At 42.5% G+C, this 60,948-nt stretch overlaps 2 protein-coding genes across 4 annotated transcripts; one reads left to right on the forward strand and one right to left on the reverse strand.

The window, feature by feature from the left end:
* Window positions 1–5,570: 5,570 nt before the first annotated feature.
* AIFM1 (apoptosis inducing factor mitochondria associated 1) lies at window positions 5,571–40,938 on the reverse strand. Of its 2 annotated transcripts, none has more exons than XM_019716998.3 (16): window positions 40,699–40,938; window positions 32,018–32,148; window positions 27,624–27,723; window positions 26,529–26,653; window positions 26,274–26,404; window positions 24,750–24,840; window positions 20,367–20,451; window positions 19,662–19,738; window positions 18,657–18,765; window positions 17,884–17,991; window positions 17,458–17,546; window positions 16,875–17,015; window positions 10,783–10,925; window positions 9,220–9,344; window positions 7,451–7,647; window positions 5,571–7,115 (listed from the first exon to the last, which is right to left on the reverse strand). In XM_019716998.3, exons 1-16 carry the CDS (start codon window positions 40,802–40,804, stop codon window positions 7,044–7,046), a joined length of 1,830 nt encoding a protein of 609 aa, XP_019572557.2. In that variant the 5' UTR covers window positions 40,805–40,938; the 3' UTR covers window positions 5,571–7,043. The 2 variants fall into 2 exon arrangements, with proteins under 2 accessions (XP_019572557.2, XP_019572556.2); XM_019716997.3 differs by lacking the exon at window positions 32,018–32,148 and adding an exon at window positions 33,341–33,483 and having other exon boundaries at window positions 6,850–7,115; window positions 40,699–40,935.
* A 5,062-nt stretch (window positions 40,939–46,000) lies between these two features.
* On the forward strand, window positions 46,001–59,922 carry RAB33A (RAB33A, member RAS oncogene family). Of its 2 annotated transcripts, none has more exons than XM_019716992.3 (2): window positions 46,001–46,611; window positions 59,337–59,922. In XM_019716992.3, the coding sequence occupies exons 1-2, from the start codon at window positions 46,342–46,344 to the stop codon at window positions 59,790–59,792; spliced, it is 726 nt and encodes a 241-aa protein (XP_019572551.1). In that variant the 5' UTR covers window positions 46,001–46,341; the 3' UTR covers window positions 59,793–59,922. The 2 variants fall into 2 exon arrangements, with proteins under 2 accessions (XP_019572551.1, XP_019572552.1); XM_019716993.3 differs by having other exon boundaries at window positions 46,010–46,599.
* The last annotated feature ends 1,026 nt before the right edge of the window (window positions 59,923–60,948 follow it).

Genomic DNA, 60,948 nt, shown 5'->3' on the forward strand with positions numbered 1-60,948 from the left:
GAAGTCACACTGAGCCCGAACCGCTGACTCATGAGAATCCTGCCCCGTCCCTGGCACACCCCATGAAACTTCCCCTCAATCCCATCTTCCCTGCCCCCGCCTCCCCCCCCCCCCCACTTTCCTCCAGTCCTGTCAGGCAAGCAAGGGCGGCTCTGGGCTCCTGGGGAAAGACTCAGTGGGGCAGCTGGGAAGGAAGTGGGGGCGAGAGTCCCCATGGAGACCTTCGAACTTCTATCCCATCCAGGTCTCTTAGTGCTGTTTTGGGGCACACAGGGAATGCCCGGAAGGGAACTGCATGTTCCCAACTCTGGGCAAAGCTCCCCCACTAAGATAACCTTTTGCAATTATCCACTTCCCACAGGGAGCACCTGCTGACAGGAGGGCGTCTGGGGACTTCCTTCTGTCCGTAGGGCTTTGGAACTGGCTGGGAAGGTAACTCTGAAGCTGAGGTCTCTTTTTTGCAATCTCTTGTTCCAAGGAACGGGCCAGCACACTGGTTTGTGCCACCATGGGGACAAGTGTGGAGTGCTCTGAGCCTTGAGCTGCCCTCAATCTTTGCATTAAGTCTCTGTGGACTTTCCTCCTAGAACTTGGTGCTGTCCTGGTCCAGGTTGAGGTGGGGGTGACTTTTAAGCCAAGGATTCTGTTTTCACTACCACCACCACTTCCATCCCACTGTGCCACTAGTTTGAGGACTCCAGCTGGAGTGGGAGACCAGAATCCCACTCCTGGTGCTTGGAATGAGGATCCCACCCTGGTGGCTGAGGACCTCAGGCTGGGGCTAGGGAAGGCTTCAAGCTGAAGGAGCTCTGCTGGTCTCCGAAACACCTAAAGCTCCCCTTTCCCTCCCGAGGGGCAGTGATCTTTAGGCATTCTTTCTCACTCAGCAAATCATGGACTGATTTTTTTTCTCTTTCCCTGTATTCAGTTTCCTTTTGTTTCTATGGTAGGAGCCAGGTGCTGCTGAAGTTTGCACGCTTCCTGGCTCACTTGTCACTGCATTTCGGGGCAGGGCTATGCCAAGGCCACGGCCAATGTAGAAATGGTCACAGATAGCAAAGGGGGTGAACAGGCTTGTCTTGGGGCTTTTATGGCATGAGGTGAGGGGTGCTTCTGAGCTCTTCTCTCGTCAAGTTGAGAGCTGCCCTGGGTTTTGGTGGCTGTCCACCTACATGTTCTGCAGGGTGTGCTTGTTGGGGATTGGAACCATTAAATGGTTGGGTAGGAATGTATGTTATAGGATCATGGCTGAGAATAGTCCCATCATAAAGCCTTCCTGGGGAAATTCTGGGCTCAAAGCCCACTTTTTTAGGGGTTGAAGGATGCCACCCTTTCATGGAGCCAGTTTTGAGGCTGTCAAACTCTCCATGGAGAGCAAATAAGGCAAGGTGCAATTTCTAGGGGTCCTCTGTCTAGATGTAACTTTCTAAGTCAAAGAAGAATCATAAGCTACAAACAAACAAACACACAAAACCAAACCTGTAAATTTAGTTGAGCCAATGGATAGCAGAAGCAATGTGGGGAGATGTTTGTCAAGGGCTCTCAACCTTAGAGATGAAAGGCAACTGAGTCCATGAAAAGATGAAGAAAGTCCTGTGCAGGCACTGGAGAGACTTTGCTGTACACAGGACATTAGAGCTGAGGGTGGAGGGATGATCCTGTCTGTTCCCTTCATTTTACAGAGGAGGCTGCCCAGGTCCTCCAGGAGTGACTGGTAGAGCTGAGACTCAAATCCAGAAGAGTGCTCTTTCCACTGTTCTCCACTGCTTCGGGAAAAACACACACGGGCAGGGAGCACTTACTGGAACCTGAAGAAGAAACACAGGGAGAAGGAAAACAAGGGGAGGGGGGACCTGCAGAGATTCAGAGAAGAAGCAGGGAAAATGAAGGGAGTGAGGAAAAGTGAAGAGAAAGAGGTGTAATCTCTTTGAATGTCAGCTCCATCCTCTGTATTAAGGATACTACACATATTCATTTAAGTATAGTAAACATTTTTATCTTCTGTTTCTAGAGATGACAGAGAAGATACAATCATAGAATGGAGGAAGAACCATGATTTGATCAGTGAAAGAAAAACCTAGACTAGATAGAAGCAGAACCATAAAGCAATGTGAGGAGTAAAGAAGTTCTGATCTGGACCCATGCATCATTCTTCCAGCATTTATGTCTCACTGATAGCTCCTGTTGACTTGTCTGTGTTCACCACTAGGTTATAAAGCCGTGAGAGCAGTGACTACATATTACTCATCTTCTTATCTCCAGGGCCGATTGTACCATGCCATGCAGTAGCTGTGCAGTAAATGTTCGCTAGCTGACCAGCAAATACATTTACTAAAGTGTGTATTCCATAAATTCAACACCCATGTTAGGTGCTTCTCCAGAAGCATCTCTGTGTTGTGCTGCAAATTCCAAGAAACTGTAGGCGGGAACCTGCCTGGGAAGCCAGGCACCTGTGTCCCAGTCATGACTCTTGGGCTTTTACCCACTAAGACACAGATCTGGGAGGTTCCACTGGGACTAGGTAAGATCTTCAGGAAGGTACAAGACAAGGGAAAATTCACAGGGGTCTCTACTTGGCAGTGGGCCTCCAGAAGATATTTTGGCTCTTTGTTTCCAAATTGTCAATGCCCACCAGCCGGAGACCACCAGGACACTCTTAAGATTGAACAAGTTGGGTTTATTGCTTTCTGAAGCAAGGGAGAATGCACACTGTGGGGAAAGAAGAGAGTGCTAGAAAGGACTTACAGGATTTGGGCTTGCCTCGGTAATTTGTGGAGGATTTAAAGAAGCCGGGTCTTGCTTTGGATTGGGTGCTATCAGGAAGCAGGGAAAATTCAATGATTGGGTGTCTCATTAGATAAACCTTATCCATTTGGTGGGCAGACTAGAGTGAGGCGAGTGCTGTAACTGGTAAGGAAGGAGCAGTTACTCAGATTAGCCAGGGAAGGGAGGTGGTGGTGTTTGGTCATTTCTGTGGTTTGGGCAATGTTCATGTTTTTGTCTGTGTTTACACATGATTATGGAGTAGTCTTGTTTTTGTCTTGATCCACCATGGTTAGAGTGGCCTTGTACAATGCTAATGTCTTGTGAATCTGCTTACGTTCAACAACACCCAGGCCTAGCAGTGAGCACCAGGCCAGTTTGTAGCAACACCAAGGCCTAGCTGACAATTCCAGGTCAGCTTTTGGATGTCAGGGGCTGTGTTTCTTTCTCAAAATGAACATTTTGAGATGATCCCTGTTTTCCAACCAGGGCTTGGCAGTCCAGTATCTAAATATTTAAACCCTCCCTGTACTCTGACCCAGTCACACCCATCTGCAGAACCAGCCAGGCAAGGGAACGTCATCACTGGCTTGGGCTGTGTGTCTGTGTGGTTTTGTGTACATGTGTCTCTGCCCGCCAGAAATTCTCTGATAAGATGGGAAAGAGGCCAGAGGCAGTCCTGCTTCACCTCTGGACCCAGCAGGACTTCCCCTCTGTCCAGAGAGCAAGGCACTGGGGTTGAGTTCCGACGATCTCTAAGGCAGCAAGGGTGCCCAGTTTTAGGTGGAGTCAGGGAAGGACAGAGGGGATATTGTGGCAGCCAAACTTGAGAGGATCAGGAAAGGGAAAGAGTAGTGGTGGAAGGGAGGGGAGAGTTCCTTTGTATAAATGGGTCTCTAGAGAAGCTGCTGATTTTCCTTCAAGGAAGCAGCCTGCAGTAGGTCACTGTGGATTCCCCACACCCATCCCTTTCTGCATTAAGTCTCTAGTCTCCACAACAGGCCCTGTTGATTTGAACAACAAAAAAGTCACCTATGTTGACCTCATCCTCCAAAAAGAGGCTTACTCTCTCATCCCTTTCCAATCAAACATACTTCCTTCCCTCAGGTCCATCTCTCCAGCTAAAGTATGAAGACATCTCCTGGTGTGCTTTACAGGTGGCCAGACAAAGGCTAGTACTACCATGAACAGGTGCTGAGGTGCCATCAGATAGTATGTATAAAACGGTAATGAAACGTGAGGTCAAAGTCAAGTGGGTGGGCTCCAAATGCTTGAAATTTTGGCAGAGCCCCAACTCTTCTTTGCAGGGTGTGACTAGCCCTGTTTCACACTGTGCTGTGGCCCAGCTAATCACAGGCTGGCCATTGAGGGCCAAACCTCAACTGGTACTGATTGTCTGTACAGTCAGAAATCAGCGCCTGTGATCCTTGGGGGCCTGTACAGATGAAATGCATTCTGGCTTAAGTGGCAAGTCACGGCAGTGGGTGAAGTGATGGGAGGCCTGATAACCTGGATTACAGAGAACAGAAGCTGCAAGACAGAGGTTCATTTTTACAGTAAGCCCTGTTATCTGGCATCATCCACCTAAGCAACCAAAGACTTGTTCAGCAGTTGTTCAGCAGTTGTTACCAGGGTTTGGGTGTAGAGTGGGGCACATTTTTCCAGTCTTGAGAAAAAAAAGTCTCTGCTCTGGAATAGCTTACAATGAATATAGGCAGTGAACACTAATAATGCAGAACAACCAGGGCCGACCCGATGGCTCAGGCGGTTGGAGCTCTGTGCTCCTAACTCCGAAGGCTGCCGGTTCTATTCCCACATGGGCCAGTGGGCTCTCAACCACAAGGTTGCCAGTTCAATTCCTCAAGTCCCACAAGGGATGGTGGGCAGCGCCCACTGAAACTAAAATTGAACATGGCACCTCGAGCTGAGCTGCCGCTGAGCTCCCGGATGGCTCAGTTGGTTGGAGCGCGTCCTCTCAACCACAAGGTTGCCGGTTCGACTCCTGCATGGGATGGTGGGCTGCGCCCCCTGCAACTAACAACAGGCAACTGGACTTGGAGCTGAGCTGCACCCTCCACAACTAAGATTGAAAGGACAACTAGACTTGGAAAAAGTCCTGGAAGTGTACACTGTTCCCCAATAAAGTCCTGTTCCCTTTACCCAATACGAAATCTTAAAAAAAAAATCAAGTTCAAAGGTACTAAGTGCAATTGGAGCTCAGAGATGAAATCATGCACAGGCACTTGTTCCAACTGGTATCATGTCGCCAAGGTGGGATTTCATTTGGGCCTTGGAAGGTGAGCAGGATTTAGATAGATAAAAGGGACTAGGGATGGCGTTCCAGATGTGAAGAGCATGGACAAAAGTTTAAAGGTGGCAATAAATCAGATGCTTACGTGTGCATGTACATGTGCTGAAGTCATGGGAAAAGAGGCCAGATGGAGAGTGGGCTGAGATCAGGAGCGCTATAGAAGGCTTTGGATTTGATGTGGTTGCTGACAGGGAGTCAGTGTGTGTTATTCAACAAGGTGGGCTGGAGTGGGGGGGAGCATGGACCAAGTGATGCTTTAGGAGGTGACCTAGCAGCAGTTGTTGACCTCAGGATGGATGGTCTGGCTGATGTCTATTCTTGGCGTGTCCATAGTACTTTGTGTGTTTCTATGGACCATCTCACTATGTTATACGTTTGCATTTGTGTCTGCCTTCCTCACTAACACCAGGAGTTCCTTAAGAGAAGTGGCTGTGTTTTCTCCATCTTCCTCTTCCAATATCCACCTGGCTCATAGCAGGTACTCAATGAACACTGATTAGATGAATAGATCATTTAATTTTAATTAACTGAATTACAATGGCATTCCATACAGGATTACAACTGTCAAAGAATTAAAACTACACATCACGCTAAAACAAGACAAATTACAATTTGATCGTTTTTGAAATAATTTGCAAAACACTTCAGGATCTTAGAGTGTCTTACTACCATCTTTATAAACAACAATTATTATTGTATAATGAGTCCTATCTCACAGGATACTACATGAATATTCTACCTACGAATTTGGGTATGATGTCAGATTATATTTCACCAAAACTGTACACATAGAGTAAGAACTATTCTAGTGCAGCTCATTCTCAAAGCGGACATTTGTCTTATTCTAGTGTTCAGAAAGGATTTTGTTGTAGCTGCAACTCTCTTTACATAAACACAGTATTGAAAAAAGATCCAGACTGGTCATAATTTTCTCTTTACAAAAAGATTCACATTTGGACTGTTGAAAGTAGTAAAAATTTCCTCTTAAGATTTGACTTTTAAAAGTAATTTGAAATGCAAAAAAAAATGAGTTATGAAAACTCTGACTTCTATTCCCAGGAAATCATCTGTAAAGTGAGGTATGCCTATCAGCCTATTTTAGATAAAAGGAGTTAGGAGTGGGCAGATTTCTAGTTTGGGGGACAGTGAACGGAAGAGTCAAGAGATCATGATCCCTCAAAGAGTCAGACTCCAGCTTTAGCCATGAAGCACCAGCTCTCTGAACCCAAGTCTCTGTTTACAGTAAATGTCCTTTCTGGCCCCCTACAGGACCAATTCAGTTCTGGGATGGGGGTACACATAAGCGTTGTTGCAGCTAAAGCAGAGTCTATTCCATGTTTATGTGTTCACTCATTCAACAATGATTTACTCAGCATCTACTGTGAGCCAGACATTATGCTGAGTTCTAGAGATTTAACCAAGAGCAAGATATTAAAGTCATGATTCCGGCTTCCAGGAATCTGCAGACCAGCAGGGAGACATAAGCAAGGAACAGGCTTGGAAGGGCTAAGGAAAGTCTTCATAGAGACTAGGACCTTCCCCAGATGAGGGGAGAGGGGTCAAGCTCTGTGGGCAGAGGCCACGGGAGGTGCATTCAGAGAGGTCTGAAGGGGCGAGAGAGAAGTTCAGGGAACCAAAAGAAGTTTAGAGTGTGGAGCAGGTAATACACGGCTGAGAAAAACCACGCACTTGGTAGTAGCTCCAATTTCCTTGCTCTTTAATATGCAGACCTTTCCTCCCTTTCACCCACCCACCCCTTTTTAAAGACAGCAGAGTTTAATTTAGAAGAATCAGGTTTTATTTAGTGATGTGAATATTAAGAATCTGCCTACGTTGTTGAAATATTCACAACGGACTCAATCATTCACATTCATACACACAGAGGAAGTCTGCTGAGTACAAAATGGTTCTTTAGCCATCCAAGCTGCTGTCAAGGACAGCAAAGTGCTTGCCTATCCTGCTGAGGGCTTCAGTCTTCATGAATGTTGAACAGTTTAGCTACTTCATTGAGATCTTCATGTTGCTCACCATCCTTAATGATCTGAGGGAGAGATGAACAGTGGGTCACTAACTTGCTCCATGTGCACTGAGGTCTGGCTGCACAATGGGGCAGCCTGGGCCAGTCCTCACATCACACTGAGAGGGAGTTGTGGAACAGTTTTCTACTACCCCAAATGACCATGTGCCAACTCACAAGCCACCTAGCCAGGTCCTGAGTGAAAAAGAAACATTCCTGAGCCAAGGTTATACCTTTGTTCTGCTTAGGCACAATTTGACCTGGGTGGACAATACATAGCAGGGCACCTGATGAAGTCACAGGAGCATTTTCCAGCCTGCACTTCCCATCTTCTTCTAAGAGCTCTGACAGGAACCTACCTTCCTTGCTATGGGCATTCGGTTGAAGATGTTCCACAGCACGATTCCCACCACCACTTTGTCCCTGAGGTAGAAGATGACACCTTTGCCATAGTCCTCCCCTTCGGCAGGGGCCTGAGGGACCAAAGGGTTGCTGGGAGGAACAGTGATTTCTGAGGCCTCGGACTCTGTCTCACTCTCTGATCGGATACCAGTCCCTGTGGCCAACCCCCAAAACAAAGTCAAAACAAAACAAAGTCAGTTATTATGAGCTTGGGAAATTCTAAAAGGAAAAGTATCTTTCAACACCTGCTTCAAGCTGCTTCTAGATGATTTGTTTTTCTACACCCCTTCAGTAAACACTAGCCTTCTTCGGCCCCTCTCCACTGACAAAGACAACGGAAGCTCTTCCTTGCCACCTCCTGGGTACTGCATCAGTCTGACCCCAAACTTCCCTCCCTCACTGTCTCATTTTAAATTTATGCTATGGTTATTTCCTGGTATCTGGATTTCTTCAAACTGTGAAAAACTTGCTCTTGTCCTCTGAGAAACATTCTAGAGCTGCATGGTCCCGTATAGCAGCCACTAGCCACATATAGCTATTCTAATTAAAATTAGTGAAAATTTAGAATATTTTAATTCAAATTAGATAAAATGTAAAACTCAGTTTCTCAATTGCACTAGCCACAATTCAAGTGCTAAGTAGCTACATGTGTCTAGTGGCTAATGTACTGGTCAGAGCAGAGATAGAACAATGCTATCATAGCAGAAAATGTTATCATACAGCACTGTTAGACACACGTTAGCCAAAGCAGGAGAAAGCACTTCCATATGGAAAAACCATAGTGGTGGTGTTTCCTCTTGGCGGTGGTGGTGGGTATGTGTAGGGGTGTGGGGGTGGAATGGGGAGGGGGGGCATCTTATCTTCTGAGAACCAGGCTCCAAGTAATACTACCTAGTGAACATAGTGATCTGGAGTTTATAAGTCCCTGGGTCCCTCTCCTGGATCCATTTCCCAAGAGAGATCAGAATTAAGGAGTGCGTATATGTAATCTACTTGGATTACACAGGGAAAGGACCTATATATCCATATAATGTCTTATTTCTCCTTAAGGAGCAACTTGTTCTTGAAATGCCCCTGACAAGAGGACACTGAGGTTAAATAACTTCGGCTAAGGTCACGGAAGGAAGAGAGAATAAGGCCTAGGAATTAATGAAAGAGATGTGTGTGGGAGAGAAGTTCATTCCAAGAGGTGCCTCCCAACTAAAGAAAACCTGGCATTAAGATCTAACAAATGGAATTAGAGGCAGCTCAAGAATTACTCAGCCCAGTTCTCCACTGCTCAGGGACTGTGGAGGATAGCGTGTCCTAAACTAAGGTTCTCAGGCCTAGTTCTCAGGATTAGCAGGAAGCAAAAACAAAAACAAAAATGAAAGCAACAACAAAAAACAACATCTAAGAAGTTCAGGTTTTCTTCATGACACAGGTCTTCCCATTCCCTAGAGACAAACTAAACAACAGTGTTGTTGAGCTAGCCACTTGTCCAGAGTCTAGCATGGAGTCCTACAATATCTGAGTCTATGCTTTGACCAGGGTATCTGATTTTGCCAGCTCTCAGACCACTAAAGAGTGAGGAATTTGGGTTTGGTTTATTTTAAAGCACACATAAAGAGAGGCTTTCACTGGCAGTACCCCCCCACCCCCAGCCAATACAGAAAACCCTTGTTCAGGAGAATTTGGACCACGGCTTCTCAACACTCTTCCAAGAGAAGTGGTTGGCTTTCCTTACCTGACTGCTCTGTGGCAGATTTTGGGTTGTCTTCTGCAGTTGCCTTTGCAAAAACCCCAACTGTGGGCAAACTACTATCCACGAGACCAATAGCTTCATAGCCAACATCGGGGCCCAAATCACTCCTAAGGAATGAGAGAGAAGAGGGTGTGCTGTCATGGGACTGTAAAGAATGACACAGGAGGACATTTTCTCTAATACACCACATTTTCATCCCAACCCATCAACTTGGTATGTGCAACAAAAGAGAAATGCCAAATTGATCTGTTGTCTGCTGGGGCATCTGGTGACAATTGTGAGAAAGCATGATTATCCCAAGCAACTTCTATTTTCCTTAAGAAGACATTATACATATCACATATCCATACAACGATCTATACTTTCTTCAATTTATTCATGCTTTTATCCCATACCACATTTGGGGAGTGATAGGTTCCCCACATTTACTTTTCACTACCTTCCTTTAACTCATCCTAAAATTGCCTTTTAGAAGCTTTGAAGAATGCTCCATATTTATGAAATTCAGAATCTTAGATATTTTACAGTTTCATTAACTTACCATATTTCCTTTTAGCCTTCATGTTTCAAGGCCAGAATTCTTTCTATAAACAGGAACCTTCACCCACTTGGTCATTTTATTTTAACTGATCTTCTTGGAATCTTTCCCTACCATCATCATGTTGTTCTTAATATGCTAGGAACTTCACAGAATATTCGCAGCACGACACACACCATGGTTTTGTAATCACTTAGGCTACTCGAACTGTTCTGTTTCTGGTGTTCTACATTTTGTTATCTTCTTGGACACAGAAGCTCATAGGCCTGATGTCTTTAGGTAAGTCTACAATGACTTCTTGCTTTATGTTCCTGGGGCCTGATAATTGTATGAGTATGGACTGTTTTTTTTTTTTTTTTCCTAACTGCATTATTTTACATGTGTTGACCCCAAAATCCATGTTTTTGCTGCCCACTCATAAAACTGTAAGTGATCATCCTAAAATATATTCCCATTAGCTGAGAATTCCCCTGCTTAGGGGTTTCTGAAACCTTTAAGTTTTTTATGTACCTCATCTTTCAAATCAATAAGATGAAAGTGTGCCAAACAGGGCCAGCCCCAGTACTTAGGAATGTCCACTGCTAACTTCTTGTTATCCAGAGAACTCCCTATATGCTGGACTTTGAACTCCTAATCTTAAAGGTTTCATATGAGTGGGCTGCCGTTTTTGTTAGCATATGGGGCTCATTATGGTGAACAGCAAATAACAAATTATACTGCTGTCTATACCTAAGAATATACTTTTGTACCACCTACTACAGTTTGAACTCTGAGGTCTTTTACCAGAAGTGCTGATATCCTCTCCATTCATTCACCTAGTTAACTTAGGCCAAATGGGACCCTTTTACGTGAAGGCTGCTCTGGGGTAGAATGAGTGAACACGAGATAGAATTCCCCCTCACCACCCCGTATAAAGCTAACTGGCCCACAAGGAAACCAAACAATAATGCTGGTTCCATTAATTCTGTGTTCTAACCAGCTGAGTTCTCAATGCACAAAACTATTACCAGAACATTGACTGATGCCAGTATGGCTTAGCAGCTCCAGTCATATTTTCTCCAGCCAATCTTCCGCTCACAACAGCGTGGTCATGATGCTCTACCCGCCGCCTACCAAGCTTTATATCATAGAAGCATGCGGCATCTCCTGCCTGTGCAGACAAATACATTACATGAGCACGTGATGCAAAAGCAAGTTAAAGACAGAATATAAACATTTTGGGTTCAAAAAACACTTTAATTAATTAAAACACTAACTAATTAATGTTTTCCATCTATAGGAAAGAATCATATATACACTAACAAAAATAGTTGAGATTCCATTAAAAAAAAAAATTCTGTGCTTCCACAAAGCTAACCTAAATCTTGTATGCTCCGGTTCATACCTATTTCTTCTCATTCTGCCCTTAGCAGAGACAGGACTTTCAATAACTATGATTTTCAGAATATTATTTCCTATGTGTGGAAATCACTTTTCAGATATGACTGCTTCTTACATAGAAACCTTTTCCAAGATAAGATTTTTTTTGGTCATTCAGTATACATCCATTCAACAAATATTTATGGAGTACTCATTCTGTACAAAGCATTATACTGTCTGGGTTGCTGAGACAAATCTGACACAAACCTTGGCCACAAAGAGTGTGTAACTTAGCTCAGGAAGGTGCAGCACTGCTACTCACTACAGTGTGATGCAAACAAGCGGTGTGCGATGTGAGAGTTACCATGAAGTTAGCTCAGTGTTTTAAGGAGAGAGAGAACACCGGGCCTGAGCTGAAGGAGGCCAGCTTCATGAAGGAGGTATGTGAGTTCTGTAACACTTTGCTCACTTTTGTGGCTGCTCAGGCTCCTAAAAATCCAACACGTGAACGATATTGAAATAAACTGTGAAATCCACTTAATGGAATATATACAGTTATTAAACTGTTTACAGAATCTGAAGCAATGTGGAAAACACTTACATTGTAATGTTAAGTGAAAAAGAGAAGAATACAAATGTTTATACATAGCATGCTTGCCATGACCATCTACAACAAAGAAAAAAACAAAACTAAACTATGTGCAAGAAAATGAAGGAAAGAAAATATACCAAAACAAAACAAAACAAAAAACAGTGATTGTTGCAGGTCATTTTCCTCCTTCTTGTCTGTCTTACATATTGAGCGTGTTTTGCTTTTATAACACGCTAAAAAAAAAAAAAAATCCAGTACAAGGCTTCCTTCTGGTCAGGATGGTGGAGTAGGTAAATACAGTGCTCACCTCCTCCCATGATCACTTCAAAATTACAACTAAACTACAGAACAAATATTATTGAAAATCGCCTGAAGTCTTGATGAATGTGAGTCCTATAACTAAGGACATACAGAAGAAGCCACCTCCAGACTGGTTGGAGGGGTGGAGATGCAGAATGGTCTGGTCCCACACTATGTAAGTGGCAATTTAAAAACTGGGAGGAATGTCTCGGCTGCGGAGGTCCTCCTCAAGGAGCGAGGGGTCCCAGCCCCACACCAGGCTCCCTAGCCCAGGGTTCCAGTGCTGAGTAGAGAACTCCCTACAACTTCTGGCTGTGAAAACCCGTAGAGATTGTGGCTGAGTGAGAATGAAGGAGCCTAGAGTCCCAAGTGTTCCTCTTAAAGACCCAAGCATGGACTTACTCACTGATGGACACACTGACTCTGAGCTCTAGCACTGGGGCAGCAGCTGGCAAAGTGCCAGGGACATACAAGGAGGAACTGAATTGTCTGGCTTAGGGTGAGGGCTGGAGGGGGCAGCTTTCTCCCAGGCAGAAGTGCTAGCAGACACCATTGTTCCTTGGTTCAGCCCTGCTCCCCGCACCATATCTGAGTCTTTATCAACCTGGGTAACACTGTTCACCCTGCCTTGGTGACTCCCTGAGACTCCGCCTCACCCAACTTTTGGGGCCACCCAAACCGTTTCCAGTGGCTTTTCCATACGAACAGCCTGTTTTGGCTCATGCTGCAGACTTTCCTAAACTCTCTGAAAGGTTCACAAACCACAAACAAGCAGATCTGGCTTCGGCATGCCCCGTACCTCTTGCTAAGGAGCCCTAAACTCGGCACTAGTGGGAGCTAGCCTTGGATCAGCTGAGCCTCTTCCAGGCATCTCCCAGCCCAGCACAAGTGCCAACCATCTGCAGATCACTTTGTAGCTCATACCAAGTAACCCCAGGCAGGGCACAGGCAGAGGCTGATCTTGGCCTGCACCAGAGCCCCTCCCAAAGAGGCCCCAGAACCAACACACCTGGTGGCCAGCCTCAGAGCAGAGCAGAGCACTACCTAACCACCTCCACAAACAACATACCCAAAGAAATGACTGGGCAGGCACCAGAGCCCTGCTACAGTGAATCTTGCTCCATCGGGTCAGTGCCTGCACAATAGCTCCTACAGTGTAGTCACAACCAGTCCTCACAACCAATCAACCTGTGAGTCAATACCTCCCACTGATGTGCAAACAGCAACCACATCTCAACTACAATAGGAAGGTACACACAACACACAAGGGACACATCTGGAGCAACTGGCTCAGGTGACCAGTGAGACTGTGCCACTGGGCCCCACAGGACACCTACTATATGAGGCCACTCTACTAAGACTGGGAGACAAAAAAGCTCTACCTAATACATAGAAACAAACACAGGGAAGCAGCCAAAATGGGGAGACAAAGAAACATGTCCCAAATGAAAGAACAGAACAAAAGTCCAGAAAAGAACTAAATAAAATGGAGACAAACAATCTACCAGATGCAGAGTTCAAAACACTGGTTATAAGTATGCTCAATGATCTCTCTAAGAACTTCAACAAAGAGATAGGAAGCATAAAAATGGAGATATAAAACATAAAAAAGAACTAGTCACAAATGAAGCGTACAGTAACTGAAATAAAGAATACATCAGAGGGAATCATAAATAGATTAGATGAAGCAGAGGGTCGAATCTGTGATTTGGAAGATAAAGTAGCATAAAACACCCAATCAGGGCAGCAAAAAGAAAAAAAAAATCCAAAAAAAAAAATGAGGATAGTTTAAGGGGCCACTGGGACAACATCAAGTGGACTAACATTCGCATCATTGGAGTACCAGTAGAAGAAGAGAGAGAGAAAGGAGTTGAAAACCTATTTGAAGAAATAATGACGGAAAACTTCCCTAACCTGGCAAAGGAAATAGACATATAAGCTCAGGGAGCGCAGAGTCCCAAATAAGATGAAACCAAAGAGGCCCACACCAAGACACATGATAATTAAAATGCCAAAGGTTAAAGACAAAGAGAATCTTAAAAGCAGCAAGAAAAAGGCAGTTAGTTACCTACAAGGGAGCTCCCATAAGACTGTCAGCTGATTTCTCAACAGAAACTTTGCAGGCCAGAAGGGATCAGCAGGAAATATTCAAAATGATGAAAAGCAACGACCTATAACCAAGATTATTCTACCCAGCAAAGCTATCATTTGGAATTGAAGGACAGATAAAGAGCATTCCATACAAGAAAAAGCTAAAGGAGTTCATCACGACCAAACCAATATTACAAGAAATGTTAGAGGGACTTCCTTAAGAAGAAGAAAAAGGGGGCAGCTGGATGGCTCAGTTGGTTAAAGCGCAGTGCTCATAACACCAAGGTTGCCAGTTCGATTCCCACGTGGGCCAGTTAGCTGTGCCCTCCACAACTAGATTGAAAATAATGACTTGACTTAGAGCTGATGGGTCCTGGAAAAACACACTGTTCCCCAATATTTCCCAATTAAAAAAAAGAAATTAAAAACAAAAAAGAAGAAGAAACAGAGATAAAAGACATGAATAATAAAATGGCAATAATTACATACCTATTGACAATTACTTTAAATCTGAATGGATTAAAGGTTCCAATCAAAAGACATTAGGGTGGCTGAATGGATAAGAAAACAAGGCTCGGGGCCGGCCCGGTGGCTTAGGCGGTTGGAGCTCCGTGCTCCTAACGCCTACGGCTGCCGGTTTGATTCCTACATGGGCCAGTGGGCTCTCAACCACAAGGTTGCTGGTTCGATTCCTCAACTCCCGCAAGGGATGGTGGGCTGCGCCCCCTGCAACTAAGATTGAACACGGCACCTTGAGCTGAGCTGCCGCTGAGCTCCAGGATGGCTCACTTGGTTGGAGCGCGTACTCTCAACCCTAAGGTTGCCGGTTCAACTCCCGCAACGGATGGTGGGCTGTGCCCTCTGCAAGTAACAATGGCAACTGGACCTGGAGCTGAGCTGCACCTTCCACAACTAAAATCGAAAGGACAACAACTTGGAAAAAGTCCTGGAAGTACACACTGTTCCCCAATAAAGTCCTGCTTAAAAAAAAAGAAAGAAAACAAGGCCCGTTAACCATAATCAAATATCTATCTATCTATCTATCTATCTATCTATCTATCTATCTATCTATCTATGGTCATGGGATGTGGAGTACAGCATAGGGAATAGAGTCAATGGAATTGTAATAGTTATGTACACTGTCAGAGGGGTAGTAAATTGGGGGAGGGGTTTATCACTTTGTGAGGGGTATAAATGTCTAACTATTACATTGTTTTGTACACCTGGAACTAGTAGAAAAAGAAATATTGTGTTATGACCTAGTTCAAAAAAAAAAAGGAAAGAAGGAAAAGAAGGCTGTTACACATGCTGCCTATACAAGACTCACTTCAGATCAAAAGACACACATAGACTGAAAGTAAAGGGATGGAAAAAGATACTTCATGAAGATGGAAATGAAAAAAAAAAGGTAGGGTAACAATACTTACACTAGACAAAATAGACTTTGATACAAGAGACAAGGAAGGACCCAGTAATCCCACTTGTGGGTATTTATTCGAAGAAACCCAAAGCACTACTTTGAAGGGACATGTGAATCCGTATGTTCATTGCAGTATTGTTTACAATGGCCAAGATGCAGAGGCAGCCTGGGTGTCCATCACTGGATGAATGGATGAAGAAGAGATGGAACATATACACAATGGAATATCACTCAGCCATAAAAAAAGAATAAAATTTTACAATTTGTGACAACATGGATGGACTAGAAGGTACTGGGCTAAGTGAAATAAGTCAGACAGAGATAGACAAATACCATACGATCTCACTTATATATATGGAATCTAAGGGACAAAATAAATGAAGAAACAAATTCACAGATACAGAGAATAGTTTGATGGTTGCCACATGGGAGGGGGTTTGTGGGGCTGGGTGAAAACTGGGAAGGGATTTAGAAGTACAAATTGGTAGTTACAAAACGGACATGGGGATGCAAAGTACAGCATAAGGAATATAGTCAATAATAATGTAATAACTATGTATGGTGTCAGATGGGTACTAGATCTATTGGAGTGATCATTTCGTAAGTTATATAAATGTCTAACCACTATGTTGTACATGTGCAACTAATATAATATTGTATACCAATTGTAACTGAAAAAAAAGATTAAAAATTTTAAAAATCTAGTACACTTTATCTTTAAAAAAAAAAAAAAAAAAAAAAAAGCTGTAAGGGAAAAACACCCTTTAAAGTTCCTATGCCCTTAGTTGCAGAGTCCATAATCAAACACAATACACTTGTAACAATCTAACAATGGGGAAATTACCTCATGGTTCCTACATACTATATAGTCTTGTTTGTGTCAGAACAGGTTTTTTTAAAACAGCTAGAAATAGTACTCAAGTAAAATGAAAACAAGTAATTTTCCTTTCTAGAGAATGTCATAAAATTGCCTCATCCTCCATTTGCTGGACTCAAGTTCAGGCAAAGGGAACAGCAGATCAGCCTGAAAGCTGTGCACACGCCTGCCAGGGTGATTCCGATGGCTGCTGCCAACAGGAGCACCGGAAGAGCTCTAGTTCTGCAGGCATACACACTGTTCATTTCCTTTACCACTAGCTTATATCATGAGACCATACCTGGTCTCGTAAATGAAGCAGTTCATAAGTTTCTGTTCTCTACCCTCAGCTTCCAAATGCTCTGACCCTGGTGGGATAAGCTACTGATGAGCTTTATTTAGCACCCCACTGGGCAGACTTGCTCCTAGGCTGGGGACAAGGAACCATGAACTGTGCTTGGTCTTGCTGTAGTGTACTTACCACCCAGATGTTAGAGCGTGCTTGGAGCTCTGCGTTTACCCGGAAGCCACCAAAATCTGAGTCTATCTCCAATCCACCAGTCTTGGCCAACTCAACATTGGGCTCCAGGCCCACAGCTGCCACTATGTGGTCAGTTTCTACCTGAGGCAAAACATAAGTAATTTGTTTAATTACCACAGTTTCCATGTATGCTTCTGGATACAGCAACTGCACATCATGTCATTAAGAATTGGAGCTTTACAAAAAAATCATTGGTTAACTCACTGCTGACAAACAGATTTTAAGTTCTATTTCATAGTTTCTCCCTCCACACACCCATACCCCATACCATCTGAAGAGAAATCTGCCACTCTAGTTAGGTCTCAAAAATCTATGGTAAGATAGGAGGGCCTATGGGAAAGTGGATCACAGGTGTCTACTCTGGTTCTCATCATTCTTATTTTAATGCAGGGACAGTTCATTCAGAAAATCATGATAGGTTAGTGGTGGCTGCCACAAAAGCTAATCTACTGGTATCAAAAGAATGAGGAAAGGGGAGGGGAGGACTGGAAGGTCTTCTGGCAGCTTGTCTTCCCCTCCTTACCTTTCGGCCGTCTTTCAGCTTGATGAGTAACTTGCCACCACTGACTCCGACTGATTGCACAATAGCATCAGGCAGCACCTTAACCCCCTCTGTGAAGGCAAAAAGACCTGAGGCTGAGCCTGTGAGCCTACTTCATGAAAAGTAGGGAAGCTGACTAGAGGCATCTGCTGTCAGAAAACCAGTAATTATCAGCATGCAGGCAGCCTTAGAATAGGCCAAGAGAACCTACAGCCACAGTTCATTTTCAGCACTTCCGAGATTTGGTGTAGGCAATTCAGAACACCTACATGGCTGACTGGAGAATGGGAGAAGGGAAATATTTCATCTGCTGAGTGATACAGCTTATGTCAAGGGGGGTCCCAAACAAGCAAACTTTGCAGTAGGCCTAACACAAAGAGTGGCTACATATGGAAAGAGTCTCTCTACCTCGTCTGACTTTTTCCATGGTCCAGTTGCTGAGGTATTCGGGTAGGATCTTTCCCATATTTCCTTTCTCAGGGAAGAGCTGAATCACTTCAGTGCCCAAGGTTCGAGCTGGGAAGAAGAAACAGAGTAGGTATAGCAGACGGCAAAAGCCAGTCCTAAGACAGGAAGCAAAGTAAAGGAGCAGCAGGCAGTCAGTTACTACACAGAAGGCAATACTGCAACCCAAGCCAGAGCTCCCACTTGCGGGGCACTGGGGCATGAGGGCATTCACAAGGCAAATACAACAGGTGCCAGAACTGCTGTCGCTGGATTTGATTATGTGAACTTAGTGCACTTACACCCAGATGTCACCTTGTGCTTACACAGTGCCATGCAACCTCTGAATAGTAAGCACCCTCTTGAGAAGATGCCCTGATTTCACATGGCTAAGAAATAACATTAATAAAAATGGTTGCCATGAAACATTCAAACTGGAACTCACGGATCTGTCAAACTGGTAACCAACGTGTGTCTGAAGTAAGTGTTTGACTTTTACAGGGAGTAGTCTACATTGTCCTTAGCATCTTACTTTCCTTAATATTTGATTTCTAAGGAGTCTTGGCCTAGAGGCTAGAGGAAAGAAAAGCATTGCTGCTCAGTTGCTCAGATGATAGCTCTGTGGTCACTAAAGGATCCCTCATCAGAACTATCCTGGCAAATGCATCCCTGGAATTTACGAGAGCCCCAAAAAGCATGTGATATCAGACCAGAGGAAGAAAACAGAGGTCACTCACCCTTTCTGCCAAGAGCACAGGCCAGTTCACTACCAAGGAAGCCCCCACCAATAATCGTAATGGACTTGACTTCGCGGGAAATCTTCTCTAAGGTTCTAAAGTCTCCAACCTGCAGGATCACACCAGTTTAGTCCACTGATTTCCCAAAAAGGCACAAGATGGAAATACGAGGAAATATTTTCTGCTAAATCTTTGACAACAGTAATTTGCACATAAGATCTTCTTGTAAAAAGTGGCTCAATTATAGACCATATGTTATTGATGTAAATTTCTTTCTCCACTGTAACACTCCTTCTAGTAACACTAGTTCTCAACTGGGGGCAGTTTTGCCCCTTCACCCCCAAGGGACATTTGGCAATGTCTGGAGACATTTTTGGCTGTCACAACTGGGAGTGGGGCCATGCTGCTTGCAGCTAGTGGGTAGAGTCCAGGATGCTGCTAAACATCCTACAATGCACACGACAGCCCCTCACAGCACACCATTATCCAGCCCCAAATGTTAGCAGTACAGAGGTTCACAAACCTTGTACTATCAAGAACTTAAAGGATAGGACAAATCTTTTCAACTACCCATAAGAGTGGGAAATTTCTGCAGTTTTCATAAGTAAAGAACGGTGATAAGAAGCAATCCGCCCTTTCTTTTTCACTTAGGTACTTTTAACTTTTCTCCCCAAAGTCTTCACAATAGAACTTGCAATGGAAAATGCCAAGAAGCTATGAGTTCCAATGACTTAAAAACATCAGGAAAAAACAACTACGGAAGAGTAATTGGAAGAACTACAGCAAGCAATAAAAACACCAAATGTATTTTTCTCCTAGGAGCTTAAAACACTTGAGTGAGGTATGTGAGAGAAGAAGTGACTTGCTCAAGGCCAGGTAAGCAGTCTGGAGAAGAGCCATAAACAGAACTCAAATGTCCCAATTCCTGGGTGGGTACTTTGGGTCCACAAGATTATGTTACCTCTTCAAAACCGACACAACAAAAGCACTAAAGCAGACAATTACCTTTCTGAAAAGTGTTGTTCTACTCTTCACCTCTGCTCCAGCCCTATCAATGGCAGACAGACTTCTTGGAGTGCCTCCTGGAAATAAGAAAACCCTTTAGCCCAACAAGCAGGAGCTAGCCCAGTCCCCCCCCCCAAACAGGGGGCACCATGGTATGTGTGCTCCAGCTGGTGCTACAGTAGCAGCAACAGAATACAGGCTTTGTTTTCTTTCAACTCCACTCACAGCAGGCTTTGAGAAGCAGATTTGGGAGTCTGTCTTCAAAGGGCCTGCCCTCCCCATAGATGGTCACAGGGCCTCACTTTCTGCTTCCCCAGTCTCTTCTAGTTTCTCATAAGGATTCACCAGATAGCATAGCTATGTTTAAGCAACTACTTCGGTCTCCTCTCTTGATTTCTGATTGGAACTGTCAATGAAGCCACCAGGCTATGCCACTTTCAGGGCAGAGGGCAGGGGCTAAGGGGGGAGAGGAAAAAAGGCCATCCTCTTTAATATCCATCCATGCTTTTACCTGAAGGAACAGCAACAATAATCCAGAAGGGTGTTGGTGGAACGCCTGTAGTTAGCTGGGCTTTGCACCAAGACAAGACACCCACTTCAGAGAGCCTGGGTTTTGGTTTTCTAAAGATTAAGTAAGTAATGCCTTCTATACTAAAACTTGAATGAGCTGTATCAGGGAAGAAAGTCATTTCCAGAAATACTCACCTGTTGCAATCAAGCACTTTTCATAGGTTATTTGAGAGCCATCATTAAGTTTCACCATGTTGCCTCTCACATCCAGCTGTACTACCTGGTACAGTCATATACACACACAGAAAGATGTAGAGATGAATTAGCGTTTTCAAAAATTTTATTGCGATATAAAATTAAACATAAACATAAAGATAAAATTCACCATTTTAAGTGTACCATTCAGTGGTTTGTAGCGTATTCACAAGGTCATGCAACCATCACCACTATCTAATTCTAGAACATTTCTATCACCTGTACCTGTTAGCCATTAGCCAGATGAGAAGAATTAGTTTTTGACCTAAGGTGATCAATCCTTAAGAGACCATATCTGAGTAATCACTGGCACCACGGCTTCTGGTGCCCAGTTTGTTCAGGTGGTCCTTATTCCCTAAGCAGCCAACATTAGAGCAAGTCCCTACAGTCCCAAAGTCCCTGCCCAATTTGTGGAAATGGAGCACAGGGACAGGCTTTTCTGCTTGGGGATGTGGAATCCTGCCCGATGTTTTTTTGTTAGCAACTCTCCTACATCCTCACCATTATTACAGGATGCTTTCTCTAACTTCTAGCTCTCACTAAAATGTAGCTGCTCCCCCAAAGACAGCTCGTTTCCCCACGCTCCTGCCCATCACAAGGCCAGGAGGGGGTATTGGCTGTTGCTGCTTCCAGGTTCTTATACCCTCATCTCCCTCTGAGGAACACCAATCTATATGTCTACAAATCACTGTTACCCAGCTCCCTCCTGGCCACTCGTCCTCATTCACTGAAGACCTGTGAACCTGGCTCATACTTTTCCTGTGAACCACATCCAGAATCTTGTTATCTTTTAACCTCTACTTCTACTTTCGATACCCCATTCTTTGGTTACAATTTTCCATCCTTCCAGCTTTCTCTCAGTCCCGTTGTCATCTATACTTGCTTTTGATTTTCTCTTACCCAGCAGGCTATTCCAGCCCAATTGGGCCAATGGTAGATCACCCCCAAACTGTTCTCTTGCCAGTATCCCTAATTGCCCTGTACCCTACTCCTTCTTATAGTGAAAAGCTTGAGCTTTGGAGTCAGAGACTGGGGTTCCAGGCTCTGCTCCACTCCTTACTAGCTGTGAGACCATTCATTTAATACTTATTTATTTATTGATTGCTTTTTAATTTTTTATTGAGGCATATTGGGGAACAGTGTGTTTTTCCAGGACCCATCAGCTCCAAGTCAAATCATTGTCTTCAATCTAGTTGTGGAGGGCACAGCTCACTGGCCCATGTGGGAATCAAACCGGGCACCCTGTTGTTCAGAACTCACACTCTAACCAACTGAGCCATCCAGCTGCCCCAAGATATGTTTATTAAACACCTATTATATGTCAGGCACTGTGCTAAGTGCTTGGGGACACAATGGTGAGAAAAATAGATCTCTCCCCCGCCTTCAGAGTCTAGCAGCCAAGACAGACAATTTAACAAGCACTATAATCAAGCACGAGAAATCAAGAGTGAGAAATGCTCTGATAAGGGCAGTACAGATAGCTGTAAGAACATATGACAGGAGCACCCAGTCGAGCTTTCTGGAGGCAATGACATACACTGAGATCGGATGGATGAGCAGCTTCTTTAGCCTCCTTTGATTTGTGCTGGATAAGCCCCTTCTTCAATCCAACCCCATTACTTAACACTTACACTGCTCACTCTCACATAACCACCTGGTATCCAAGTTTATTGTAAAAACAAGTGAAGCCATTAGATGCGATCTTCTCCAACTTCTCAAAAGGGTTCCTACCTCCCAACCCTCAAAGAGAAACCTTACTTCCTTTCTTCCAGCTGCTGGGATTAGGTATCCTCTCTGTCCTGTTTCTGTTCCTAACCCCCATCCCTTCCATTCTCTCCCAGAACCTTCCCCGATCAGTCACCCACTCACTCTCCCTACCTCTCTCCTGACATCTTACACCTTCAGCCCATTAACATGCTTAAGTCTGTCCCATCCTAAAAGTCCCACCTCTGATTCTACGTCCTCCTGGCTTTTGTCCAATTACCATTTCCCTTTTCTCATTTAAACTTTTTGAAAGTTTATCAACTCTTTTCTAACTTCATAATGATATCTGAGCTGCTAAATCAAATGGGTCATTTTACAACGCTGTTCTTACCAGATTCCTTTGCTTCAGTAACACTGCAGATCACATCCTCCTCCTTGAAACTCTTTCCAACCTTGGCCCCTGTCCTGGGCTCTCTTCATATTGCCCCTGAACTTCTTTCCTAGCCTTCTTAGTGGAATCTTCTTCTTAAGCCTGCTGCCTAAAAGTTGGGTTCCCAGGGCTTCATCCTTGCCCTACTCCTCTTCTGAGTACAGAACTTCTCCGTGGGAGGCTTCACCCACTCTCATGGTTTCAACTCCTACACGTATGCAGATGGTCTCCGAATCTCTGTCTGAGCCCAGAACCCACCTCTGAGTGTCACGGTCATAGATCCAACTGCCCACAGGACATCTCCACAGATATTCCAGTTTATACTTAACAGTCCCAAACTAAACTATACCCCCCCTTTAAACTAGAGCTTCCTCTTGTAATGTCTCTCTCAGTTGGGGGTACCTCACCACCTACCACACACGCTGGAAACCGGAAAATCATCTTTGCCCCCTCCCTCATGTTCCACCTTCAATCAGTCAATCACACTGGCCAGGTTTGCCTCCTAAGCATGTCTCCAGTATTCCCCACCCTTCACCACCTTGTTCTCAGGAAGCTATACACTGATGTTAGTAAGAGCTTGGGCTCTGCAATCACAATTCAGCAGTCAGGCAGATCTGGGCTCAAATTCTGTCTCCACCACTTATTAGCTCTATGATATTGGGCAAATTAACCTCTTTTTAACTTCAATTTCTTTCTCTATAGAATGGAAATTATAATGGTACTTACTTCATAAGATTATTGTGAGGATAAAATGAGATAATACATGTAAAGTATTAAGACTTTACTTAATGGTGTGCTTACTTCATCACCATCACCACTACTGCCCTAATTTGGGCTCCCATCATCTCTCACCTGGATTACTGCAATAGTCTTTGAAATGGTCTCCCTCTTGTCTTGTTCCCTGAAACCCATCCTTCTCACAGCCAATGGAGAGATTATTTAAAATTCAACCCAACTATATTATATTATTATATCCTTGTCTAAAATTCAACAGCTTCCCAGTACCTGTGGGGGAAAACTTAAGCTCTTTCATACAACAGAGCTCTCCATGATCAGGTTCCTGCATGACTTCCCAGTTTCATCTCTTGCCACTCCTTAACTTGTACTTTTTGCTCTGTCAGTACTAGCTGCTTGTGTTTCCCTGCACTAAATATGCTATTTCATATCACTGTGCCTTTCCTTATGTTGTTCTTTTTTACCTGAATGCACTTCACTTCTCTCTAATCTTGAGAATGCCTCTTCATTCCATAAGATTTTATAAGACCGCCTCCTCCAGGAAGCCTTCCCTCAAACGATCACTATACTGGGTACGCTTCCCAATAATTCCCACAATACACTGTGCATATCTGTCTTGCTCCACATCTGTGTGTTATGATTACTTGTTTGTGTTTCTGTCTAATATTTTTAGCCCCAGTAGGGTAGGGCCTGTGTGTTATTTACACATAGGGGATACTTAACACATAATGTCTCATTACCAGCTTATCAACAAACCTATATCCATCTTCTCTGCCTATCGTCCCTTTATAGAAGTGGGCTTGTTCCTATTATAGGTCAATGTCTCCATGTGTGATCTGGATTCCATTTATACTGGGCTTTGCTCCTGACAACCGCTCCCTGTCTACTAGAACACTGATTATCATTAGTTTACAAACACACTCTTGTAACTCCCTGCAACAAAAACCAAACATAGCACAACAAAATAAAACCCGCCCTGGAGCCCACAAATGCCCCCATTACTCAGGCACTCACCTTTGTAAAGTCTGCCAATATTTTCCATGCTGACATTATGCCTGAATTACTTTACTATCCTGAACAATATACATTTGTCAATCTCTCATCATCAGTAATCCCAGAGAAGTGTTAGTGTGGAAAAATAGGAAGAAGAAGGAAGGGCAGATAAGCAAATCAGGAAAGGGAACAGCTTTAGGGTCATGGTCCCAGTGATTTGAGTTTCCTGGGAAAGTTCAATTAGCATTTTATTCTAGGCTTTGAGATCAGTGCTTTCCCCAAGAAGACACACTAATACTGCCAGTGTAGCCTGGCAGTATTAAACCTAAAATGACTTGATCCTTCTTATGAGTTACAATGGCAGGACAGATGTAAATGGTACTGGGAATACAAGTCACCATACTCGCTGCCCACATGGCACATGCATGGAGCCTGACAAAAGCAGCAGCCTCCTAGCTCACCTTTTTCCCAGTGAGGACAGCCACACCACCATTCTCAATGTGAGGCAGGTCCTGAGCAGAGACATAGAAAGAAGGTGGCTGGAAATATATGCTGTACAGAGAAGAGGGAGAAAATGTTATAAGCACTTGGAACTGCTATCAACTTCCCCCATAACTTTAGCAAAACTGTTTCCATTATGAAAAACTTTTAGGAATGTTTTCCAAAGTAAGTCTCCAAGGCCACTAAATCTTGGTCATGACTTACTCATAAAGAAGTATTTTAGATCAGTGGTTCTCTACTGGGGACAATTTTGCACAACTCCCATACCCCCCCCCCCCATGGGAACATCTGGCAATGTCTGGAGACATTTTGGGCTGTAACAGCTTGGGGGTGAGGATTCTACTGGTATCTAGTGGGTAGAAGCCAGGGATGCTACAAAACACTCGACAGTGCACAGACCACCCCCACAACAAAGAATTATCCAGCTCCAAGTGTCAAATAGTGCCAAGGTTGAGAAACACTGCTCTAGATTTAGCTTCATTTCAAAATTAGAACAAAAGAAGTGTTCAAGGAGCTGGTATTCACACATCCACCTAAACAAGCTGTCCAGAATGGTGCTGGTCAATGGACAGGTAGGTCTAGCTCCTGAGATGATTTTGCCTCAAACACTAGACAGTAACTGTGAGATATTAATTAAGGGACGGCTAAGATAATTGGAAGTATGCATCCTGCTTGAGAAAGAAACATGATAGCGGGGGTGAGGGAGCTGGATAGACTTATAAAGTTCAGTATAATATCAAAGGGATCACTAAGGAGAAAAAAGCTGGAACCCAAAGTACATGACAATTGAATCAAGAGATCCCAGCCGTCCTTTAAAAGGAAAAGCCTTCTGAGCATGGTGCAGTGTCAGGTAATTGCTGGACTTATCATGGTAACTACTTCCTTAGGTATATAAATGTTGAATAACTATGGTGTACCCCTGACACTAATATAATATTGTATGTTAGCTATATTTAAATTAAAATCTTATAAAATAAAAAAAAGAAATTTAAAAAAATAAAAAATAAATTAAAATGTTACCAGACCTGCATTTCTGTTTCTGTACAAACATGCTAATAAAGAGTTCTTTACAGAGTGCCCACTCTACCCCTGCAATTCTGAATGTCTGTTAGGGTGTCCAAGAAGGTGCCATAGAACAGTGTCTTTTCTTTGCTTTTCTTTGCCCACCTGTATAAAGAAGTGACAACACAGGTGGAGGTGATCACCACTGGAGAAATCTAACATAAAAGTCCTAGAAATGGGAGCATTAGTACTTCAGAGGCCATTACACCTTCAATTGTTGGTAGATCTGGTAACAGACTCCAGGACTCCTGCCACTGTAGCCTGCTGTCCCTGGGCTGTACCAAGTGCACACCAGAGCAGGCTCCGGTGTGTGGCCATGTCATCTGTCCTATGAACTGCACACGGTTCATGCAAAATCCCAACCCACTCCCCATGCTTAGGTGAAGTTGTTAGTCAGGCCTATTTTATATAAGCGAACACACCTTCTCTCTTTCCCATTCCACTGTCTGAATCGCAGTGTCTTTGTGACATTTGGATCATCTGAAAACCACAGTTCTTTTGAAAGAGGAGGTCGCATGTATGGCAGCTCAGGATCTTCAGATACAATCAGTACCTTCAGACACAGAATAATGATACTTATCAGAGAGAAGTCATTTAAGAGGCAGATATCAAAGTGTTCACATTGGCTAAGTGCCTGCAAACACCCTCCGTGCCAAGCAAGAGAGTGTGTGCCTTACCCTGGCCCCAGGATCCCGAGCCCGGATGGATCTGGCTGCAGCAAAAGCAGCAGTGCCCCCACCAATGAGCAGGAATGGAACATGACTTGGTACCCTGACTGTAGGAACTGACTCTCCTTCTGGAGCTGTAAGCAACAGAACAGACAGGGTGAATTTTCTGAAATTCTCAGATGACCCCTTGCCATTATTAAAAAAAAAAATCACCTTGCACTAGTCTCAATCCTTTACTAGCAAAACACTGCACCTACATTTATCTTAACAAACTTCACAGCATCCTGGCGGCACAAGAAAATACTCCCTTCAGTTCATAAGTGAAAAATACCCCAACAGAAGTGAATGATTTGGCCAATGCCATTCATTCATTAAGTCTGTCAGAACTAGAACCTACCTTAAATGTTTAGCTATTTCTAAAATCTATTAGAAAGTATATATTAAAAGGCTTCTGCCCTTTGCATTAATTTCTTAATGACCAACAGGAAAATATCAAATTCGGTTTCACTTTTTGTTAGCAATAAAAGGGGAAAACCTAGCAGGTCAATTAGGGATTATTATACAGTATTCAAGAATAAGGAGGTGTTACTGAAGAAAGCAATGTAAATCACCCACCCAGGGTTGTGGGGCTTATTAAAGGATTAAAACATTCCTCTCTGAAAAATCAAGCCAGTCCTATGTGATGGAAGTGCCGGCTAGGGTTCTACACTTTAGCAAAACAAATACATCTTTAACAACTAACTCAAAACTCCAAAGTCTCAAAAGGGAACAAGACAGACCAAAATAATTTCCACATTGAAAAAAACGCCTTCATCTGTTTTCCAATGAATTTCTCTTGCCACGCTTGCCTTTTTAATTTAAAGTTTCCCTTTTAAGAGTCTAATATAAAGAAAAAATACCAATGATAACCATCACTAATTTTATTCTCAAACCCAAATTCCAGTCAAATACTTTGACAAATTGCTGCCAGGCCTGGCATAATACCATAATTTCTGGAAGCTTACAATGTCACAGCATCGCTGTGTCAACAAGATACCTGCAGAGCAGAGCACTCAAACTGTTTCTAACTTTCCCTTCATATACTGAGCCTCAAATCATACTCACCAAATGATGCAGCCCTTTTCTGTTTCTCTTCTGGTGTCAGTCCTAACCCTGAAATTCTTTCACTGTATCTTTTTTGGTCATCTTTTAAAATCTTGTAGGCCTGTAGATCCAAACATGGAGAAGGTTTATTTCATCATATAGCCAGCTCATACCATCAGTGATATTATCTTCCAATTAAATGAGAAGCTTTTGTCTACACGAGTTGAGTTCTATGCGAAAATCACTAAGGCAAAATTATTTTCTTAAGAAATAAAAATATTGAGTGTGTACACACTTGGTGTGGAAAGAATACAGGTTAAGCAGATGAAATTATTCCAGTTTCAGATTTCCTTAGGGTCTATGTGAAGTTTTCCTCATACTGTATTTAATTCTGAAGGTATAGCTGAAGAAAAAAGAAAAACACTCTGGATGAACACACAATGTGCTATATAGAGATGATGTATTACAGAATTGTACACCTGAAACCTATGTAAGTTTACTAACAATTGCCACCCAATAAAGTTTAATTAATATTAAAAGAGAAAAAACATTTTATACTAGAAAAATAAAGTATTAGGAAGGGCTGAGCTTTATAAAAGGGAGTTTGGACTATGCTGGATACTAGCTGTGAAACTAATCTATATAGTCCAGGGTAGGAAGTGAGGACATAAGTTTTACTGGTAGGTGTCCCAACTTTTGCTGGGTATTCAGATAATGCTCTAAAATGTGATCACCTGTATTCTAGTCTGACAGAGTAATCTTTCCCTCAATGGTCTATTCTTTCACGACACTCAGATGTTCATTAAGTTAAAACACCTTGCTTAAACACCTGTGGTATTTCAAATATACTGTCTTCTCCATCCTTTCCAATTGAAGAAGGGTACCTTAGCATTATGACTAATTGTTTTTTTTATAACATACAGCATTAGAGTTTATTGGAAAAAAATTTAAAAGCAGTAGACAAGAATGACTTGTTTTAATTACAACACTTTTTGCACTTTTTTACCCCAAAGGGTCAACAAGACAGGGATTTAAGTCACCCTATATCAACTGAAATCCCAAATTATTAATTAATTGGAGGAGAAAACAAGGACAATCAGAGGAAATATCATAAAACATGCTCTAGGAATATTTCTACAAGCCCCGTACAGGGCAGCCTGTTAGGCAACATGCTGCAATAAGGAACCTGGCCCCTGGACTTGGACTTACTGCTTATCAGCCTAGAAACATCCAACATGATATGGACGGATTAGAAAATTAAGTATTGTATAAAACACAATGGTTATTCCTTGAATTTACCACTAAGTTCATCAAATAAATTGAATTCAACTAACATTAATTAAGAAAGCTTTTTAAATCTTGGCATCAGATACAATACATGAGTCTAGTATTTACTCATACACTAATGTGTGTATGTGTGTATGTATGTATGTGTGTATGTGTGTGTGTGTGTATTTCTCCTTTAAGAAAGAGACTCTAACCTAAAAAGATGGCTTAAGCTGGGTCAACATGAGTGAACAGAGAAATAAACTGGGGTCACGTTCACACTGAGAGGGCTATCCAAAAATAGCCCAGGCCCTCTCATACCTCCTAATAGCTCCACACATGAGAGGAAGAACAATTGAGGTTTAGTGGGGAAAAAACAATAAGGTTTGTCATATATTTATAACCATATACATTTATATTTTTAGCTTTTAAGTAAATGTTCTGATATAAAAACAAGTTTACAGACATACTAAATAAAAATTTACATTTTCCCCAAGTGTTTCTGTATTCCCAGTTTGCACTTATTCACAATTAGTGACATGATTACATGTATGGTTAAGAAAAACGACAAATTTATGAAAAATATTAGTAGAGACAACTTTTGTAAGCAGACGAGTATGGCGGCATTTATTTGACTTAAAGGAATTTGAAAGGAAACAGGTCATTTTCTCAGTGAGGCAACATGATCCTATGAGTTCAACAATGGCAAGGGGCTCAAATACGAAATCTCATTAAATATTCTAAAGGCCATTTGGCTCTACTCACTGACAAAAACAGGACTGAGCTTAGGGATGTGCCTGTGGTCCCAGAGCAAGTCACTGGCAAGAGAGGGAGGAAAACTCACATCCATGCCAATCAAGAGTTCCTGTTTGCATTCTAAGCTGAAGAAGTGTTGTTCAATCAAATCAGTGTTTTTCTAACTGAGGTTACAACCCGTTAATGGGCTGTAAAATCAATTCAGTAGGTTATGACCCTCATTAAAAGAACAAATAGAAGAGAACAGAAACTACTGCAGTGTATTACACCTAGTATTATTTTGAAATTTTCAGTTTTATGTATTTATAGTTATATAATGGTTGCAAGATAAAATGTATTTCTTCCTGCAGATTGTGGTAAAAAAAAAATAATTAAAAGCCATTGATTTAAAGTATAGGTCCCTGGAAAACATTTCCGAAAAGTCTTCCTTGTTCTTAATACTGCTCCCTTATTTTTGGAAGGTGGAGTGGGGGAAGGTAAAGGGCTCCCAACTCAGGAATTGCTAAAGTAGTATTTATACTTAAATTAGGAACATGTCCTCATATGAGAGAGACAAGTTATGAAGGAACACTGCTGTGGACTGAATGCTTGTGACTATCTCAAGTATATATGTTGAAGCCCTAACTCCCAATGTATTCCAATGTATTTAGAAATAGGACTTTAGGGAGGTGATGTTAAATGAGGTCATAAGGGTGGGGCACTAATCCTATAGGGCTGGTGCTCTTGTAGGAAGAGGTAGAAAGAGCTGGCACCCCCCCACACCCCCCCACCCCCCGTGTGTGGACAAAGGGAAAGGTGGCCATTTGCAAGCCAGAATGCTCTCATCAGAACCTGACTGTGCTGGCACTCTGATCTTGGATTTCCAGCATTCAGACTGTAAGAGAATAAATTTCTGTTGTTTAAGCCACCGGTCTGTGGTATTTTGTTTTGGCAGCCAGAGCAGACTAATACGAATAACAAACAACTTATAGCCATAGCTCATAGAATCTGAACTCCGATTTTAAGTTTTCTTTAGATTAATACCAATTTCAGAAGAAAAAAAAATTAAGCCACTTCAGATCACATTTGAAATGATTTAAAACCTAGTATAAGGGTGGCTGGTTATCTCAGTTGGTTAGAGCGCAGCACTCTTAACAAGGTTGCCGGTTCGATCCCCACATGGGCCACTGTGAGCTGCGCCCTCCACAACTAGATTGAAACAACTACTTGACTTGGAGCAGAAGGGTCCTGGAAAAACACACTTAAAATAAATAAAAGTTGTTTTTTTTTAAAAAAAACTCAATATATATTAAAAAAAAATCACCTAGTACAAAACTATACATAATAGTTTAGTAACAGCTATAGGTAGACAAAAGCTTATCATTTAACCTAAAGCCACTATAATATAGTAGCTTTATTATTACCAGTGTTGGATAAATCACTGAGGGCAATGAGGCATTTAACTGAATGGCTTGAGAGGAACTTGTGCTTCATAGATATTTTGAAGGCAGGATAGAGCAACAGTGACTGGTCCTGTCTTGTGGCCTGGCATCAAGAGATTTGCCTGGTCAGCTCTGTGGAGGCCATCCAACTCTGGTACAGCAACATAAGCCAGAGGTTTAATAGGTTTAAATTGTTACAAACATATCAGATGCAAACACTTTAAATCAATTTTTGAATGAATGGGATGGAACTGATGGGAATAGTATAGAGAGCTATGAAATGCAAAAGTTAAGACTCAGCGGGTGGTATCTGAATTATAAATGAGAGGCATTTAAGAAAACAATCTATAGAAATGTGTTAGCTTATTTCACTTCAGCCACTAGTTTGACCAAATTAGAGATTACAAAAGGGACACTGCCAAATGAGTTTACTTTGAAATAGACCCTGGGAAGTAAGTAGGGAGGATATTGCAATTTCTATGGCTTTTGGGACCTCCTCAGAAGCATTCAATAAAATGTCTTTTCACAACAAAAGTAGGGTTAATTGACTGTTTCCCACAAAACACAAAAATTACATTTTACCTAAAAAGATTCAAAATAGATGGTGTTCAAGTTATCTTTACTTGCTTATTCAATGTTTACTCTTTGAGACTGTCTTGCTAGGTTTGCAGCACTAAAGCACAATACAATTTAGCATCATAAAAATAATTATGAAATTGGAAAAACATTTAAAGAAAGGGTTGATGATGATTTATAATCATTAAATGTATGGCTTTAGATATATCTGGTAGTACTTCAGCAGTTTAAAGAATGAGATTTGAGGATTCACTAATGACTGACAATGTCCCTTTAATAAGTACCTAGAAAGCACATGCTGTGAATACTTCATTGTATTCTAATGGATCAAATTTTCATTAGTGCCAAGGTCTCACCCACCCTACCCCAAAATATATTTTAGTGTAAGCATCTTACATAATAAACTCCTGCCCCAGTGACTGTTGCTCCTACAATTAAGAAGTATACTAGTCTGCTGCCATCTTTCCCAGAAGCACCTGTAGACGCTAGTGATCTAGAAGGGGATCCTGGGTGATGACACTGCACAACTGTAGGTAAAGATAAGGCCAAGAAAGAAACAAAAGGAAATAAAAAGAGCACTAAATATTAATGAAGAAACATTCAACACAAAGGAAGGGACACATTTTTGGTTACCTTGTGCTAAAAAAGAAAAAAAAATGCTGCTCCAGGACTGAAGGAGAATATGTATTTTGTCAAAGTCTGTTATCTGACAGAGCTCACCTATTTTCTTTACTGTGATTTGACTCACAACTGGCAAGAGCTATCTACTTTTCTTATACATTTGGGAGTCAGTCAGGGAATGACGATCTAGATAACTTCAAACCATTTTCATGTCTCTCTTTTTAACCTAGTGATCAAGATCAAAGATAAGTACACTGTCTTACCAATGTAGAAAGAACTAAAACTGTAACGATATCCAACCATTTGCTCTAAGTAAAACAAACAGCTTCCCTCAATCAAGGGTCTTACTATGTGTTATCTAAGTTGGTTTCCTCAACCTTGCATGATCCAACTTTAGACTGATCTGCTTAGTCAGAGTAAACCCTGCCAAATTTTTTTAAAATGTACAAAATAATTCCTCTGTGACCCGCTAAGTTGATAAGAGTTCATTTAAGAAGATATAATTGTGTGCTCTTACTATATAGCAGTTAAAACCATATTTCTCGCCTCACACAAACTCCATTCTAAAATTGGAGATGCTAGGTCTACTTCTATAATTTAGTTTTTAGGTGAGATTCAGGGATAGTTTTCCTTTCAGGAATGCTTAATATTTTGGATTGAAGGCTGTTGCCGTTGTTTTTAATATCTATCCCAAGCTGAGAAAAAATAAAATATTTGACAAATGGGTTAAAATCAAATATTGTGCTAAGGAGCTGCAATGAATTTTGACCTTATTTGAAGGTTAGTGTGTCACATCCAAGAGAAAAGATATAATTTCCTGGTAATTGGTCAAACCTAAGAGAACACAGTGGCTTTCAACTAAAGAGTAAAAAGACAAGTGAAAAGAGCAAAGATAATCAACATGAGATTAAATTTCAATCAATCCCAAATTGGCTTTCATAGGATATTAGACAGTAGGCACGTTAAAAAAGGCTTATTAGAAATTTTTCCAAAAGGAGAAAAAGTAATTAGTTGCAAAAGTTTTAAAGCAGAGTAGTATTGAGTCTATTAATGGGAGCTGTTTGGCAGCTTCTTTACACAAGCTGCTTTTCTACTTACATATGCACCAGCACCTATTGTTGATAAGCCCACAAAAAGGACTAACACAGAATTATCGATTTTGCCCCCTGATGCACCAGAGCTAGCCATTTGTCTTGTCATCTGGAGTTCTAGAGGAACATGCCATCGCTGGAACAAGTTGCCTAAGGAACACAATTTATTAAGACACACACACACATACAGAAATAAAATAGTTAATACATGTTTATGACTAAACGTCAATGCATTGTACAAGAGTTACTGCCCACTGGGCTGAGTGACATTCACTGTTAAACGACCAAGAAAAAAATCATCAAAACTGTACACACAAATACGACAGATATCAGAATGCACACTTTTGAAGTGGTTAGAGCTTTTAGTTTAATGCTGCCCAGGGAGGAAATTTACTGCTTCCAGAAAAGATAATGAAAAACATATGGGCAGTTCATCAAATACTTCTCTCTTTACGTCTTTACCATAAAGGTAGTAAATGTGGAGAGATGACTGAATAGATATAAAAAGTTAACTACAGGCTACCTGGGACATCATAACAACCACTTAAAGAGTAATCTAAACAGCTGGCTTAAACCTTGCACAAAATAGTAAAACCCTGCCACACAATCTAACCAGGACACAGTTCCATCTTGTGTGAAAGGTAGTACTATGTCTTGAAAGACAGAAATGGTAAAGCTCAGAAGAAAATTTTAAAAAAAATTTAAGTGAATTTATCTCCCCCAAAGAACTGAAGAATTCTGGACTATGTAGTTTTCAGAATGACAAAATTTAAAATATCTACCAACTACTTGGCTCTCAGTCCTCCAAAATAATACAAAGATTATGTTGATGTTCACCACCCAGAGTCAATTCTCCTTCCATCACCATATATTTGATCCCTTTTACCCTCATCTACGACCTCTCTCCCCCTTACCCTATGGTAAGCACTAAACTGTTGTCTGACTCTGGGTGGTGAACACACAATGTGACATATAGGTAATGTATTACATAACTGTACACCTGAAACCTATGTAACTTTACTATTGTCACCACAATAAACTTTAATTTAAAAAAAGATTATGTTGATGTAAAACTATGTGCAGCTATGCAATGATCTGATGATCGTAACAACTCTCACACATGGAAATAGAAGTTTCGTAGATCTCTTTCTCCAGGAGGATGCTGGCATTCTCAGATGAAGGAAGGTCTCAGAACCTTCTCTGTTTGTGATATTCCTTGTGTTGACTATTGATCTAGAGCAGAGGTATCCAAACTGCGGCCCGTGGGCCAACTGCAACCCATGATCCATTGTTAATTGGCCCTCAGCAAATTCCAAAAATATATTTAGTTTACTTAAATAAACCAGGTGAGGGAATACGTACTTCACCTCGAATGAGTGACCCGGCTGTTTGTGTATTTTACCGCATATGGCCTTTGGTGAAAAACGTTGAAAAAAGTTTGGACACCCCTGATCTAGAGCAAGAGTTCACACACTTTCTCTGTAAAGGACCAAATTGTAAATATTTTCAGCTTTGTGGGCCATACAGTCTCTGCTGCAACTACTCGATTCTGTTAATGTTTTGCAAAAGCAACCATGGACAATATATAAATTAATAGGTGTGATTGTGTTCCAATAAAACTTTATTTATGAACACTAAAATGTGAATTTTAAATAATTTTCATGTGTTACAAAATAGTCTATTTTTTTCAGCCATTTAAAAAACATAAAAACCATCTTAGCTCGAGAGACCTATAAAAGCATGCGGGTTTGGCCAGTGGCTATAGTTTGCCATCCTGATCTAGAGCAGGGGTTCTAAAACTTGCATCAAAATCCCCTGAAGGGTTCCTTAAAGCACAGATGGCTACACCCACCCCCAGACTTTCTGAGTCAGAAGATCGGGGATGGGGCTCACAAATCTGTATTTCTTACAAGCTCAGCCAATGCAGCCTTAAGAAATCACTCATTTAGAGGTGGGTAGATATGTTCCTGGTCTGACCAGGCTTTAAAAGACAAATAGAATGGTCTCTGGTAGTAGCATTCCACATGTACTTATGGAGATCAGAAATAGGGAGCTTTCCCCCTTGCTTTCACAATGTCAGGGCAAAGACGGATGAAGACACATCTAATGCAGTTCTCTAGTCTCTTATCTGAAGACCCTGGGAACATGTATATTCCAGTACTTAGAAGTGTTTGGTCTTAAGTACATGGCACATATACTATATACTAGTAACACCCAGTAACCCAGTCACACACATTCATGTTTCTGTGAGCATTCACACTGAGTGGGATACACAAAAGATTCCAAGTAGCGTCTCTCCAGTTCAGGTCAGGTTTTACCAGCAAATGAGTTACAAAAACTTGATTTTTAGTCTATTTTGATTTCTAAATTATAGGTAAGAGACTATGGACCTGTACTCTTAGAATCAAAAATGAGTTTTTCTCTACTAATTTTATTTCTTACCTGTTTTAGAATCCTTCATCACTTTGTGAAATAAAATGGTTTATTTTTGGAAATACCAAATCATGAAAATAAAAACATGAGTAAGGGTGGAGAAGTTTATCTCAACCTGGGCAAGCTTCTGATTTTCAGAAGTCCATAAAAATGATGAAACATCAGAAATAGAAATTGACAACTCTCAGAGCTTAGAAAATGAAACTGGGTAGAAAAAATTCCACATGGTTTAGTTCAATGAATTTAGTTTTGCCCCCCACCTCACCCCAAGTTTGTTTACTGAAAACAATTTTTAAAAATTTTGTTTATCCCTCTAGAAGATTCTAAATCCAGAAATCATAGCAACTTTATTTTAATATAATACTAATGTGTTTATTTAGTTTTTGCTTGCTTTTTATAAACTGATAAAACTAACAGTGTAGATTTGGGAAAGTTCAGCAGTTTTTGCCTCAACATGCCCCCAAAAAGGACATTTAAAAGTAAATTATTAAAAAAAAAGTGAATTGGTTATCATCTAAAATATTGCTTGATAAGAAATGTAATACAACACTATTATCATTATTAAACCAACTTTTTACATACCCACAAAGTGACTTTAATTTTGTAAAAGGTGACAGGTACTCTATGGATGTTGATATTTCCCATCAATTTTCTTTTATCCATAAAATTACTCCTACATCTCTCCCCACCCCAGGAGCTTCAAAATTTTAGGAAATTCTACATCACAACTAAAACATGCCTTTTCACTTGTCTTACTAACTTGGGAAAGCCAACTTACTCCTTGACTTGTCATTATAGCACCAGTCTACTTGTTTTGGGTTTTCTGCAGTTAGATCACACATACAGGGATAGCACTTCCTTCCTCACACTTAGGATTCAATTCTTTTTTTTTTAATTTGATACATTTTCATATTATGATTGTTATTGTAGTGGTAATTAGCGCCTCTATCATGCCACATTATCATTTCCTTTCAGTGATTGGAATAATTAAGATCTAGTCTCTTAGCAAATCTCGTGATTATAATACAATACTGTTGTCTATATTCACTATACGTACTGTGCAAGGATTCAATTCTTGACTTGTTACACAGAGCAACAGTGCCTAACACATAGTAGGTATCCACTCAATAAATATTTGTTGAATTAATGAAGGAAAGAAGGAACTAAAAATTATTTCAAATTGTAGTGATAAGGACCAAACATTTTGAAGAATTCTTTGCAAAGAAGTTTTAGCCAGATCCCATTTATTTCAGGTTGCTTAGCACTAAATCAGTAACCTCGAATACCACAGACTAGCAGTAGAATAGTACCTAAATCATCACCAAGTTCTTTTCTGTAGATTTTATAATCTCTTGTTTTCCCATGTTCCCAGAAGGCCTTTTCCAGAAATACATCCACACAATTGAGGCACCTTGGTTGCTCAAATGGTAAGCGGTCTACATGTTCTTGAGTCTTGTCTTCTGAATGCCAAACTGATTTTTCTGACATGGATAAAATACAGGACAGAACAAGCCTAGATGATCTGTTCACTGTAGCTAGGTGCGTCTTTATAAGGAATCCAACAACTACTAAAGTTTATCAGCCTTTTTTTTTTGTATCAACCCTTGCTGGAATTTTAGAGAATCAGAGCAGTAATAACTGTAGTAGAGTGTGAACCACTCTGAAAAAAGGCACCAGAGGAAAAACGATTTAGATGATGAAAAAAATAAATTTAATTGTTCTGCAAAGTTCAGTCCTTTACAGTACAAGGACTCAGTCACTGATAATTTACCATGTGCCAGAGACTGTGCAAAACACTGAGGACACAAAAATAAATAGGGCATAATCTCTGTTCCCAGGTAGTGTATAGTTTAGGAGGGGAGAATGGCTGCTACTATTCTGAATATCAGAAAATGGGCTCGATACAAATCATAAGAGACTCAAGGTCACTCAATCTGTTTTTTTAATCCTTAGGTCAGTGGAACAGAAGCAAAAGAGTCATTACTCATTCAAAACAGTATTTCCCAAACTTGCCTGATCACATGAACTACATCAAGGGGCTTGTTAAAATATAAAAAAATATAAATTCCCAGAACTCTGTCCTGGAGATTCTCATTCAGTAGGTTTGGGGGCGGCCCTCCACTCGATTTATATGACCAGGCAACTTTTGGAAACATGATCTAGAAGAAAGTTACAATATGCAGCAACTCCCATAAAATGGTAAAAAATATAACATTAACTGGTCTAGAAAAGGCTGACTTGCTAAAAATTTTCTTCTGGAAAAGTTTGCCTCAGCAGAAAGAGTGGGGAAAGGCTGATCTTCTTGGCTTAAAAAAAACAACCAAAAGAACGTCATTTGGCAGTGTCCATGAATTCTGGATCTTTGCCCATAAGTAGTCCAATTTCCTATTTCCTATATAAGGAGGTGAGAAGGATTTCGAATAGAGAAAAATGTTCAAATGTTTGACCCTCAGGTCAGGGGTCAGCGATCAGCTTGATCACATGGGCAACACAATGTTTGGTGACCAAATAAAATACTACAGAACAGAAAATACCTATTATCTAACCTATCTGTTCCTCAGTGCTGAATGCAGACATAAAGTCATAAAATGGTGACTATTAATTACCTTCAACTATTTCTGGAAAGAGGCAGAGCATTGAAATACAGTAAATAAACAAATAGTAGCAATTATGGTTTTAAAGCAAAAGGCAACATACCATGTTTCCCCGAAAATAAGACCTAGCTGGACAATCAGCTCTCATGCATCTTTTAAAAATTAATATAAGACCCGGTCTTATGTTAGGTAAGACCCGGTCTTATATTATATTATGTTAGATGAGAACCGGTCTTGTATTATAGTAAAATAAGACTGGGTCTTATATTAATTTTTACTCCAAAAGACAAATTAGAGCTGATTGTCCGGCTAGTTCTTGTTTTGGGGGAAACACAGTATAATGGAAATGAACCTGAGAGTGATGACAGATGTGGATGAGATCATTTCAAGGTAGGCTTAAAGTCAGCTAACATTCTGGCAAAGAATTGAGGGAGAAGAAGAAAAAAAAAGGAGGGAAATGGTATATAAACAAACAATGCAAAAACATATGATAGATGCGACTATGTGAAAAAGAAATCAGATTAAAAGCAATTAGTAATCAAGCCGCAAAACAAGGTAAATTCCTAAAATGATAAAATCATTTCTTTTTGAAATTGTTACCTCAGTTCCACCTACTTCTAAAGGCATGTGATGTTATACTCTGGTGCTTGGCCAAAGGACAAAAAATAAGTGTATATAAAGAGATGAAAAGAGAGGTCAAGAAGTCAGAATATAATCTACAGCAGACTACCTTCATACAAAGTCATGTAATGGAAAAAACCTGTTTGAGTCTGTAATTTTTCAGTACTAGTTCCAATATCACCAACCACCTTCAAATGTCTAATAAATCAATTTCACTTTGGAAATCCAAATTTAATTGATGAGAACTTTTGGTCAGATTTCAGAATGCTGGTAAAAGTTGTGAGTTTTAAGCAAAATAAGTACACAGGATTTGAAAGGTCAGTGTGGATGAAAATCTTCAACTTACCTAAGTTTCTGTGTAAATTTCTGTGCACCGTGCATAGAGCACCCTCATTTCATTGCACAAAACCCACACAGATGACATTATAGACGGGGTATTCATTTAAAAGGTAAGGCAGAGGCTTTTAAGTTCCAAGAACAATATGTCTTAGGACATATCTCCAATACACCCATCAGAAAACATTTTCTTGAGGCACAGTAACTGGAAAAACTGTTCAAATGCACATTTTCAAAGATAACAATCTAAGTGAAATGTTTTCCACTTTTTCATTTTTAAAGCACCCAGAAGGTGGTTCCACATTGTAAAGGCCTCAAGGATAACTTCTGACACTGAAAATGTGAGTGTCCTCGGGTAGTCAAACATTACTGATTTAAAAACAAACAAACAGAAACACAAAAAAACGCACCTCCTACAGGTGGATAATTCCTTACCCCCATGAAGTTGTGCAGGTTGAAAATGAGTATGCTCAAGATAAATTCAGATATCTAATGAACAATAGGCTAAAGAGGAACCAGACTCATTCTTCACCTTTCGAGATCAAACTTTAGGAAGCAGTGTGGAGTTGTGGCAATTCGATTAGGGGCACAAAGAACGGCAAATTATCCTTTGCCATACCTATTAATTAGGTACATGACTGTGGACAAGTAATTTCACCTCTCTGCCTCAGTTTATTATCTATAAAATGAATGGGTTAAACTTTACTGCAAAATCACTTGCAGCTCTAAAATTTGATGAAACAACTTCATGGAGAGCAAATACAATGTGTTCTGCAAACTGTTTATTTGAAGTATTAAAGACCACTAAGATTAAAACTGACCAGACATCCCAAATTAATTCTGGGTCAGTTCTCCTGCTGACTGGTGCACAACCAATTGACTCCTTACTTGCACTTCACTGTTTCTGTTTCCCAGGGCATTCACAGGGTCCTTAAATCTATGGATCTCATCTGGGGATTGGAAGGTAGGGCAAGTAATACCCTTATTTACAGAATAAACTAAAGCGTGGGGCTTAAGTATCCCATTTAAAGTCTCACAACCGGTAAATGGCAAGTCTACCTTACCTCATTGCTTGAAAAAGGCGGACCTGGGGTGGCCTGGAGGTGGCAATGGACACTACTAGACAGCCAGCTGTTCTGTTATCCCTGAACAGCAAACCCTCTCAGGAAAAGGCCTCAAGCCGACTACAGGGTTCAATTCCCTTGAAGGTCAGGTCAGCACGGCTTGGAAAACTCATGGTTTGGATCTGGCCAACTCGGAATTCTCACCACTGTGTCTTAAGCTTTTCTGGGGTGGGGGGGTGAGCTGCGAGGCATACGGAGCCTGTGCAGCCCAGACCCTTGGTCTTCGAGGTGGGGGTTGCCCCGGATGGGTCAGTCACCTGGGAGCCGGTTCCTCTGCCTCGGGCCTGGCACGCACACTGTCCGCACCAAGGGTGCCAGCTTCTGCTTCAAAGCACCCGCCGCCAGGCCTCCACACCGGAACATTTCGGCAACCGCTACTCCGTACCTCCTCCTTCCTTTCTTCTCACGCACCGACACACGGGTCAAACACAGTGGGCCCCCGCCCGCTTCCCCTGCTCCCGTCACACGCACTCTACGAAGGCTCCTCCTCCCAGCTTGGCGTGGGCATTGGACAGTTAAGCCGGCCTACTAGTGCAGAGGAAAAGGAAGCGCGACCGGAGGCCTACTGCGCAGGCGTAGTACTCAGCGCCACATTGTGATTGGCCTACACAGAGAGAAGATTTGCGCATGCGCCTAGCTTCCTGCACCCTTGCAAAGTCCCTGGGCTTGCTTGTTAGTTTTCACGGGTTGGTGGCAGTATGTTCGGCTCAACGAGTTTGAAAAGCTCTCCAAGGAGGGGCCCGTGGGGCCGATTTGCCTGGCTGTTGTGGCGAGTGCTGCCGCTGTGTCGATGTTGGGAACTGATATTAATAGCACCTCATAAAACGTGGCCTCAGCACCAAATTTTGTTTTTTTTTCTCTTTTTTTTAAAATTTATTGGGGTGACAATTGTTAGTAAAATTACATAGACACGCACAATAGTTTAGTGGTCACCAGAGTTGTTTTTCTGTTTCAGGCCACTAGCTACTACTGAGTACTAAGCCTTCCGGATTCGCTCTCTGGCTGCACTCCACTTCCAGTCTTTCCATAGATTTGAGCCGGAGCTCCTGACTTTCCAGATTTGGATTAGACTTCCGTCTTTTACAAATTGCCTTCCCACCCAACCCCTATTCTGGGCACTTTACCACTATTCTGGGGCATGTATTCATTCCTCGCTCTCTTTTGCCGTACCGCTTTTATATTGTGCAATTCTGAGTCCTAAATGCTGTATCAGATGCTGCAGATAGTCTCTTGCTATTTTATTATGACTTCGTTTTTTGAGAGCAGTTGCTGGCAAAAAGCGCTCGTGCTTCACAGATTTTCTGTGAGAGAAAGCCTAAGCAGGACTTTCAGAGTTGTGGGAGGAGTAGGGTGCGGGGCTGACTGTAAATAGGTGTTTTGACTATCAAATGTAAGCTAAATTGGAAATAAATTTTGGCTGTATGCAAAACATAACATATGCCTTTTTCAAAGTTTTGGGTTACATAACTCACTTAACAAGTATTTATTGAGCACTTGCCATTTGGACTATATGAAAAGAGCTCTGGGGGATATGAAAAATATAGGAAGTGGTCACTGTCCAGGTGGGGAGATGACGTATACTGGTCATTTTAAATAATAATATCTGATGTAGTGCAAGAGCAAGAAAAAAGAATATGAGATGAAATAGCTAAGGAAGGACTTCATGCAAGAAGTATTACTTGAGCCTGTCTTGAAGGATGAGTAGTGAAATTCAAATAGTGGAGGAGGAGAAATGATATTTCAGATGGTGAATACATTGGACCGAAGGTAATATTTTTAGTGGTTAAACACCATTGATTTTGGATCCAGTCTGCCCCAGGTTGAATCCTGGCTCTGCCACTTGGACAAGTCACTTAACTGTGTCTCACTTTCCTCATCTACCAATCTCACAGGGTTGATATGAAGATTAAATGAGCTAATATTCATAAAGCATCTTAGAGGAAGCACCATGCTGTTTAAATTAAAAGGCTTGGCAGTATAAAAGAAACAAAACCCAGCTCATTTTCAGGAGACAATGGCAGAGAGTACATACTAGGAAGTAAATGAGGACAGGTTAATATGGTGGGGCCAGATTTGAACTAGCCAAAGCGTTTGGCCGCAATCATGTAGGTGATGACATTATTTTTGGCTTTTAGTAGAATAGGGATAGAGAATGAAATTACTAAGGCATTGTTTCAGGAAGTTTAACCCAGGAAGCAGTCTTTACTGGGTGAAAATGATCCAGGGATCCCTTGCTCATTAAGAGTAATGTTCAGAAGTGCAGGCAGTGGGCAACTTTTCCCCTAGGGTTGCATTGGGGAATAAATATTGAAAATATCAATTCCACAATAAGGTAAAAAATATTTATATTTAGTATTTTAAAAGTTTCACAAATGTTGATATTTCTTGCTATTTCTAAAAGCCAATAATAAACATGGATTGATTAAATAAAGTTAATCATATCTGTTGGTGGATGAGGCTTTGGAAAACACTGTCAAACTTATGATGATAAGGTACCTATGAAAACAACTGGGTACATTTGAAAGACAGTCATTTAATGATGCACAATTAACAAAGAAAAGGCATTGTACAGCACTTTTAACTTATTTTTGCAATAGGTGCAATGAGGTAGATTTCTTGTCCTTTTAATTAAAAATTATATTTCATCTTTTTTTGTAAAAGCAGTATACACACATCAAAAACTAACTCCAAAAATATAAGTGGAAATTCCCCGAAATCTCATTCCACAGAGGTAACAAACACTTTTTATTAGGCAATGGAGCCCACTTTGAGATATCAAGTCTCCAGAAATTAATGTTTCTACCTTACAAATATAATGTGAACTCTCAGACTCAGTGACGAGTTTTTTGCTGGATGCATGTGAGGTCTGACAATTAAGTTCGCGCACTCATCCTAGAAAAAGTGCTACATACCTCATTGCTGAATATCACTATGGTCACCTTTGAAGTACTCCCCGCGGGAAGCTATACACCCGACACCAGCACCTAGTCCACCCTTCAAAGCAATTTTGGGACTCTTTCTAGAATGGCCATCAGAGCTGTCATCGTATTACACTTGATGTCCTGAATGTCATCAAAATGTCTTCCTTTCAATATTTCCTTTATCTTCGGGTAAAGAAAGAAGTCATTGGGGGCCAGATCAGGTAAGTAGGGAGGGTGTTCCAATACAGTTATTTGTTTACTGGCTAAAAACTCCCTCATAGACAGTGTCCTGTGAGCTGGTGCATTGTCGTGATGTAAGAGCCTTGAGTTGTTGGCGAAAAGTTCAGGTTGTCTAACTTTTTCACGCAGCCTTTTCAGCACTTCCAGATAGTAAACTTGGTTAACTGTCCAGTTGGTACAAATTCATAATGAATAATCCCACTGATATAAAACAATGTTAGCAACATCATTGCAATAAGTTCACAAACTTAATTGTAAACCTAGTACATCTAAATAATCTTATGTGGGTATATATTTTTTATATTAGAAAGTTAGCATTAATTCTGGCTATAAATTGGCAAAGCTTCTTTCTGCTCTACCTGTTGGATATGCCTAATTCATAGTTACCTGCCCGCCTTTTAATAGCTGCTCTTCTGTAGATAATGATCACCAGGAGCATTAGCTTCAAACACAGACGACAATGGTGCTATAAACTATTATCTAGACATCAACCAACCATAAAAACCAAAAATACTGTACAATGGTGATTGCTATTCCCACTGTACAATGATAATTGGTATTCATAATGATGACCTTGGATTATCCAACTAAGATTAAATCCTTCTTGAGATTGTTTTAATATTGAATAGCATGATCTAGGGTTTTAGAAATGGCTGACCCACATATATGCTAAAAGAGTTAGCTATAAATATATCTGCTAACTCAACTAAAAAGCTTACCCTGTTTCCCTGAAAATAAGACCTAGTGAGACAATCAGCTCTAATGCGTCTTTTGGAGCAAAAATTAATATAAGACCGGGTCTTATTTTACTATAATGTAAGACCGGGTATAATATAATATAATATAATATAATATAATATAATATAATATAATATAATATAATATAATACCAGGTCTTATATTAATTTTTGCTCCAAAAGACGCATCAGAGCTGATTGTCTCACTAGGTCTTATTTTCAGGGAAACACGGTATAACTAGAAGACCCCATTTCCCCAGCCATTTTGAGTAACTTGGACTGGGCTGAGCAGTCATATTCCACTTTGTTTACAGACCTATCACTGATGCACTGAATTGTTTTTCTCACAGTGGGAATGGATTTAGTTATGTTTGTCTCTTCTGCAGTTCAGCCCCACACAAGTAAGATGGCAGCTCATGTGTGTTGCTGGAGTCCCTGACCTTGATGACATTAGCAAATAAGTCATGTCAGTGCTACTGGCGTATGTTAATATTATATTAGCCTATGAAATATGTGGGAGGATGGTTAAAGTCTTAAAGCAAACACGAAAGTGGTGCACTTTATTGTGTGTAAATTGTACCTCAGTCAAGTTATTTTAAAGAAATTGTGAACCTGCAAATCACATTTGGGAAAGGGAATACTGGTCTTGACCAAGATGTGTGATGCTTAATAAGCTTTGGGAAGCTGCTCCCCAATACCATAAGAAAGTTAGTTCTGTTCATTTATCATTTTCCAAGCGTAATTTAGGCTTCTAACAAATTAGACCCAACCACTTTGTTCTACATTCAGTTGCAGAGGGGTAAACCCTCCTAGGGGTTTCCAATTCCTTTTGAAACTCCACCATTCTGCAAGGACTTATGAATACATAGAGGGCTCCGGAATGCAAGACCCTGTGAGATTTATGCCTTGTCCCAAGATGCCTCCACCTGGGCTTGGAATGGTTAGCCCCAGAAACAAAGTCCCCTTTTGCTGAAGCTGCCACCACTAGCTTCCCCGCTTCTCCTACCCCCTGAATGGCTCCCTCCGGTGGCCGGCCTTCCCCATTGGCCAGTCAAACACAACTGACTGGGGCAGCCAATGGGAGCCCCTCTCCTGAACACTCAGAAGATGGGTGTTCGTGGTGTGATGAGGGAAGGTTGGCGCCTGGCACGCACCCCCCCACACACACACACCTGGCAAGTCTATGAGAGAAACAGTAACTCCCCCTACACATGCACACCGGTGCCCTGCAGCGTGTATTGGCAGCGCCCTCCCTGGCTCCTCCCGCACTCCAGTGCACCTGCTTCCTCAATAAAACAGAGCATCCCTTTATCCCAAGGCTTGGGAGGGAGCTGCAGAGGCTCAGTTCAGCTGCCTGCAGCTCTGGAGGTGTCTCCTCCCCGCACCCAGTACCCCCCGAGTAAAGTGGTGTTGCTCCGAGGCTGAAGTGCTCCAGAGCGGACCCCCGTGCGATCTGAGAAAGTGGGGGTGGGGAGCCTGAGATCTATAAAATAAATAGTGTCATGGAGAAAGGAGGACCATCCCGGGGTGGTGTGTGCCGCTCTCCCCACCCTCCTTTCCTTTGTAAGCTTCCTCTTTGCGGTGTGTCCCTGGGGTCCAGAAAGGGGAGGGTCTAGGCCAAGGCGCCACAGCAGCTGCAGCGGTGGAGGCGGGGTCGCACGCCCCAGCGGCCCCTCCGAGGGCAAGGCTGAAGGAGAGGGCTCGTGCCTTGCAGTCTCTCTTCCATCTCTCCTCCCCTGACTGGCTTTTGTGTTGGTGCCTCCGAGCTGCGAGGAGGGTGCACTGGAGGAGGAGGAGGAAGAGGAGGAGGAGGACCTGGGGCGAAAGGCACCCCACGCGCGCGCGCGCGCGCACGGGGACGGCGCACGCACACACGCGCGGACACACTCACGGACACGCACACACACGCACAAAGCTCGCTCGCCTGGAGCGCACTAACGTGGCCGTTTTCTTTGTGTGGAGCCCACCAGGAGGGTTGGGGCCCCGGTCCAGTCCCTGGGAGATGGCGCAGCCCATCCTGGGCCATGGGAGCCTGCAGCCCACCTCGGCAGCTAGCCTGGCATCCCTGGAGCTTGATTCGTCGCTGGACCAGTACGTGCAGATTCGCATCTTCAAAATCATCGTTATTGGTGACTCCAACGTGGGCAAGACCTGCCTGACCTTCCGCTTCTGTGGGGGGACCTTCCCGGACAAGACTGAGGCCACCATCGGTGTAGACTTCAGGGAGAAGACCGTAGAAATCGAGGGCGAGAAGATCAAGGTGATCCAGACGGTTAGGTCCGGGAAGGGAGGGCTCTGGGAGGGGTCCTCGCCTGAGGCATGCTCTAGTGGTTGTGAACGGTCTGGTCAGGTTCGTGGCTGCGTCGCTGCTTGCTGAGCCCAAGACCCTCAGCACCTCCGTATCTTTTTTCGCCTTTCTCAGCGGCCTGGTTCCCACCTTGCCCGTTTTTTTGTTTTGTTTTTTTTAGGGCAGGCCGGAGAGGGTGCATTTATGCCCTCTGTCCCTGCCTGACAGCTCCTGCCAGGAAAAGCATGTGTGATCCCATCCTTGACCCTGAGCCAGGAGCAGCGGCACCTGTGGGCAGAGGGAGGTATGAGGTAACCTGGTCCTGCTCTGTGGGGTGGATCCCAAAGCACTTTACACATCTTGAGGTCTCTTCTTCCTCTTGGGTGCCAATAGGGTGCAAAAACCCACTTTGGTTAAGCCCTGAGACATCACAGGGGAGGAAAGAATGGAAATCCACAGAGAATTACAGTTTATGGCTAAGATTATGGCTGAGCTGGAATAGGGGTGGAGTGGGGTGGTTCTGGCACAAAGTCATGAGCCCTTTTAAAGAAATTGAGACAGGGTCACCTGCCAGCCCTCCATAATAGACAAAACTTATTCTTTTGGAACAGTCCCCCTGAAATGATATCTCCTTTATTTGTCTGGGGTACCTAATGCTATTATTCATTCTATTGGTATTGTCTTCAGCAGGCCTTTGTAAAAATGCAGAGCAACTTCTCTGAGGGCCAAGGGAAGTGTCTTGCTCCTACCCTCTCATTAGTTTATGAGATCAGCTAAGTACAGATATTCTTGTCTGACCATTTGTACTCACTTTCGGTTCATCAACAGTGGAAACTCAATAGGACAGGGATATTTCAATGTGCAGAGGCTAGCGGGAGGTGGGACATGACAAGGGCAGCTTAATGTGTTAGGGGAACAGAGGGAGGCAGGGTTATAGGCAGGAAAGTCACCTCAAAACACAGGGCACTAAAGACCAACGCCACTAGACATATAACAGGCCTTTTCTTGAGCCTATGGTCAGATCCTGTCCTGCAAAGGTAAACCTCCCTCCTGCTGGTCAAACAGCTCAAATGACCACAAGGCCCCTCTAAGCGTGAGGTGGAGAGAAGAGCTGAGTAACTGGGGAGAATGTGGAACATTGTAAACTGTACAGACTCCTTGATTATTAAAATGAACATGTTTTAAAATGGCTTCAGAAACCTGGCCAAGACACTAGATATGTCAGGAAGATGGGTATTGCAGTACTGGTAAGGGAAAGTTCTCGAGAACAACGAAAACCCAGGGTCAGGAATATAGGACAGTGTTTTGAAATAGTGATATTTCTTGCCTCTTACATTTTGGGGGGAATTGCTACATTTTCTTTTTAAAGTCAAAGTAGGTATCTGTCTTTTCTCCTTTCCCAGGGTTTTATGTTGACATTTGCTTGGTTAGAACTTTCTCTAGTGTGTCTAGCTTCTTTATGTAAGGTTGTAAGATTCTGGAATTTCTAAAGCATCCAAAGTAGAAATATAGTTACGGATGTGCTCTTAAGCACTCAAGACCCTTAAAATTTAATGCTATTGCCTGTTTAAAATCAAGTTTCACAGTGAGCCAAACAGCTCTCTGGATTTAAGAGGGGAAATGAGTCCACCTGAAATGTACAAGGAGGAAAAAGGAAATGTTTGGGAGTCTGTGGGAAAAGGAAGCTAGAAACTGGAAAATGGGAGGTGAAAAACAAGTGGAAGAGGGTCATCACCCAGTGACCTCGGGGGAATTTTTAAAAGGTTCCTTCCCTTCTAACAGCCCAGGACCTAGCCAAACTGGATTTTATAGTCTCTGCCAAAGATTCTGGACTTTTTCCCAGGGGGCAGTGCCTGTGACAGTGTGACTCACTAGAAACGGAGCTCAGCAGGACACCACGTGCAGAGAAGTGCTCAGTACAGGTTTTTCAGAGGAAAGTGGTATTTTCAAGAGAGCCTTGTGACACTTGGTGACATGAAGGAGCCCTCTGAGAGCAGATTCTGAAGGCGCTCAGGTGGGATGTGGGTGTGGGGAGATGGTGACCCTGCCTCTTTTAAAGCTGCTGCAACTTCAGGGCCAAAGCCAGCAGGCAGGCTCAGCATGTCTGTGGGAAGATGGCAGAGCATAGCAACAAGCGCATGATCTCAGAAGAAGATTTGGTCCCATACTCTGGCTGGCCTGGCGTTTCTCAAGGAACAAGTACCAAAACCATGCTAGGAGGTGACTGTCAAAGGCTTCTCCCTTTGGGGAAGGGAGAAAAGTCCAGTCTGCCAGGCTGAGGTGGCCCTAGACCACAGCCAGCAATGAAAGGCTGTCAGGCTATAAAATACCAGTCCTTGCAGGAAAATGGAGAGGGCTCAGTGAGTTCTTCTCTCAGTTCAAGAGTAGGGTGTGGCCTGTCCTGGGCTGCCTCCCTGTGCCTCAGAGTAGCACTATGTCAACCCCTACAGGGGGATGACTGGTTTAGCATATTTGGGGCTACTCTCTTAATTACCAGTGCCATCCCTAGGGCTTTGAAACACCATTAGTTAGGTGTTTCCAGTCAATGTGTCCTCACCACATCACAACATTTATAATCCAGTGTTTACTGGTCTACAGGAGCGTCAAGAAAATCCTCTAATAGAGTGACCAGTTCGCTCAGCTGGTTAGAGCGTGTTGCTAATAATACCAAGGTTGCTGGTTCGATCCCTCCATGGGCCACTTTGAGCTGTGCCCTCTTAAAAAAGAAAAGAAAAGTATCCAATAATAATAAATAATAATAATAATAATAAGCTTCTGCTTTTTGAATAAACAAAGAGCACTCTTATTTGATTTTCACAGCAGCCTGTGAGATTAGGACTATTATATTATCATTCCTGTTTTATAGATAAGGAGACCAAAATTAGAGTGATTAAATAACTTGCCCAGGGGCTGATGGATCTGAGCTTCAGTCTTTGACCCTTGAGCCTAACTAAGCACTTCACCATCTCATTATCTTGCCTTCCCTCCAACCGGGCCAGGATTTCAACCTAGATTTAGAGCCCATGCTCTCTACCATTGTACCTACTCGATAGGGCAATATCTGGCCCTTAATGACTATTATGGGTCTGTGCACAGGGGAAGGTGGCATACTGGGCAGCCAGCCTGCTGGTCTCTTCTAAACCAGGGGTCCAGGGTTATAACCCAGGACCCAGAAGCCTTCAAGATGGAGCCGTCAAGGTACCCCAGACATTGAGCTGAGTATCTAGGTTTTACTTTTTTCACCTTGACTATCTCACCTTGGGTGTGAAAATCAGAGATGTTCAGAGATGGAAGAGACTTTAGAGAATCTCTAATCCAATGGCTTCATTTTACAGATAGGAAACTGAGGCTCAGGAAGGAAAAGTGAGTTGCCCAAGATCACACAGGACCAGGCTTACAACTCAGGTCTCCTAATTCCCCTTCCAGTGCTCTTTCCATATAAATCCCTGCTCTGGGCTTGTCCCGTGGTCCATACAATCCATGCAGTTACCTGTGAGAGGGACGTGGAGGGACATCATATAATAAAGCTGACAGTCCTTCCTGACATCAGCCTAGGAAGGGTGGGGGCATCCCCCAACCCCCAAAGGAAGGGTGGAGCTTCCCTTAATGACTATTATGGGTCTGTCTCCTACAGGTTTAGCTAAATCAAATTGAGCCTGTCTCAGACTAAAAGCACTGGAAAATACCAAATAGGAGTGTGTGTGGGGTGGGATGAAGGAGGTATTAGAGGGGAGGCTCAGAACAAATTTTTGAGCCATTCTTTGTAAATTCTCATGGAACTACCTCCTCCTGCATAATTTGGTTCCTTCCACAGGCTGGGCACTACCTCAGCCCCAGCCCTCTGGACCAGGCAACCTGCAGGTCAGCCATAGCGGTGGGCAGGTGCCACCTGGGACTATGGATTTCTCTTCCTCTGCTGATCACTTGGAAAAACACCTTCCTGTGTTACATTACCGAGTGGACAGAAGCTGAGCTAAGTGTTCTGTCAGAAGCTGCCTGTTGTCAGAATGACATCATGTCTTCCTTAGAGTTTCTGAGCTTCCATCTTCTTCCAGTTAACTTAATGGTTAATTAGCCATCAGTGTGTGTTTCTCTGTCTGCCTTGCTGCTTCGATTTTTGTGCATAAGTTTATCTTTTTCTCTGTCCTCCTTTGCCAATCTCTGGGTCAGCCTTGTGTGTGTGTCTTAGACACAGATAGGACAGTCCAGCTAGTTAAAAAAATATTTGTTTTGAACTTTTCCCATCATTCACTCGGCACCCTCCAAAGGTTACATGTGACGGGCCAGCCGCCACGAGTCGATCAGTACCTGAATGGGGGAGTGGGAATGAAATAAAAGACACACACAAATGCTAATGCGGCCGGTCTTCAGTCATGCTGAAGCCCTGAGTTTATTATCTCTAACCAATATATACAGTTTGAGTACGTGCAGTTAAACGAAGAAGATATGCATTATCTCAGCGAAAGTAAATCTTTCCAGCCTCAACTTTACTTTGACATAGAAGATACAAGGTCACTGAAACTCACAAAAGTAAATATCTCAAGGAGACAGAACCTACCAATTGTCCAGAAAGCCCTTAGTCTTCTGTGTCCGGGAACTGGCCGTTTCCACCACATTCCTCAGCAGCCGTTAGGCGCCTCTCAGATAAGGCAGAGACAATGTTATGGGGGCAGAAACCGAGCCAGTCTGCAAGGTTCAGGGTTGCAAGAAACCATGGCTCCCCACATCTCCCCCTTTTTTATTTTATAAAAGCAAAGTCCATCCAGCCAGGATGGCGAGGTGACGGTGCCTGACTTAGGTGTCTCAGGACGCCAGCCTCAACTTACCCGTCTTTGGTACTCATATTTTATTATATAAGCCCTGTCTTAGGTGTTGAAGTGGCTCCCAAGTACTTACCCGTCTTTGGCTAACCCGCCCCTCTAAATGCATGGGGGAGAAAGACTTAAGGCTTCGCCTTAAGCTCAAGCTGATGGATGTCAGCTCGTAAGTCTAACATTTTGTTGATGAAACATCTAATGAGGATGGGGAGTAGGCATAGAACCAAGCAGACACAGATGCTCAATGTAAGAAATATTATAACAGAATGGGTAATATAAGGCATAGAGGGCAAAACACTCCTAAGAACATCAACAAACTCAGAGGCAGCCTGAGCTGCATCAAATTTTAAGGGTTCAGCTTCTCTCATACTTTGAATTTTATCATGAAGCCAGCTTTCTTTTATACACACAGAAACAAGAAGGTTACATAAAGCGGCTGAGGCAGCAAGTACAGATTAGTTACGTTTTCTCAAAGTTTGACCCTGACTGTCTTTAGACCTTTTGATATTGTCCCATTCCCAGAACAGCAGGTGTCTGTTTGTTCTTTATGCTTATCGGAGTTCCCCTTAGCGATCCTCCCAAACTCTGCTTGAAGTTACATTTTCTTAACCCTTAATGCTCCAATTCCCTACATATCCCCCTTTTTTATTTTATTTTTTTTTATTTTTATTTTTTAGATCGTGTCTGGCTTAGGTAGTCAGTACAGACATTTTCACTTACCCGTCATTGGATATCAATCATCAAAGCGATCGACTCCTGTCTTAGGTTGTAAAAACGCTTACTGATCATTACCCGTCATTGGCTACCGATCTCCTTTGAGGAAAGCCAGAGACAGCAGTGGCTTTTCCCAGGCAGGGGGAAGGGGAGGCAAGGCTCCTTTTTGGATCTTTTAAGGCAGCTCATTGGGGGTCCCCACTCGGTTTTGCCTGGCTTAGGTTGTATCTCCCGTGAGATATCTTACCCGTCTTTGGCTGCAAACCATCTTTTGGGGACCAGACAGAGAGACATAAGGTGTAAAATATAGAGATAAGCAAAGTTCCTAAAAAGGCACAGTCTTACAGGCTCTTCTTTCCTTAAGGAAAGACATGGGGGGACAGTCGGCTAGGCTGTTGTGTGACTGCATCTCCCCCTTTTTTGTTTTTGAAGCATGAGAAACACAGAACGTGTAGTTATTTCATTTACAGCCTGTCGGAGGGCTATTTGTCCACATCTGAGGACTATGTAAAATAAACAGAACAATAAACAGAATAGCAATATCCCCAGCAAACCCTCTACCCAAAGTCTTTATCCATTTAACAGGGTCTGAAGTGGAAAGTCCTTTTGCAGCTGCGGAAAGTGAGAGCTTTTTCACACCCTAGGGACGTGGATGGGTATCTATAGATGTCTTTTTTTTTTTTTGTGGGCTGTTGTTTATGGTATGGTTTAACACCGACCAGGAATTTACAAAGGTTTTTCTTTAGGACCTGGAGAAATACAAGCAAAGCCTCTTCCCCGTGTTATCTCGCGGGGAGAAGTAGGATCAGCTTCCCCACGTAATATTTTAAACAAAGGTTGTAATTCACCGGTTGTCAACCGCAACTGAGGTCTAATCCAGTTAATGTCTCCCAGTAGCTTTTGGAAATCATTTAATGTTTTTAAACAATCTCGCCAGATTTGTATTTTTTGAGGCACAATGGCCTGAGGCATTAAACAATATCCCAGATAAGAGTAAGGAGGCACTTGCTGAATTTTTTTTTTTGGGGGGCTATAACCAGCCCATAATTGTGGAGCTTTTTTTTTTTTTTTTTTTTTTAAATGAGCAAAAGCAGCAAGCAACTTTGGTTCACAAGAGTGGGCATGAAGTATGTCATCCATGTAGTGGATGATGTAAATATCTGAAAATGTCCTTTAGGTAGGTTTTATTGCAGCTGATACAAATTTTTGACATAATGTAGGGCTACTAGCCATTTCTTGAGGTAGCACTAGCCAATGATATCTCTTAAAAGGTTTTTGTAAGTTAACAGAAGGAACACTGAAAGCAAACCTAGGGCAGTCATCAGGATTTAAAGGTATAGTATAAAAACAATCTTTCAAGTCCAAAACAATTTTATATGTGTTTTTTGGTATGGCTGCAGGACAGGGCAAGCCTGGCTGTAAGGCTCCCATTAATTCCATGGTTTTATTAACTTTTTGTAAATCTTGTAATAATCTCCACTTACCAGATTTTTTTTCCATAATATCAAAAATGGGATAATTCCAGGGAGAATTGGAGGAAGCAATGTGTCCCTTTTAAAGTTGGTCCTGTACTAGCAGCTTGTAAACTCTTTTGTAGGGGGGACCTTTGATCTTTTACGCCTGGTAATTGTCTCATTGTCACAGGGGCTACAACAGGGGCCTCAGGCTGTGGATCTAGCCCTGCAACTACACTTGGAGGAGAACTTAATTGTAACCTAGGCTTCTATTTTGATTGAGATTTTAATAAAGGCCCAGTCTGTTGAGCCTGGACTAATTGCATTTGAACAGAGAGGGAAGTGAGTGCAGCTTGTAATCTTTGCACCTCTGCTTCCAAGGGGGATCTTTACGCCGAGGATTCCATTGATTTCTAAAAGGAATCTGGGGACTCCGAGGACAATTTCCTCCATCCACAGCAACTTTGAGCTCAATCAGCTGTCCCTGAATCTTTTTTAGCTGATCTGCAAAAGAAAGTGTAGTGCCTGCAGGTTGTCTGCCTTCTTGAGCCATAGCCACCAAAGGAGGGTATTTGTCCCTATTATATTTGGCTGCTTCATCCTCTAAGTCTTCCTGATCCTGAGGGTCTAAATCTTCCCAGTCCTCGACCGGAGGTTCCTGATAAATAGGCTCTGTATCTTTAAAAAGTTCTTCTGTGGGTTTGGCTTCCTCCCCCTTTTCTCTCTCTGCCAGAGAAGCGGCAGATGAAAGAATTTCTTCATTGCCAGCTTGTTTCACTTTCTCTAGTTTACAGCTCTTACGCCTGAGATCTAAACAATCTCTAATCAAGGTCCACAACCCGAATGTTTCTACAGGGATCTGCTGAGGTCCGTGGGCAGCATAATAATCTTGTAACTGCTCTCCCACTTTCTCCCAAGTTTCCAGACTGACAGTGCCTTTTTCTGGAAACCATGGACAAACTTCTTTTACAAGTTCTAAAAACTTATCTAACTGTTCTCTGCTCACCCGACTGCCACGGGCGGCAAGCAATTTCTTAAGCCCTCTAACATACAGGTCCTTGCTGCTAGCGTGACCCATCCTTCACCCTAACTCGGCCCTTCAATCAACAAGGAAAACACTCTGATGCCCGTCTGGCCGTGCCCCTCGCGGAGCTAAATGTGTCTTGGCTAAGGCGCTTCGGTATAATCTCCCGAACAGGTGGACAGAAGTCCAGTCGCCGTTATGCCGTATGACAGAACCGGAACCGCAGATTAGGGCCCAAGCAAGCTCCGTGACAAGAAGTCGTGGAACTATCACTCACTCACACATTCATTCGACCGAGGGGTATTGTGCCTTACTCACCGCGCATCCACTGAAATTAGCTCTCTACGAGCTGGGCCCTTGCCACGCGGTGTTCCTCACTGTTATCCCCCGTATTCAGGTCCCTGTTCGGGCACCAAGTGTGACGGGCCAGCCGCCACGAGTCGATCAGTACCTGAATGGGGGAGTGGGAATGAAATAAAAGACACACACAAATGCTAATGCGGCCGGTCTTCAGTCATGCTGAAGCCCTGAGTTTATTATCTCTAACCAATATATACAGTTTGAGTACGTGCAGTTAAACGAAGAAGATATGCATTATCTCAGCGAAAGTAAATCTTTCCAGCCTCAACTTTACTTTGACATAGAAGATACAAGGTCACTGAAACTCACAAAAGTAAATATCTCAAGGAGACAGAACCTACCAATTGTCCAGAAAGCCCTTAGTCTTCTGTGTCCGGGAACTGGCCATTTCCACCACATTCCTCAGCAGCCGTTAGGCGCCTCTCAGATAAGGCAGAGACAATGTTATGGGGGCAGAAACCGAGCCAGTCTGCAAGGTTCAGGGTTGCAAGAAACCATGGCTCCCCACAGTTACACATGTATTTTTCTCCCCTTTTCCACTTCTACTCTCCCTTGCTGGCCTCCAACAAAAGGACATTCATGCCTCATCTACAGAAAGATGCCAGATATGTTCCCCAGGGAAAACAAATACCCGTGTCAGCTATAAGCACATGCAGGGGATAGGGGACTTGCTGAAGCTTGCTCAGGCAGCAGTAGCCCCAGGAAAATGGTTTAAAAGGCTACGTTTATCTATGGTAGCTCTCTATGCTATGCACCCTTGACCTTCCTCCAGCATCCTCATCACTTTAGACCTGCCTCCAGCCACCCATGGCAGATTGCTGGCATTCCTCTCTCCTCCCTCTCCCTACCGACTGTCTTTTCCTTGGCTAAATCTCGTTGTCAAGAAGCCAAGCTTTCTGTGCTTTCCAGGATGAGAACCAACGGATCCAAGGACAAGTGCTACCAGAAGGGCTGATGGGCCTTCTGTGACAATGGCAACAACTAACATTTGCACTTTATATTTTGCAAAACCTCTTTCTCATGTGTTATGTCATTTGCCTACTCATTTGCTTAGCTACTAAGCAGAGGAGCTGGAACCCAAGTCTCCCAATTCCAAAGCTACGGCTGCATTTCAACAGTACCCGCTCAAGTATTTGTCGGGCCAGACTTGCTGGTGGAGGTTCAGGCTACAGAGGAACAGTGTGTATTAGGCACTGTGCCATGTATTTACAATGAATGCTAATCCTCACAGCATCCCTACAAATTTGCTGTGGTTATCCTCGGTTTCCAGAGGAGGACACTAAGACAGAGTAAGTAACTTGCCTAAGGACACCTAACTAATAGTATGTGATTGTGCTGAGATTGGCACCCAAGTTGGTTTGATTCCACTACACCTCACTGGCCCTTGGAGAGAAAAGAGGATCTGGGGAACACGTATTGGCTAAAGGGCAGCTGTCACCTCTGGCCATCATGTGGATGCAATGCTCACAGGAAGGGAAGAATGGACAACAGGAGTGCCAGCTGCAAAAGGGGAAGGACATGCTTTCACTGTCCAGAAGGGGCCAGGGGTTTATGAGGATGTTGAGAAGAAGAGAGACACCAAAACCCCAAACAAAATGAGGTCTTTTGTGTCCAGTGAGCCAGTGAGCCTGACTGCTGTGTTCTCCCTTGGTGATGGCTCTTCTGATTTTCTGCTGTGAGCAGCCTGCTTCCTGGCTCACCTCTCACCACAAACTTGGGGTAGGGTTTATAAAGAGCTGGAATGGAAGCAGTGCCTACAGTTTAAATTCTGAGAGTCCAAATAAAAGCTTCAAGGCTCCCCATCATACTGGAAAGGCAAAGTTGATCTCCAGCAGAGAGGGCCCTCCCTGTAGTTCCGGCAGCTTGCGTGGTGTACACAATTCTGAAGCCAAAGAAAAGCCAAACCACCAATCTACTCAGCCCCAAACACTTCACACCCACTTGTGTGCCCCACTAGTGGCAGATATTTTTAGAGTCCTGAGCTCATGTTGTTAAAGCATCTGTCACATACCTGAGGGTTGATAGGGATTCAGCCTTTTTCAGAGGCAAAAGTTAGGACTATTGGGGGCGGGGGCGGGGGTGGCGACCGGGAGCCAAGTGGTAACAATATTCTTGTGCTATACCTGCTCTCTTCCCACTGACCTCCATTCCTTCCCTGGCCTGCTCTCCCTTTCTTCCTGCTCAGAGCATCAAAGTGGTGGAAGAAACGAACATCTCTTCTGTCTCTGCTTGTGGAAGCAAATCAGTCTTCGAGGACTTATGTTTTTCTGCATAACCAAAGTCAAATGTTCTCTCTGAAGTTGCCTTGGCAGATAACTAGGATGCCAGACTGCTTGTAGTTCTAGTGGTTCAGGCCAATACTGCTTTTTGATAATGATGGTGATGATAACGATGATTCTGACAACCATAATGATGAGTGATCTGATGCAGAAAAATATAGCTTACAGTTTAGCTGGAGAGATGCCATGAGCACTGATGAAACAATTAGAGAACAAATAAATATATTCTAAATGGTGTGGTACAGACTTAAAATGCAACATAAATTCCTAAGAAAAGAGAATTGAATGCGGAGGAGGTTTTGGGAAGAATTTGGAGGCATGAGCTGAGCCTTGAAGAATGGGTAGGGCAACGAGGGGGCAACCGATTCTGTAGGGGAAGGACCAAAGGTACAGAGGAGGGAATGAACCAGGTGTAGCTCAGTAATTTGAAATGAGGTTGGGTGGGGTCAAATTATGGCAGACAAGATATTTCATTTGATGCCACATGCAATACAGGGCTATCATAATTTCCTGACGAGGAGGATGACATGCTGATAAAAGCAGGGATTTAGGAAGGCTAGTTTGAAAGCAGTATGCAAAAGGACTGGAGTGGAGACATCTGGAATCCAAAAGACTTCACTGTAGTCCAGGAGTGAGGAATGAAAGGTCTGGCCTAGGGACATGAAAATCAAAATAGAAGAATGGGTGAATCTGAAGGTTGTGCCAAAGGCATGTGTCGGCAATGTCCATAGAGGGGATGAAGGAGAGCCTGGACAATAAAAATTGATGTTCAGAATGATGACTCTGGGGCTCTGTAAGATTTTCACTCAGCAAGGAGATTCAGTTATAGTTACTAGATTATATTTATTGACTTCTAACTCCAAATGAAAGCTATACTTCGTTTTAAGAGCCATAGTAGTCAATCAGTGGCCACAATCAAATTTTCTTCGATAACAGAATTGTATAGGGCCTTGGGACCATCATTCTGAATATGAATTTCTCTTGTCCAAGACTTTGGAGATGTAAAGGGAAACAGATTGGGCTGAGTGTGCGTTGACTCCAGAGTGTCCCTTGGGAGCTCTATGTCTTTGTATATGTTTCTTATAGTGGCATTTTTCCTTTGTAATTTGGCCTTTATCCCAAAAGAAAAAAAATCCAGAATGCAGAAGAAAAATCCAGTGAGTTAAATCCCGTTTTATATAACAGTGAAGTGAACTTAAAATAAATTGAGCTACAAGGTGAGATTTTTTAACACTTAAAAACAAAAGTCATGCAAAAAACCCCTCAAAACAAAGTGGTGAATGCTTACAGTAGAAAATTTGGAAAATACAAAAAAGTAGAAGAAAATAAATATTACCTATAGTTCCACTGCCCATAAATAATCATTATTGTTCTGGTGTATATACTTCCAGTTTTTACTATGCATGTGTCTGTTTAATATGCTTTTTTAAAAATTGGGACCACAGAATATTAAAAATTTCATATCTTGCTTTCACTTATATTTTGTGTGCATTTCCTCCACCATTTATTTTTTGAAAACATTATTTTTAATAACAGCATAATAACCCACTGTGTGTGTGTGTGTGTGTGTGTGTGTGTGTATACACTTTAGCTATTCCTCTCCTAATGAGCATTTAGGTTGCTTCCTGTTTATCAAAAGGTATAAGTAACACTGTGATTAAGGTCTTTGTACAAAATTTGACCACATCTCTGCTATTTCTTTTGTATAGATTTCTGGAAGTGGGATTATAGGCTCAAAGAGTTTTGAAGATTTTTAAGGTTCTTGATAATATTGCCAAACTGCCCTCAGAAAAGTTGACCAATTTACATTCCAGTGTTCAACTAAAAGCCTTAAGATTTTTCAACTCAAGATTTTCAGCTAAAAATCTTAAGAAAACTTTATAAAACTGGAAAGAAACTTCTTTCTATACTTTGATAAGTCCATTCTGCCAATCTGTCAAAGAACCAGTTCCTGTGTCTGGGCTTGTCACCTCAGTTTTATAATGCCACAGAACAATGGTTTTTTTTCTATCTATTCATGTTTCCTTTTCTGACTCCAAATATGGGTTTTTGTGTCTTCTAGGTTCAGGTGTGGGATACAGCAGGTCAGGAACGCTTCCGCAAAAGCATGGTTGAGCATTACTACCGCAATGTGCATGCAGTGGTCTTTGTCTATGATGTCACCAAGATGACATCCTTCACCAACCTCAAGATGTGGATCCAAGAATGCAATGGGCATGCTGTGCCCCCGCTAGTCCCGAAAGTGCTTGTGGGCAACAAGTGTGACTTGAGGGAACAGATCCAGGTACCCTCCAACTTAGCTCTGAAATTTGCCGATGCCCACAACATGCTCTTGTTTGAGACATCAGCCAAGGACCCCAAAGAGAGTCAGAATGTGGAGTCAATTTTCATGTGCCTGGCTTGCCGATTGAAGGCACAGAAATCCCTCCTCTATCGTGATGCTGAGAAGCAGCAGGGGAAGGTGCAGAAACTGGATTTCCCACAGGAAGCTAACAGTAAAACTTCCTGTCCTTGTTGAAACCAAATGGTGTAAATACAAGATCAATTATCATTGGAGTTTTTTCTTTTCCTTTTTCCACGCCTGCATAAATGCTGACACCTGCTTGTTTCCATACAAATAGATATTAAAATAAAATTTGTATAGATTATCACATGCCTTCATGTCTTGTTTTCCTCTGAGAAGATTTTTCTGATTGTGATGAGTAGAAGAGGCAGCTTGCCCTACTAGAATGACATGCCCGTGCTCAGGCACACTCCCTACCAGCCTTCTATGACATCTGAAGACCTCATTGTCTGAGTCACTTCTTCAGGACACGTTCATTGTCTCACTCAGTGTCATCAGTGGGCAGAAATGCCCAGGAGGTGTGGGATACAGGCTAGATATCCCACCTACCAGAGGAACATGAACCAATGCAGATGGCAGGATAGAGAAGTTTTGAAAGGAGATGTTGACTCATCAGTGTTTCCTACGCTCCCTGTATGTTGAGAAGAAGCTGCTCTCTCCTTAGTTCCCAAAGTTTAAAAATGAAAAGTATAGGTTACCCAATGGGCCCAGCTGCTTCCAAAGTGTTAGATCCTTCTTCCCATTTTCCACCAACCCGTCTCTCACACCAAAAGGGTTCCCCAATCCCACCCTTTCTTGGAGAGAGCAGGGCTCCAACTAACAAATATGTATTCTGGCCCCAGATCTTTGCTGGGTGCTATGGAGGAAACATAATGAGCAGGATTCATTCCCTACATCCAAAGACCCTTTGATCTAATTGTGGGAACAATGTACACGCTGAAACTACTTGGGAACACAAATTAGACAACTATATCACCAAGTGCAGGGCTGTGCTATGGGAATTAAGAGCACTATGTATTCAACATCAGGAAAGTGTCACTGAAAAAGAATCAAACTTATTTTGTTATGTTGAATAAAGTTTAATGTTTGGATTGGTACAGGAGGGAAGTAGACAAAAGTCGGGGAGCAGGAATGACCTTGGAGTTTGAGTGGGGGGACACCCGGGAGTCTGACCCACTGACAACTGAGCAGCCCTAGTGGGGAGCCAAGGGACAGGAGGATTGTACATCAGGCAGGTCAGTGTGTTGCTTTTTGAGCCAAATGGGAGCTTTTGATGGCTCTCCAGAAGGAGTCCTGTAGGTGTTTTTTATACATCTGGTCCTAGGGGTGT

This window comes from Rhinolophus sinicus, chromosome 18, assembly GCF_057876585.1.
Source record: "Rhinolophus sinicus isolate RSI-liver-muscle chromosome 18, RSI-T2T, whole genome shotgun sequence".
Taxonomy (NCBI): Eukaryota; Metazoa; Chordata; class Mammalia; order Chiroptera; family Rhinolophidae; genus Rhinolophus; species Rhinolophus sinicus.

What these genes read in the sequence shown, in the direction of transcription:
- AIFM1 (XM_019716997.3), bottom strand. Translation starts at nt 40,804, where the DNA reads ATGTTCCGGTGTGGAGGCCTGGCGGCGGGTGCTTTGAAGCAGAAGCTG. An exon ending in CAATAGGTGCTGGTGCATAT is followed by an intron (nt 27,724 to 33,340) that starts GTAAGTAGAAAA and finishes TTGGATCTACAG; the next exon opens with GCCTACAAGATTTTAAAAGA. An exon ending in CACGCTCTAACATCTGGGTG is followed by an intron (nt 10,926 to 16,874) that starts GTAAGTACACTA and finishes TTGTCTGCACAG; the next exon opens with GCAGGAGATGCCGCATGCTT.
- RAB33A (XM_019716992.3), top strand. Translation starts at nt 46,342, where the DNA reads ATGGCGCAGCCCATCCTGGGCCATGGGAGCCTGCAGCCCACCTCGGCA. An exon ending in AGATCAAGGTGATCCAGACG is followed by an intron (nt 46,612 to 59,336) that starts GTTAGGTCCGGG and finishes TGTGTCTTCTAG; the next exon opens with GTTCAGGTGTGGGATACAGC.